The 72,089-nt window shown below is 36.0% G+C and overlaps 1 protein-coding gene and 1 non-coding gene across 2 annotated transcripts; both read right to left on the bottom strand.

The window, feature by feature from the left end:
* Positions 1 to 14,505: 14,505 nt before the first annotated feature.
* LOC145556636 (protein ESMERALDA 1-like) lies at positions 14,506 to 28,823 on the bottom strand. The gene is made up of 10 exons (XM_081618291.1): positions 28,165 to 28,823; positions 24,913 to 24,985; positions 23,511 to 23,578; positions 23,310 to 23,398; positions 22,366 to 22,563; positions 19,799 to 20,003; positions 19,500 to 19,667; positions 17,378 to 17,545; positions 17,088 to 17,278; positions 14,506 to 15,324 (listed from the first exon to the last, which is right to left on the bottom strand). The coding sequence occupies exons 1-10, from the start codon at positions 28,543 to 28,545 to the stop codon at positions 15,162 to 15,164; spliced, it is 1,704 nt and encodes a 567-aa protein (XP_081474417.1). The 5' UTR covers positions 28,546 to 28,823; the 3' UTR covers positions 14,506 to 15,161.
* Positions 28,824 to 48,399: 19,576 nt separating this feature from the next.
* LOC145565183 (small nucleolar RNA R71) lies at positions 48,400 to 48,506 on the bottom strand. Its single transcript, XR_014094984.1, has one exon. It is a non-coding gene; the product is annotated as a small nucleolar RNA R71 (small nucleolar RNA).
* Positions 48,507 to 72,089: the final 23,583 nt, after the last annotated feature.

Genomic DNA, 72,089 nt, shown 5'->3' with positions numbered 1-72,089 from the left:
CGGACCACCACCACCACCGGCAACCACCACCCAGCCGGCAGCAGCGGCGACCACCAGTGCTGGCAGCAGCCGGCAGTGGCGCTGGCCTGCTGTCGGCAGTCCTTGTTTTCGGAAAGAAAAAAAAAACTTAAAAAACTAACCTTTCTTGCTCTAATTTAATCTATGTTTTAATCTAATTGTAAATTGTGAGTTTTGGGATTTAATTTTGTTGTTTGATTATTATAATTATGTTGATTAATTTTCAGATTTTGTTTTTAATTAAAAAGCCCTAATTTTTGAAACCCTAGGTTCTTGATTTATGAATTATTGAAAGAGTATGATGTATTATGGTTTAGATCTTTGATTAAAGTGTTTCAAGACTAAATTACAGCAAGTTTTAATTAAAATAAAGTGCTGGAATTTTATGTAGAGCACTTAATATTATGATTCTTGAAGAAATTTCAATTACCCACTAATTGAGACTTAAGTATGGTGTTTTAAATATAATTTCAGATTATTTTAATTAAATTATAAGGGGTTTTATAATAGTATATATTGCTGGAAATTTGTTTAGAGTGGATTTTAATACTCTATTATGACTTTAATGTGTAGGAGACTTTGAAGTAAGCAATTTCTATTAGTCATGGCGATTTTAAGATCGTACTTAAGGTACGTTCGCGTACTTAGCATATTTTGGTGATGTAGTATCATGCTAGGCTTGACTTCAATCAATTACAAGTAGTATCATGCTAAGGTTTGTGTATGGAATTGTGAATTGTTGGTGTTGGTGATTGAATTGTGAAGCATGAATTATTTGTGATGGTTTATGGATTGGAAAATTATATTTTTGGCATGATTATATGAATTACACTTTTATTTAGGGCATGTTAGAGTGCATGTTTAATTAAACTACATGTTTAATTTGGCTTGGAATATCGAAAAGGAATTTTATTATGGTTCATATAATTTTTATTGATGCTTTAAGCATGAGGAAGGAGCTATATAAGTGTCTATGTACACGAGGAATAAATAGTATGTTGGTGCCTTTGTGCATTTAAGGTGTTTTTAACACCGAGGGATAGGATTTTTGGCGCTTTATGCGTTTAAGGTGTCTTTGACACTGAGGTAGAATTAAAAAGAGTTCAACATTAAATATTATGTGGTCACTAAATATTCAAGAATAAATTGGTATGTTTGTTAATTGAATAATTGTTGTTGATTGAATCATTATGCTTTGAGAGTCATCACCAAGTCTAATAATATGTAAATAACGTAAAGTGAAAGAGATTACACACCAAAACTCTTGGAACGTATATACCTTGAGTATGAACATATGGGGGAGTTATGGAGTTTTATATTTAACCATAACTTCTAATGGAGTACAGGACGTTGTACATTCCTTTTTATTTATTATTATGCGCAGGAATTCCGTCACCTATGTGTGGTTTTGTCGCTTGCACGGTTAGCTCTCGTGTCAGTTAACCTCAATTTATTTGGGGGAGGTAGAGTTGGAAATCCGTTCGATGCGTAATCAACTCTAAATAAATTATTTAGTGTCTAGATAATGAGTCTTATTGAATGTTGTGTGTGCTTGTAAACAGGTACATGGAGGTAAGTGTGTGTGTTGATAGGTGAAAGCATGTTAGTGTGTTTAATTACGCTTATGTACTCAGCTTTGCTGATTGTGTGTGTTTGTGTGTTTTGGCCATGTCTTTATCTTGGTCCTATGATGACCCATTTTTAATGGAGAGTAGTGGAAGCAAGTAAAGGTAAGCTTTTCAGGTATTGAAGCATAATATTCATGACGGGGCATGAGTGAAGAGCGAATCATGCTAGTTTCTATTAGTTTACGATGTGCTTTATGCATTGAATATTTATGGTGTTATTTACATGTGGACTAACGCAAGGATTTGGATTTGGTTTGGTTTGAATAAGGGCCTTTAATGGTTCCAAGTTGTCAGTTGACTTTTAAGTTGACTTATTTTGAATGGTTTTGATTTTTAAGTCTTCCGCTGTGTATCTTTGATAGTTGCCTTAGCCGTTTTCACGGTGGCGGTAATGTCTTAGATATTCCTAAAGAAAGATGAGCAAAGTCCTAAAGGGTAAAAGAGGTATTTTAAGGAAAGGAATTTATAGGGTGTTACATGAACCCTAAAGAAAGAAGAGCAAAGTCCTATAGTCCAAAATATAAATGCAGGTACATTCCAGTGAGCAAGAACATTCCCGGATTTTTTCGAAAAGCCGCGAATGAAAACTAGACTCCAGCGTCAGACGACAAGGCTGTCGCCTGGCGACAAAATCTGTCGTTTGGCGACAGAGCGAGAACGCGGCGACAATATGTTCTGGCGAGCGCCGGTGCAGCGACGAGATGCGTGGTCCCATATTGAATTATGCGGACCTCTTACAGCAATTTCGGGTTCCTTGGTACGCCAGTTAGCCCCTATAAGCAAATTCACATGATTAGTAGTCGACTCGATTACAATCGTAGTAAGTTATTGGCCCGACAACGATCGTCTCACTTAGCTTAAGCGCCTAAGAATTGGCTCATTACAAGCATCAACACATCGGTTCAAAAGCAAGCACTAATACGACAATTTTTCCAAGATTGGATTGTCATCCCCAACTGACAATATTTCTTAAAGTGGATTGTCGCGCATTCTTTTTAAACGACAATTTTTCCAAGATTGAATTGTCATCTCTGGCAAAGTTTCCAAGCGTGGATTATCGTGCTCCTTCTCTGTTTGGCAAATTTTTCCAAAGTTTGGATTGTCATCACTGGCAAGTTTTCCGAGATTGGATTGTCATACACCCAGTTCCCTATGGCATAATTTCCCAAAGGATTATCGTAGGTCTCTACTCATCATAACTTTCGACAAAGGTTCCTCAACGTGGATTGTCATTCATTTCAGTAAGTGGCAAATTTTCCCGAATTGGATTGTCGGTCGACTCTTTTTTGCAAATGTTCCAAGACGCGGATTGTCAATTGTGGCAATATTTTCCTAAAAGGATTGTCACATAGCATTGGCAAATTTCCAAGGTGGATTGCTTTCAAGAGTTATGCTCCAAGATGTGGATTGTCGATCGTAGCATGATTCTTATAACAGATTGTTACTAACATTGGCAACTTTTCCCAAAATTGGATTTTGGCAAATTTTCCGAGATACGGATTGTCGCTTCATCGTGACAACATTTCCAAGGATGGACTGTTACGAAGCATTGACAACTTTCCCTAAATCGGATTGTCATACATCATACAAGATGTAACACCCCCGATTTACTAACTGAAAATAAATAAGAATTAAAGGAAAAATAAACAACCTTTAAATAAAATTGCGGAAGCATACTCCTAAATCGGAGGTATTACCGCCACACTCAACAACATGTCAAGTATTAAGGCTTACAAAATCCCAACTGTACAACTCAATAAATCTAGGTGAGCTATTTATACAACTTTACAAACTTGTTATAACAAACTAATCGAAACACATGAGCTCCTTTAGCTACGATCACTAGATCAACCTGTTACAATCTTGACTGCTCACCATTAAGGACAAATTCCAAAATAGATCGTCGCAGGGCCACCATAAGAAAAAGACATGGCCGCAAACACAAATAGCACAATAAAACAACACACCCGTCAGCAAAGAGCTGAGTAATAACCACATATATCAGAATACAAAGAATAATATAATAATTAACATTACTAGATCAATTAAACAATGTAGTACAAAACTACATTACACATTGTACTCTGAAAATAACCTTTGTCAAACCCAACCTCGAATAATAATACAATCCTTCACTCATTAACTCACAACCAATAAGTGTGACATGCTCTTTGTTTTACACCTAGCCTTGGACATGAGTAATTCGAATAACAAACCAACAAGTATAAAAACCTAAATACTCTCAATAACCAGAAAACACCTTGAACCAGACCACATACGGGCCAATTCCCACTGTAGGGGACCATAGAAAAATAGATAATAAAGATTGTACCTCATTCTTAACTCATGATCACTATCTCCTTACCAACATGCCAAGGACTAAGGTATATAACGCCGAGCCTCAAACCAAGAATAAAATATAATAATCCTTAACCTTTTGATCTCATACGTCGATCAAATAACCATTCCCAAACTAATAGATAATATCTCAATAATGGCACAAGTTCCCAAATAGCATATCACATCATACTCGATTTAGAAAATATCTCAAATCTTATATTGCAATAATACTAATACTCAAATTTAATCAATTCTCAACCCAAGATTATACTAGTAACCCTAAAACCTCAAGAACAATACTCCCTAGAGCAACAACATTAAAAGCCCTAAAATTAACACAATTAATATAATCAATAATACAACAAAATAATACAACCATTATATCACGACATATTTAACAGTATATACAATAATGGACCATATGAATAACAGATTTTATAAACTTACACATAATAATACAAATTATAACACAATTTTCCCCAACAAAAAAGTTTGTGTGATTACCTAGTAATTAAAGGAACTCAAATAGGTTCTACGTACGCCTCCACTCACTTGCGGTAATAGTCTCATATACATGACACATACAACACCAATAAACTATGATGATAATTATAAAAAGAATTTCACTAGTATCCAAATTGTGCATGACACTGATTGAAAAAAAAAACAATTCCATTAGTGCTCTTGCTACCCAATATTCACACGCCAATCAAGATTGAGCTTCGACAACAAAATATGAAGGAGTACATTTAAAGGGCAACGAAAATAAACGGCAAACGGAAACAGGATCTATGGAAAGGTTTTATATAATTATAGCTTCTAGGGTTTAAAGATATATATATACACTAGTATATGATAAAAAATAAAAAATAAAAAAAAAAAAAACAGTCTGTTTAAGTTAAAATAAGATTCATAAAACTAAAATACTCGTAAAATAACTTCTTCTTTTTTTAATAAAAAAAATTATTAGATAAGATCATGAAATATTCGGGTATTACAATATACCCTTCTTAAAACAAGTTTCGTCCCCGAAACTTAATATAGAAAAACTTAGGGTATTACAATCTACCCTCCTTAAAACAAATTTCGTCCCGAAAAGTAAAGTACGAAAATAACTTACTTGTAAATTTGAGAGAAAGTAAAAACTAAACCAAACTTTTCTTTATAAATACATAGATAGAGTATTACATACTATCCCCCTTAAAAAGGAGTTCGTCCTCGAACTCAAAGTTAGTCACATAAAAAAAATAACAAGCACGAGAACATTCTTGAAACGGCTTAACTTATGTCAATTTTAATCCTAAATCTTAATTAACAAGTTTATTCCTAAACCAAAACACGTTGTGATATGAAGATCCCTGCGTAAATCCCACGAGCGGTTAGGCTCTGAATACCATTTTGTAACACCCCAATAATTCTCTCTTTAAACCTGTAAATACCCTGAACAAAATCCAAGAGAATTACTGACGTGTTACCGCCATATGTTTAAACGTTAAGGCTATATCAGAAATTAGCAGCGGAAAAACTAATTCACTTATATAAATAAGTTTCAAAACCAACGAATGAAACCAAATTAAGTGTTACAAGTTGGAACCATTAAGGCCTTTATTCAAAACCCAACAAAAGTAGCAAATAAATAAAACCAGAGTTTAAATAAATTCAAACTTATGAAAAGAAATAAACTGTGAATAATAACCAACTCTCCACTCAAAATCCCACAACCCTGATGCGAATGTTGCATGTGTAAGAAGCAGTGGTTAATCTGCTCCCCAATATTACAAGTGTAAAAATTGGATCGTCACAGGGTCATTGAAAGGCGAAGGCCATGACCAAAGAAAGACACACAAAGCACGCAATCAGCAAAGTTGAGTACATACAAGCTGCAAAACATAAAAGAAATCCCTAGCATGCTACTAATAATCAATCATCACGCATCATTAGTTTATAGACTCGACACATGACTCAAATATTTATATTACTAAGACTTCATTAATTAATAATAGGTAAATCATTATTTTTATTCATTGGATTACGCAATAGACAAGGTTGTCCAACCCATGCTCCATTTGGAACATCAATAAAAGAAAAACCCCATGCCTCCTTTCGGAAACATCAATAAACATCCAACGACCACGGGCGCGACTCCGTGACCGTAGTTAGTATGAGATCTCATCTAACTCCTAGTTTTGAAACGTATTTGAAATAAGAGACTCGTAGATCAAACTGTCTCGAGAAAAGTGCACGGCTAATACCCCGTGTACCCCCAACCCCTGATTGTCATTACTCCAGATGTGCACCAATCTAGAGTTTTATTGCTCATCCATCTTGCACTTTACATGATTTACAAGTTTAGACTTGGTGATGACTCATATGCAAACAATACAATCAATCCAATATCAATTCAATCAAGTAAAACAAGTTCCAATTTCAATTCTTGATTTATTAGTGACAAGCAACATTTATTATTTATTCCTTTAACTACCTCGGTGTATAAACACCTTGAGTGCATAAGGCACCCCAAAACCTTAACCTCTTCTTATAAGACTTGAATCTTCCTTTACTCATTCTATCTCCATTATCATGAACGAGTAATAAATGAATCATATCACCAAATCACATACCTTTGCCTCTAAGTGCACCTTGTATAATTAGAGCATAAACAATACTTGCAATATAGAATAGTGCACATCATACGGTAATCACAATGTATAACCAAACAATTAGCCCAGTCATCCCTATACATGATACTAAGTTCTCGATCCGTCCTTAAACATGCACCTAAAAGCAAGGTTTCGTAACTCGTACGTACCTTGAATAAACGAATTGGTATGTCAATTTACTAACTAGAAATCACCTTCAATAAAATCCTCTCCTACACCAAAAAATAAGAATTCAATCAATACCCAAGCAATATAATTTACAGCAATACTAATTAAGTTTAAAAGCTTCAAAAATCATTGAAACGACATCTTTAAGCCTCCCTAAACTCTAGGTTAGTAGTTTAGAAGTATTAGCATAAATTTCCATAGAAAAATCCTTTAAATACATCTTTATCTATAAAATTTCAGCAAGCTAAAAACATTATAAAAATCTGAAACTTAATTTTAAACAAGTAATTTGGAGTTCTTGAAATTCTTATTTACTATATATTAGATTAGTATACTTTAAACCCAAAAATCCGTTAGTTTTGAAGTGATTAGACTCCAAAAATAATAGACAAAAATCTCAAAATTAAATTATGAAACTAAACTTCAAAGTTCCACATTTTATAGTTTCAACATACTCATAATAATCATTTAACGGAATTAGAAACATGAAAATATGAAACTAATACAAATCAAAACCCAAAATCAAATCTTTAAAAATCTAAAGGGCAATGAAAATAAACGGCAAGCGGAAACAGAAGCTATGTGAAAGGTTTTATATAATTATAACTTCTAGGGTTTAAAGATATATATACTAGTAAATGATAAAAAAAAAAAAAAACAGTCTGTTTAAGTTAAAATAAGATTCATAAAACTAAAATACTCGTAAAATAACTTTTTTTTTTTTTGAATAAAAAAAATTATTAGATAAGATCATGAAATATTCGGGTATTACAATCTACCCTCCTTACTACAAGTTTCGTCCCCGAAACTTAATATAGAAAAACTTAGGGTATTACACAAGAGTTGTGTTGGCAACTATTCCCAAAGATAAGAGGATTGTCATCACCCAAAGCATCAATAGCAAAGTTCAAGCGAACTTTTTAAAAGATCGACAAGCGTTGGTCTTCGGTAATTGTAATCCCCCATATTTTCAACTTAATTATAATTTATTTATATATTATTCTTACAAATATTTTTATGTCAATTTCATTGAATAAATTATTTTTATGAAAAGATTTAAGTAAACTAATATGTTTTTGACTAATTTACAAATAATTTTAACTTAATAGCCCAAAACCTCAAATTTTACTCCTAATCTAATTAGGAAACCCAAGGCCCAAATAAAACCCCCCAAAACCCTCACCTATTTCTACGTACATAACAAAGAAAACCAAAAAAAAAAAAAAAAAACCCTTTGCTTTCCTCTACATTCACGAACAGCAACAAAAAAAAAAAAAAAAAAAAAACTCTCGAAGCTCCCTGCCGCTGCACCAGCCACACAAACCACCTTCTCACCGGCCGCCTGCATCGCCGCCCCTCACCGCCACCGCCAACCAGCCTGCTGCAGTTCGCCTCCTTCTTCCTCTCTTCCTTTATTTTTTTTTTTATTATTATTACTTTATTATCTTAATTGGATTGTTTAAAGATTCAATCTTTAAGTAAAAACTTTGTTCTAAATTACATTATTATGGTTTGATTATATACCTAGTTTATAAAAGATTATAAATTTATGGGTTTAGTATGTCTAAATTATTAAATAAAATTTCAGATTATGTATTTTGTATATTTTAGGGTTTAAACCTTAATTTTCCATGTTTTAGGGCTTGAAAACGTGCTAATCAAGTTATCTAATTATACTATGCTTAAATTTTGTTAAAGTATAATTATTTTGATCATATATATTTTCAGATTTTTAAAGTTTCAATTTTTATGAGCAAGTTATGTTAGTTTCATGTTTTTATGCTTCTAAACCTATAAAATAATTATTGTGAGTATTTTGTGATTGAAAAAGCTTTGAACTTTAAATTCTAATTTTAAAAATAATTTTCAGATTTCATACTTTTTATTTTGAAGCCTCTAATTGCATTGAATTGATATATTCTTGGGCTTTTAACACACTAACTTGCTACATAATGATTATTTCAAGTAATTATGCTTATGGGGTTATTTTATATACTTAAAACAAATTTTCAGATTTATTTACTTACTTTAAAGTTGCTGTAATTTGATATAAAACACTATATTTTCATAATTCTAACATATAAACTTATAGTTGGGATGTTATATTATTAACTTTGACTATTGGGGACAATTTAAAGGCTTTATTTTGATGATTTAAGAGGTTTTAAAGTAGTTTAGTATTGCTGTAAATTTAATTGCTTTAGTATTGATTCATTTCTAATTGTTTGGTTTAGGAGAGGACTTTGTAGAAGGCGACTTCTAGTTTTAAAGTGGCCAACCGGATTGTTTACACAAGGTACGTACAAGCTACAGAACCTTGCTTGTAGGTGCATGTTTAAGGACGGGTCGAGAACTTAGTATCATGTATAGGATTGACTGGTTTAAATTGTTTGGTTATACATTGTGAATTTCAAATAATGTGCACTAGTTTTAATGCAAGTATTATTTGTGCTCTAATTATGCAAGGTGCGCTTAAAGGCAAAGGTATGTGATTGGAGTAGGGATTAAATTATTACTCATTCATGATTATGCAAACAGGATGAGTAAAGGAGAAATTCAAGTCTTATAAGACGAGGTTAAGGTTTTGGGGTGCCTTATGCACTCAAGGTGTTTATACACCGAGGTAGTAAAGGAATAATTAATAAATGTTGTTTGTCACTAATAAATCAAGAATTTAAATTGAGAATTTGCCATGTTTGATTGAATTGTGTTTGGAATGTTTATATTGTAATGTATATGAGTCATCACCAAGTCTAAACCTGTAAATCACGTAAAGTGCAAGATGGATCAGCAATAAAACTCTGGAATGGTGCACATCTGGAGTAATGACAATCAGGGGTTGGGGTACATGGGGTATTAGCCGTGTACTTTTATCGAGGCCGTCTGATCTACGAGTCTCCTATTTCAATTATTTTTTTTTAAAAAAACTAGGAGTTAGGTGAGATCTCATACTAACTACGGTCACGGAGTCGCGCCCGTGGTCGTTGAATGTTTATTGATGTTTCCGAAAGGAGGCATGGGGTTTTTCTTTTATGGATGTTCTAAATGGGACATGGGTTGGACAACCTTGTCTATTGCTAAATCCAATGAAATAAATAAATGAGTCAGTTAATATCAATTAGTGAGGTCTTAATAAATTTGATAATTGATTCATGAATTGAGTCTGTATTTAATGATGCTTGTGCTTGATTATTAGTAGCATGTTAGGTATTTTCTTAATTAATTTCGCAGCTTGTATGTACTCAGCTTTGTTGATTGCGTGCTTTTGTGTGTGTCTTTCTTTGGTCATGGCCTTCGCCTTTCAATGACCCTTTGACGATCCAATTTTTACACCTGTAATATTGGGGAGCAGAATAACCACAGGTTCTTACACATGCAGCATTCATCAGGGTTGTGGGATCTTGAGTAGAGAGTTGTTTGTTTGCAGTTTATTTCTTTTGCAAGTTTGAATTTATTTTAATTCGATTTTATTCGACACTATTTCTTTTGGTTTGAATTTATTTGAACACGGGATTTAATCACTTACTACTTTTATTGGGTTTTGAATAAGGGCCTTAATGGTTCCAACTTGTAACACTTATTTTGATTTAATCCTTTTTTTTTGAAGTTTATTTATAACTGTTTTAGTTTTCCGCTGCTAATTTCTGAGATAGCCTTAACGTTTGAACACGTGGCGGTAGCACGCTAGTAATTCTCTTAACATTGTTCAGGTTTCTCACAGGTTTTTAAGAGAGCATTATTGGGGTGTTACAATAATTTTCTTCGGAATATTATCGCAACTAATGAAGATGACTTCTAGAGAAGATGTCTTCGGCAGCGTTCCCTAGCTTGCGGAGGGTTGTCACAAACAATTGAGGTGATTTCAAGCGAAGTTATCTTCGATCATATTCCCTGGCTTGCGGAAGATGTCACAAGGAAAATGAAGATCGTTTCAGGCGAAGCAATCTTCGATAGTGTTCTCTAGCTTGCAGAAAACTATCACAGCGGAATTGGAGGCAGTTACGGGCGTAGCAGTCTTCAGGCGGTATCCCCTAGCTTGAGGATGATCGTCAAAACAACAAGATAGCATTCCCTAGCTTGTGGAAGATTGTCACAACAACAATGCAACACAAATCGGTTACTCTCAGAGACGTGTGCTCCACGGTGCAAGATACGCGTTTCTTATCTCACTTATCTGTTTTAACTAATGCTAGTTTGCAGGTATCGGCGTTACAAGAATAATTTAGGATTGCAGAACATTCTGAATCATTCTCCGTCCCTATCGATACTTTGACTTTTGTTTTCGAAACTTGCGTTTCTCCAAACTCAGTCAAAGTGGGGGCTTCTGTAGACACCCAAATGTGTCTCCCCAAAACCAAAACCAGTGATGAATACCTTTCACGTCATTTGACTATCGAACAAAGCGAAAGTGTGAAAAGTCTAGTGATGAGGATGTTTTTATTAAAATATCTCTTCTTTCTGTTTTTGAAAATAATTCTTTTCTTACCCTATTTATGAAAAACGTGCATTCAAGTTTAGTTTGGTCCATGATATGGGTCCAATAATAGTGTAGTTGGATGGGGCTTGAAAAAACCTTTCCGGCGATATATTATAAGCCCAATTCTGATGAATAATGAGGAAGTTATGGCCAAATTACTAAACTGGGCCCGGTTTGATTTTTATATGCGGCCCAATGATCTAGAGGATGACCTATTATGATTTATCATTCCTAATGCAATTAGGATTGATTATAGTTTTCTAGAATCCTCTATAAGGTTCTTTTGAATCCTAATTTAATTAGCATTGGTAAATGAGTTTTATTTAGAATAAAAGAAGTGTTTTTAAGGAAACTACAGTTTTACCCTTCGTACGATTAAATTTTATCAAAATATGAAAACGTGTGAAAAACTGCCTGCAGCGCCGCTCTACAGGCTGTCGCCTGGCGACAGGCCTGGCGCGCGGCGTCACGTCTGTCGCCTGGCGACAGGGACGTGTGTGACGCTGCAGTCGTGTTTTATTCTTTTCGAAACTCTGATTATTTTTTATCATATTCCGGCTGGTTTTCATTATAAATAGCCTTCGTAAACCTCCGTTTTTAATCACCAACTCTCATCAAGAAATTCTTGATATTTTCTCTCTCTCTTTCTAAACCAACATTTTCTCAAATACAAAATTCCGCATTCACAAGATCTAGACACACCTAGCATAGTTCGAAGTTGCCTTCGCCCTAGACGTGAAAGGTTTGATTTCTGATGGTTTGGTCCCAAATCTAGTCTAAACTTTCTTAATATTTATTTAATTTAATTGTTGCTTTTATTATTTTCCTTGAAGTTACTAACGCTTGTATTTTGTTATTAGAAAGAGGTACCAAGCATCCAAGTAAGTGCTTTAACTGTTTAATTGATATTATGATATAGAAATCATGTTTAGGTTATTTTATTTTGATTCCTAGTATCATGTTAGGATGTTTTTCTTAGTATGATGTTTAGGGTAAAGAATATAATGTCAATTATGATTTCTATGATGCTTCCTACTTTCTTTCCTAATATCATGCTAGTATAATGTTAGGATTAAAGCTTAGGATCTTGCTATTGTTATGCTTTAACATGATTATGATTGTTATGATATTTTTAATGATTATTATTATTATTATTATTATTATTATTATTATTATTATTATTATTATTATTATTATTATTATTATTATTATTATTATTATTATTAATATTATTATTAATATTATTATTATTATTATTATTATTATTATTATTATTATTATTATTATTATTATTATTATTATTATTATTATTATTATTATTATTATTATTATTATTATTATTATTATTATTATTATTATTATTATTATTATTATTATGTTGCTTGATGTATTCTTATTGCTTGATCACACCTTTTATTGCATGTTTAAAGGGAATTTATACTTGTAATCACGCTTAATAAGATAATTAATAATCTTGTTTAGGGTTAATTTGATTATAATAAATCAAGTGATCGCCAATAATAATAGTTTTATTTGTGCATTAATATTCAACCAACATAGATAAACAGGTTTAGGGTAAACCTATTGATTGCATGTTAGTCAGAAAGCGTACATGAATACGAGAAGAATAAAGTAGAGGCCTATTATTAGACAGGTTCAATCTCTTTTAGATTGGATTTGTACCTTCATCCCCGAACTCTCAGTCTTGGTTCCAGACCTATTGGAGTTAACGATCTCCTGGATCGCTAAGGGGTGTAACCTTCACCCTATGAACGGTTTACAAGTTCCTAAAACTTGTTGGCGACTCTTTTGCTCTTGTTTCCTTCCCTTTGGACACCACCGTACTTAAGTGTATAATCACAATGGGGTTCAAGTTTGGGGTAATGCTTGAAATATTCCCTACAGTGTTCTTCTATTATACAGTCGAATAAACTCCAACCATTCAGCCTACATCACTATGCCACCGGAAGTCAAATAAACACCCATCATTTAGCCTAAATCACTATGCCACCGGCCACTGTGATATTGTAAACACTTGTGTGGGTAATTCTTCCTTAACAAATACTTAAAAATGCAATTGCTGTTGAGATTTTTTAAGAACAAAAACCTTAAATACAAAAACTAAAAAAAATCGAAACGCTGAAACATGAATTGATGAACGACATGAATATATCGAACCTAGCTTTGAAACATTAAATGAATTGCTGAATAAAAGTGACAAATTTTCGAAAAGTACTGATTTTGGATGAGAACAATGAAGAATTATTTTTTATTTTTTTAATTTTAATTTTTTAATTTTGATTTTTAATCTAATTTTAATTTTCTGAAATTAATTAAGAACTTAAAAAAAGAATTTCGTAAAATAAAATTTTTGAAAATAAAAAATGAATTTCAAAAATTACTAAAAAGAATTAATTAAAATATGCTTTGAAAAGTCAAAGATTACATGACAAATTACATCCAATCAAATCATGCCACATCATAAGGCTTGTGGTATTCACTTTTCAAAAGAGTACTATCGCTCAATTTGTCATTATGTTTTCAATTGGATGTCCAAATTTTGAGTTAGATTACAAGATTGTTGTAAAAAAAAAATGTGACCAAATCATAAACATACTGCATTTTCATTTTTGAAGCATTTTTCTACGAATCCAAAAGGAGGAAGTCCTAGTTTATAAAATGTCAAAAACGTAAATAAATCAATAACTTTTTTTTTTTTTGTGTGCGTGTGTGTTGTTGATCCAATTTTAATAAAAAGTAGTTGATTTATTTACTATTTCGCCATAAACGAAATTTGTTCGTCGAAGACATAAACTTGTATTTTCTCATCCAAAAGGTGAATGAAGCCATGCTTTTGCAAGATAGATTGTGGGCCTTGCCTTCACCAGATTTTTGTGTTATATATATAACAAGACAAACGCATATAAGTGACACTTGACATAGGCACACAAGCACATGATAACATGATCCATTGACGATAAGCATTCGAGCTTGGCACGTGGCTTAGCCTAGCCAACATCCATCAGTAGTTAGAAAGGCAAACAGTTGAACCTTTGTAATGTAAAGTCCTCGATCTCAAGTGGCTGGGATACGAAGTAAGAAAATGATAAGTTGATAACTTGACAAGGCACTTTGAAGCACAAGGGTTAGTTTGTAATGAGAGGGATAGAATGATAGATCCTATAATCTTACTGTCAAATAGGGAGTTTCTGCAGTCAAATTCCTGATATCATACTCACATGAACAAGTACAACAGTAGGCTGGAGTTGCATCTAAACTGGAGCGCAGCCTAATTCCTAACCTATCTATATTAACCTCAAAACAAAAACCACCAGAAAGCGATGCACACACACAAGAGTACAACAATATTTTAAATGAATGAATTACTCTAGATGATAACAAAAAACTAGTACAGAGCTCCAACATGCTTTGTACAATTTTACAATTGTCCAAATCGTATCATATACAATAATAAAAAAATTAAATAAAAGAAAAAACCAAAATGAAAAGAATGGACAAATTAGTGGATAAACAAATGGCAATGTCATTTTGCAGCTTGTTAGATACAGCAGCTGCAACCGAGTGTATAGTCAATACCAGAGCAATTCCTTCAATGTAAAGATACTGTGGCGTCACTTCTACTTCCAGATCATGTACAAAAAGATGTGATGCCTTGCTCTGGTCAAATAATCAGACCACACCGTCCAACCAAATCGTTGGAGTTCCAAAACTGAACTGTGTTACCCTTTTTTTTCCACAAAGGAAAAGGGAAAAGAATGAAAGAATCAATGTAAAATAGATTTGGCAGTTAGCCACATCTGTAGAACCATTAACATGAAAGATTATCCATATGATTTTGATGGCAGGAGATCACGTTGCAGACGCTGATCTTGAATCTTCTGATTTACCGATTCGGCACATACAGTCTGGACATGGGAAGCTGTATATAGAGTCATTTGGCCTTTTAAGCTCGAAGCCCTTGGAATCACTATGTGATCGCATGTTTAGCATATGCCTCTTGAATGTTTTCCATCTGATTATGCCAGCCCAGTAAAAATGACATTTAGCTGATATCAACATCATAACTTTGCAAATACAATTCATTCCAAAACTAAGCTATAAAAATATTATTAAAACGAATGAAGAACAGAAAAGAGGTAAAACGTCACAATAGAATCCACAAGAAGCAAGCCCAAAGAGCCAATATAAATAGTTGTACAGACTACAAGCATGTTCACCAACACTTCTAATCATCACCATGCTGATACAGCTCACACAACCCCCATTTACACACACACACACACACACACACACACACAGAGAGAGAGAGAGAGAGAGAGAGGGAATCCCGTTCACAAACTTCTTCCAACAACATGCCAGGTTTAAACTTGTGAAAACATTATTCTTTTTTTTTTTTGGGGTTCAAGTGAAAACATTATTCATAGTTTGTTTTTATACCACTTTCACGAGATTAGCAAAATACTCAAATTGACCCTATGCTTTTAAGATGAGGTCAAGGCAATCTAGCATTGTCAAAAATACTCATACCTTATCCTTTTTTCGTTCTTTCTCCTCCTCCCTACTTCGTATCATTACTAGACTATTTAAACTCTCTTTCAACTTGTGATTTCTAAAAGTTCTATTTATATTTCCTTCTCTTTACATTTTTTTTCTCTCTCATTATATATTCTTCCTATTCTTTCTCCTCCTTTCTCTTTATCATCAATAAAACTATTTTAACTCTCTTTATCATTTTGTACTTTTTAAAAGTTTTATTTCAATTTCCTCTTCACATCTCTCTCTCTCGGTATACATAATACTTACACTTCCATTCTTTCTCCTCCTTTCTCTTTATCATGACTAGACTATTTAAATACTCTTTATCAACTTATATATATATATTTTATATATATATGTATATCTTTCTCTCTCGATATTTGTTCTCCTTATCTCATCCTGTTCCGGAGGTATGAAAATACACAATTGACAGAAAAGAGGAAGGATTTAAGGGGAAGAGAAACCATTTTTATTTTTAACAACTTTAGCTTCCTTTTAGCAGTGAGTTTATTGGATAAGATTTTCCAATAATCCAAGGTTACTTCAAGTATTTGCAAAATCATAGGGTCAATTTGAATGTTACTCTAAGTCTATAAAGCCTCGAGGTTACCATGGATAAATCACCTAATGTTTATAAACCTGATGAAACCAATCGAATCCAAACTATTTGGATTTTTAAAGAATTTTTCTTTAGATGAAAACAATTTCTTTTAACCTTTTTCCTAAAACTAGACAATCAACAACAAATCTAATAGCCAAGGATTACAGGGAGAAAAATATATTAAGATCTTTGAAAGACTTAACTAAAAATGCTTTTATTTTTTAAGGTTTCTACGAACTACAACCCTTATAAGTAGAACAAAAAGAGCAAATATCCGCTCTAACTCCTAAGTCCTAACCTCCACCTCCTTGAGCATCTAATTTCCTCCATCTTCTACCTCAACTGAATCACAAAATTGGAATGTAAAAGGACTAGAGTAAAAAGGGGGAAACAGTCCCACTTTCCCTTTGAGTGAGTAAAGTAAAAAAAAAAGTCAAGTATTTTACACGCATGATTTCTGATCTGTGTTAGTACTAATTAGTTAAGATAATCAAAGAACATTCAATGCAGATCCAAAAGCATCTCAATTGGACCAAAATCCTTAAAATCTTCAAATAGGAAAACACACCAATCCACTCATAAGACATAAACCAAGTAATAGAACATAAAGACACCATAATTAAGAGACTGATGCATACCCAATACTAGGATTATCAAAAATTTGTGCCAACTTTCGCTTATCCGGACGAATTGTCTTTGAATGCCCACCGTACAAGTATCTCCGATGCCCCATTAAAAAATGAGGGAAATTACCTCCTTGAGTGGTAACAAAAACTTCACTATGAAGGCAAACTGTATAGTCTATACCAGCCATCCTGGAAGAATAATTCTGGGGGAAGAGTAATAAAGGAGAGAAAAGGGGAGGACTAGGAGTAAGAAAGTTTACCAGACAAAAAGCATATAATGTAAAGGATGCAAATATACAAACCTGATATGGTGCCAACTCCTCTGGAGATGCAAGCATCTCTTTAGTTTGCAAAAGAGGAAACATTTCAAATAATGGGGCCATATTTCTTTCAGCGTCATATATCTTTCCTGAAGCCAAATATATAGATGTATTTCTATCAAAGCCCATACCACGAAGCATCAAACCAACCTGATTCAAAAGGCAAACATATTGCAATGTATCTTCAGATAGACTTAAATATATACAGAGTAATATATGTCTTGAAATGCAAGTCACGGGAAAAGTTAAGGACAACAAAAGTCCTACGTAAGTATGTAACATTTCAAGAGCAAATTTCTTGGAGCTCTAAAGACAAGATGTTCATGTATACATGACCAAGAGTTACATAAGAATGGGTGAGCTGTTCAAAAGTCCTATGACGATCATGACTGAGCAGATGATAAATATACTAATACTCGTGTCTTTTTCAAGGATTAAAGCAATACATGAATAAAGCCCGCATCCAAATTCTTAGTTGAGTTGTTTATACTTGTACTAATTCTTGAAATTTATCCAATTCTAATACTCCTTCCAAGTTAGTATAGGAGAAACTAAGGTAGAAGTCCCCCATATGAATATGATGAAGATTTTGGCTTAGACTTTTATTGTAATAGAATTCCAACCAATACTCAGTTACTCACAGCCAAAGGACCCTTACAATAGTTTAACCTCCCAAGATTACCAGTTTAGGTCTCAACAAGGAACAAATACAGTAAGATTGCTATTCTTCAATGCCCCTTCCATTGAACGCTTTTCACAGGCTCTTTGAGATCTTAAGTTCATTGAAAATCCAATTTGCCTTCAATATAGCTGTTAGTGCATAAAAAAAATAATAAAACTCATAGGTTATATAATATGTTTGCATTTATCCAGTTGCAGAAATACAAACAGCTGAAAATATCTAGGATAAGCATAAGCCTTCTAGGCATCAGTTTTGCTTATCCTGGTTCCTGAAATTCTTTTACTAGTGCATGCCTAGTCAAATAGTCAATAGCTTGGTATCTTTTACCCAGCACTTCTGTACTTTGAGGTGATTCATTCAAAACCCCAAACAATTCATATTTAAATATTTTCACATGGTACCCCCAAAAGGATTTACATACTAAATGAGGTTAGGTTAGCCCTTAGCGGCTTAGCAACAAAAGCTGAATACCCTTAAGTTTTTAATGTAACTAACCAAGTATCCTTGTAATTTGTAAACCTTACTCCCCTGGAAAAAAAAATATATACAGATTGTGAAAGTGTTGTGGATTGTGACTAATTATTTTAGACTTGGAATACTATAAATGAATCGACTCCAAATAGCACAGTTACTTCATAAAATAATTAAGAATACGAGAATTTGTTAGATTTCCTAAATAAATGGAAACCAAACGTAAACTGCAAAAACCTAGGGCCACCAATGGAAATTCCCCAAAAATAAATGAACAGTCCAGTTAATATTCCTATTGCCTTTTTCAAATGCATGATTGTTTTCTACATATTATTTCCACCTTAGATGCTATTTGTCAGTGATCATAGCAGACAGGGCATCAGATCAGAGCTTCAGACTACAGTAGGTTAATGTTTAGAGTAAGGGTCTACCAGAAACAGTCTCTCAGTGATAGCAAGGGCAAGGTCTACATACATTTGAAATTTTGAATATCAGCCTCCTTTCACATGCAAGAGCATTATGTGCACATGGATGTGTTATGGTAAGAAGTGCATAGTACAGGGTATACAGCACCCTAAAAAAATTATGAAGTAATAACAAAACTCTTGCAAATCTTACCATACATCTATAATTGCCAGTTTCTGCAACATAGATCATCATGCTGCTCTTGAAATTCAGAATGGGAATCCATAACACACACACAAACAAACAAACATCCAAAGAAACAAACAAAACCCTACATAGCTCTGAAACTAGATTGCTATAGAGAACAACAAAACAGAACAAGGTATTCACCAAACATTTTCGTCTAATTCTGAAATGGTTTTATAGCTTCATACAAGTCCTAAAATGAGTTGCAATAGGAAAAAGAAAATGGAGGTGGAGGGAATTTATAAACCACATAATAACCCAGCTAAACCACCTAGAAGCCTCAAAACGACAAGTTCTTACCTCCAATGGTGTAAGTGGACACTTTCCATTAATTCTGATGGCACCAGGACGAATGATCCTACCAGGCTTAGTAAATTTGCCTCTCCAACCTCTTTCTCTTGCTGCCTCCATATCAAATCTTTCTTGCCGACCACCATCAAATATACAACAAGAAAACGCAACCATATCCTGTAATAAAACCAGAAAAAGAAAAGAAATCAACTTCAATGAATATCATAAAGTATGTCCCCTCTAGCACCCAAAAGTAGCAAAATCTGAACTCTCAAAAAAAAAAAGACAGCAAGATAATGTAATCTAACCTCTTCAAATCGAAGATGCACGGATACATATTTGCCACCACTACTTGCACTACGCTCTTTCATTCTTGCAACCAGTGTTTCCCCCAAGGTTAAGATTGGGCTTGAGAACCTCAAAGCTTCATAATTTGCTAAGCACCTAAGCCGTTGAACAGCTGGAGGAGCGTCAAATGACAATCGATTTGCAAATGGAGAGATCCTTATAACCCTAAGTTGTACATGACGCAGCATTAATAAACAAAGGAAAACAACAAAGTGAAGCCAACTGGTTCTCCACCAAAAGGATCAGCACAGTAAAGTCCTTTCAGGGGGAAAGATAATTACTTTATATAACTCAGACCAGAATATTTTAGGCAAGGACTTGGGAAATAAAATAATTGATAGTTACAACTTTCATCCAGTTTCACCTCTGGCCTGATAAAAACTTTTGAAAAGGGAACGGAAAAAAAATGAGAAGAAGAAGACTTCCCTCCATGAAAAAAATTAGAGGAAATTGGATGGTAAAAAAAATAATTAAGCAATACAATACAAGAAAAAACACGACAAACAGATATAAAAGTCAACAATTTCTACATTGGACCAGTAGTACATAAATCAAGTCCTTCCAAAAACTTTATCCAAGTAAAATTACTGGCAAGACGTCTACAGAAGTCTGATAATTAAGATACTAGAATCACTTAAAGTCAATAGTATCACCACTCAGGCTATGGGTGAGATGATTAGTTTTTAAAAAAAAAAAAATAAATAAAAAGCATCCTGTAGTGGATTTAGAAAATGTCACAACCTTTTAAGCAAATGGATACAGAAAGCTGATTGGTAATGAATGGTCAAGATATCAAATACGGTGCAAATGTACAGCTTGTTTGATGTTTCACAAACTTACTGCAGAAAAATAATGAAATAGAACTGTGAGCTAGAACAAGATATCAACTGCTATAAAATGGCTCTTTCCATATGAGCTGTGAACTTTGTATTATTATTAATTTTTTCCTGGAAAACACCACATCTCCCTCATTGAATATCATATGGAAAAAATTAGGAAAATAGTAGCTACAGGGACTATTCTTGGAAGGTCCATATCAGATACACAAATTCGGAATCATTTTTCAGATCTTATTAGGAGGATTGCTGGTAATCTTGTCAACTTAAATTGTTTTTTTATTTTATTTTTTTTGTATTTTCATATTGCATGTCAACTTAAATTGTTAAGAGTAGGCCCGAACATTTTTTATCTGCTTGTAATAACCCCAAACTATGGGTAATCTCACCATAACCCCAACTGTGTACAGTGTCATCCCCAAATAATACCAAATAATTCAAAATCAAAAACTCAAAAACGCATGAAAACTTTAATTTGATTTTTAATTTTTTTCCTCCCTTGTCTCTCCTCTTTCTCCCTTAGCAATCCTTCACACCCAGTCTCACACCCAGTCCAGCAACCCTAGAATCTCCAGATTCTTATTTTCTCCCGTTACATCACTTCCACCAAGACCTACAATTGCATCCACCCCGGCGTCATCACATAAGTACAAATTTAATCAGATAAACAGGAACACCTCTGATAATATTGATATATCAAAGTCATTTGGATCAAATTAAAGCTCCATCAATGCATCTAATCCCACTTTATCCTCGACCACATCAAATAGCCCATCAGCAAAGCAAGGAAATTACTAATAGGCATCAAAGAAGAGTTCATCCGTTAAATACTTCCATGGCGTTCCATTAGTATTGTAGTTCCCAACATAGTAGTTAGTATATTACAATGCAGCATAATACCAATGAATTCAAGCCCACCTAAAGAACCTTACAAGGCAGTTTAAAAAAAGAAGCATCTTGGTGTAATGACAATAGCCAATCACAACTTGACCTGTATAAGTCAATATATTCAATTGGATTATTTAGGGAAGACACAAAACATAGGATTTTTTAGGTAACACAAGATTAGAACTATTAAGAGAAGACTGGCAATAGTTAGGGACTTTTCTGATCAGGTTTTTGTTTATTTTAAAATATACTAGAAAGGCACCATAAGAGATATTAAACAAAAGATACATGTCCTGAAGCTTCTATGAGACATTGTAGCTAAGAAACCAAGCTACACATCTACATATCTCTACTTTTAAATAAAAATAAACACTTCTAGAGTTCTAGATCTTTTCACGTCCTCCTCCTCTCATCCCTCCCTTCTAGAGCAATGGAAGAGCAACGAAAAGGAAACATATGTACCCAAGACCATAGTCTAGAGCTATGAGATCAGCAGCACAGCCCGAGCCAACACAGTCCTTCATAAATGAAATTCTCACGTTGTTATAAAAGATGCCGGGGGGGGGGGGGGGGGGGGGGGGGATTACAATGCAGAAGGTTGAGTAGATTTTATACTTCCTCAATCAGTTAAATAAAAACATGAGTAGTACATAACCACTTAGATGATTCAAAATATCCAGATATCAAGGAAACAATAGCAGTACATATTTTATATGACAGAGTTCCCTCGAGCTTTTATTCAAATTTCAACATAGTAGGCATAACTTATATGGAATGAAAGAGGGAAAGGGTTTTTCACTCACTTCTCTTCAAGCAATTTTGGGTGGACATTGTCCTTGTAGTATTGAATAGTAGACCATGCTTTTATTCTGAAATTGTAAACATTGCTCATGTTGTGATCATAACGAGCCATCAGGTAATCAGGAATCATATTGATCACACGTACGTGATTTTGCAACATACTCATGAAATACTCTTCATCGTATATGTCATTGAACTTACTGCAGAGCATGAAGTAAAATTAGTAACAAAAAAACCAAAGCTCCAAGTCAATTCACAAGATTCCAAATGATCAAATCCTTCACCCATTCTAATTTATTATCAGCACATAAATGGTGGTCAAACTCCACAAACTTTTACCATTTTTTTTTTCAGGCAATGAAAAATAGCTTAACATGTGTGATCTTGTTAGATACGTTTTAAGGTGCATCTTGTAAACATCAAATTTACATAATATTCTAGAAGTTCTTTCGTTTCTAAAAAGTATAAACAGTTTCACTTTATTCCTTTTTTAGCAAAGTCCTGTTACTAGTTTACCCCTCTTACCCCACAAAATTTACACTTTTCTACTCACTCTCTCTTACTTAATCCAATTATTGTTTCTTACACCTACCCACCTTTCTACATACTTGCATATTTCTTACGTCCACTCACCACATCAACAAAGGTAGTGACATGTAATTAAGATATTAATGGTGGAAGGTTTGCACTGTAGATCATGAAAAGAAAAGGTTGCAGTAATAAATGAATGGAAGTATCAAAAAAAGAATTTTAGTACCTACAAAGTATTAGGGGGAAAAAAAAAAACCATTTAACTAAAAGACCACTTAAGTTTATTCACTGGAATTAGAACTTATGAGATCTTTTACATTTTACAGAAATTCATTTTATGTTACTGAACTCTAACAAATAGTACACTAAAACATAAATTACATTGAATCACAACAGTAATTAATTCACAACAAACCTAGGATCCCTCCAGATGCTATGATAATGAAAATTTGGAATAACAAGCGTGGCGTTGAGATAGCCTGCCACAGCAACTGCATTGCATATCTGGCAATCATGACAACCAAAGAACAAAACACAGATCAAACTCAGAAAACAATCCTAAAAATGAGATTGACAGTAGAAAGTGGATAATGAACTATCGATGCAATGAACAGACCGATGCTCTCTGCTGATTCAAGCCACCATTTGCCTCAACATAAATGTAACCATTTGAATCAGGCAAGCCTATTATGAATACACGTGCTTCAGATTAGATATTTTCAGAAATGAACAAAATTATGTAACAAATCATTTACAAGAACAGATGCATCCTATGAAACTGCATCAGCCAAGATAGGACAATATTATAAACACAGAGGAATACAATTGATTGGCAAATATCATAACAGGAGCATAAGGTTAAGAAACCTACAGAGGGGAAAAAAAAAAAGAAAGAATAAAAGTAAATCAAGTATTATTGTCTTAATTTTTTTCTATTCTGGCTACTTGGCTAGTTTTGTGTCATCGGCAGCTTCTTATGTATCAGCTTGCGTCATAATTAATTTGATCTTAATCTACCCACTCTAGTTTTAATGTGAGCCCTGTTGGACTATCTCAACCAGACACTTGAAAATATTGACTTATAAGTTTTACCATTGAAGGGTTCAAGAAAAAATTTAAAAAAAAAAAAAAAAAAAAAAAAAAAAAACCTATTTGCAACTGTAGGAAAAAGGACATTAAATTGACTCTCACAGTCACTGTACAAACATAACAGTATGCAAAGTAACAGACCTCTCATAAGAAAATCCTGATAGTGATTGACTAAAGAAAACTTCAAAAAATTGGGCCAATTGCTGAAGTAAAGCCACAAAGGGCATTGGTCTCAGTAAGCTTTCATGTGTATGGTAGAGAAAGCCTCCTTCCTTCATGAATCACAAAGCATTTAAATTTCAAAGTACCACTAACTCATGCCAAAAGGAATCTCCTCATTTTTGTCAACCTAAAAAATTGGAGTTTTGTAGCCATGCTCAGTTTCTGATCTCATTGCCTAATTATAATTTACCATTCCTCTATAAATATCAATGTCATGTTGTATTTCTAAGGAAATTTTTTTTCCCTAACCAATTATTCGCAGCACCAATGACTACCCCTTTAGAGCAGTGAATTGCTAATCACTCTAAAGTTCACAGCACCTCATATGCCAGAAGCTTAGATCGTTGTCTGCTAATACTTAATGAAGTACACAGTTTTCCAAGTAGTCTCTTCCAGCAAAAACATCCAAGGCATGCATATTATTTGTCAATAATTTCTTATAAATCCCAGTAATTTAATTTCCATGCCATGTAAATCAAAAGACAAAGCAATTTCTAGGGAACAGCAACAGCTGAAAATAACTCATAAACTGAGCAAGCAAGATAATCTCAGATCACAATACATGCCAATATGCTAATAATTTTATACAGTCAATGCCTTTCTCATTACTATGAAGTCTTCAAGAGCACAAGTACACATACGTCAAGCACAACTTATTATAACAAACAAAATTTAAGTTCAACGACAGCCAACAAGTAAACTCATACCTCCTGGAGTAGACTTGTTTACACATGGTCTCCACTCACCACCCTTGTAAGAATTTTTCCAAATAGTTGATATCTACAAGAAAACAAATATCTAAAGTCAACACTGAAACCCACATCTAATTCTATTGACCTATTAGCAACAAATACAGACATATAATTACAAGTGCAAATTAAACCACCTCCAAAGGCCAAGATGTTTGCAAGCATTTTAGAAAAGAATTTTACAAAAAAAATAAAAATGTAATTAATAAAGTTCAACCACAGAGAAATGTGTCATCTAAATCAAAGTGTTTAGTGAGCATGAAAACCAGGCTTGATAGCATGAAAGACAAACCCAACAAAATACCAAAGCATTGGTGTATAGTAATAATAGACGGAATATTCAACCCCACAAGCACTCAACATGTACATCTATGCTTAAAGTGCTGACGTTCCTTTTTATTAAAAAAAACCATAGAATAACCGCAAGAGAGGACCTAGTGACGGACATGAACTAATAGCGTATTTTTAGCAGTGTTGTGTGAAGTATCACAGATTGCATGACATGATTTATATAGGTCGTGTTGCCCTTTTACAGCCCTTACTAGCCTTCTACCCCCTTTGCAAATACCATTTAGGTCACAATTTGAAGAGCATTAAATTCATTAAAAGATTTGAACACCAACGGAAGGTCTTACACATTATCTTGTTAGCTAACCCTTATAACCTTATATACCAAAGTTTGATTCCTGAATCAAATAAGGTTCTCCTCTACTTTCCCAATAGGATAGCTATTAAACTTTCTTCAAGTCAATGGGGTATACCGTGAAATAGAATTTTGCAAACATATAGAGATACAAAAGGCCTATGAAATTGACCGCTAATCTTTTTTAAATAGTAATAGTGATAACAAAAAAACCACTAGATGACTATTTGGACGATTCTCAAAAAATCAAAAGACCTTTTCACTCAAATATCATTAACAGAAGTAGTCAAAGGTCAAAAGTCTGCCTCCTTTTTTATAATTCTATATGCTATTTATTCCTTCTTTTGAGAATCAACAACCTCCGTACATGCTCGGTTGAGATTACAACTTAACACGGGGAAAACATCTATTCTAAAGGTTCTATGCAAAATAGGTAGTGAAGGCATAAACTGTAAAGCAACATGTACGAGCCACGATGTAGAAAAGAGGGTCATGATTATTGATCTATTTTTCCACAATTCTGTTAGTGGCACCATCAGAGAATTAATTCATCATGTGTCCTAGAGCTCTAGTAAGATTGGCCTCAACCTCGGAGGAAGAGCATTCGATAAAATTGCAATCACCTTAAGTTTATAGAAGTCCAACAAAATATTCCAACCGTTTTCTTCTTTTTATTGCCACCCTAACAGGTATATAAGGTTCAATGATATATAGGATGAATTGTTTTATTTTAGGTCAAGAAATGGTTGATTAGCATCCAAACTATTAAGTTTCGGGTTGACCCAACTTGTTGAAAGTGTCTTTTTTCTTTAGTTAGAGATATTTATAACCTATTTAACCTTTCAATATCAAATATTATAATGGTAATAACTATAAAATATTATTGATTTATCAAGCTGATACAGATTAGTTTTAATTCATTTTCATCACAGGTTTGGATAGTGTGCCTTTCAAAAAAATAAGTCACTAAACTAAACCAAAAGGAAAGTGAAGATAAATTCTATAAAGTAAAAAATCCTAAAAGGAGGGAATAAAAAGAGGCTAAAAGAATTGAATATGCATTAATTATGTATGCTTCAACCCAATGGGTTGACCTCAAGGAGGCTGATTTGACACACTTTCTAGCAGATAGCTTTGAATTCCAGCAAGTTCTAGTTTGCAAATAATGTTCAAAACCCAACATTATTGAAACTGTTTCAGGTTATTTCCATCCTAGGTCAGGCAAAATTATGAAAAGTCTAACCAGGAAGAAAGGCAAGGAGGATAATAGTTTGTATTGTTATTGATTCCATAGCACAAAATTTCCTAGGCTTTTTAGAAAGGGAAAGAAATCACAAGCTTGCAATGGTTCTTACAAAAGTGAAGATATCTTACTTGTTTCTATGCTTATCGTTAGAATCAAATCTCCTATCAATGTCTTTGATGCATTCTAGGACTTTTCTTTAAGTACGCAAGGATTTAGATGACATTGTTATTTTACCATCAATCCAGTGTTCAGTAGGAGAATATTGTAAATCCAAAAAGAAGCTCTTAGGAGGCAATTGAATAATGAAATCCAAGCCCCCAACCCATTGTTACCTCTTGTGTGTGTTGTCGTAGGTCTCTCTATATATTGTGTTACCACATGTTTTAAATCTCCCAAAACAGATAAATTCTCAACATAACCTTAGAAAGATAAAGTTCATCATTGGACCCACTTGGGCCCACCTCAACTTGATTGCCCATCAAGCCCCACTAATGTTGCCAACAGGCTAGAGCATCTATTAGACTTGACACACTTGTGTTACTTCGTTATCATAACTCACAAGCCCTTTATAATCCCGGGTTGCGTCCTTCTTGCTGGATAGACAAGAGTGCACCACATAGATCTGGTATAAAATCACTTGGAATAGGCGCTTATTATGCTATTTTGCCAGTATGTTTATATTGCTACAAGCTTTCACCAGCAACAGTAAACCTAGGTTTTTTATGACTTGAGACGAAATAAAAATAATGCAGCTAGAGCTTACAAAGACGAATAAATTCTGCACCAAACAGGCAGCCACAGTAACACCACACTGCTATTGCTATATATGCACAACCAACAGGGTCTCAACTCCACTGAAAACTGTACCATCTCGAGTGGAAACTCAACATCGATTCAGAGTAAATGGCAATGCAATTCTCAACAGAAACCATTAGGGTAATGTGTCTCACTAAATTAAGAGTAATGGTCCTAAATACCTTCAACTAATTTCCAAATACCGGCAAAACTAATACATCCTAAAATCACATCTATCTCACCATAAGAAGCAAAAAAAATGGGACCAAATCTCCCCCTCATTCTCTTTTTCCCTAAGTAATCACAAATTAGAGCTCAAATCATCAAAATAACAACCCACATTACAAAACCCACCCCAAAAATCCCTCTCCAACCCCACAAAAATCCCAATCCAAACCCGAAAACCCAAATCGAAAAACAAGTCAACCCCACATCAAAATTCCACAAAGAAATCAATCCCAAACAAAATTCCCATCAAACAAAACCAAGAAAACCAATCAAAATCTCATAACAACAACAAACTAACCGCATCAGCAGTAGAATTATCAGCATCCATCTCCGGCCGAAGCTTGGAATACAACTGCGGACTCCGATACACAGACCCAGGAGCAGGATGATGCGAAATGACAGGACCCACATCAAACGAAACAGTACCCATATAAAACAACATCCCAGAAATATAAATTAACGGCGCAAAAAGAAAAATCCCTTGTCTCCTCAACAAAACTGATAAAACCAAGTAAGCCAAACGATGCGCCATTGTTCTTGGAGGTGGAGGTCCAGGTCGACCTTGCTTAGACCTTCCATGGCGGTACCTCGGCGACCTTACTGACGGCGATTGCGGCGGAGATGGCGTCGTATGACCGCTGCTTGGTAGTCTGTTGTATGCTTGCATCTGTATCTGCATCTTCACAGAAACAACACAGTTTCTCTCTCTAGAAATTGAATTTTCTCTCTCTAAAATGGGAGATTGTTCTTCAATGGAGTTGTGTGAAAGTGAGTGTAGTTGAACTTAGCTGAGCTTGAGCTACATAATGGTGATGTGATGGGGGGAATTTGAGTTGGGGTTTGAATGAATTTTGGTGATTTGATGTGATGCGCACGCTAAGAGGAGGAAGAGGGAGAAGGAAGAAATGAATTGTGTTTTTTTTGTTTTGTGTTTTTTTTTTTTTTTTTTTGTCTTTAATTTTGATTTTTTTAGTGTATTTTTGGAAGAGAAGGAAGATGGTGGGGAAATTGGTGAGGAGCACGTGCAAAGGAGTATTTTAATTTTTTTTTTTTTTTTTTTTTTTTTTTTTTTTGGTGGTGGTGTATTATGAAAGTGATGTTCAGCTGTTGTCTGTCTGTACCAGGATGGTAATGTTTCTTATAGTGATCACCCTTGCTGCAGCTTTTTAATTTACACAAACTAGTTTGAGGTTCGGGCGATGTCCCAAGTCATTTTTTTTTATATAAAAAAGTATAGTAAATTGTTTTAAAAAATAACTTTAATAAACTAAAAAGAAATTTATTGATGGTTTTATAATTTAAAAAAAATATTTTTTTTATAAATTTTATTGAACATTAATAAAACTCATTATGAAATATGCAGTAACCTAACTTTTATACTTCATATTAGTTTGTTTTATCTGTTAAATGAATTTTTATCCACCATTATAAATTTCTTCAAAGTATAGATGAGCAAACGAAAGAATGAGGATTAAAAAATTAGCATTTATAAACATTAATTTTTTGTGAGGAAAAATTGATGATTAGTTTTAATATAACATGAATCACATGACCCCACATCATTTATCAATTCATGACGACATGTGGCAAAAAAGATGACATGTGACAAAAATGATGACACGTGACATGATTACAATTCTTGCCTTAGGTTTTAATATAGATATATAGATATAGATTAGTACTCTCCTCACCTCTTAATTACATTCTTGCTTTTCTTTTTAGGTGTTTTAAAGTTACATTGCTACTTTTCCTTTTACGGTAGATTTTTTGTAAATAACCACCTGACCTTGTATTGAATTAACCACCAGTTTTTTTTCAAAATTAAAAAATGTCAAAATCAATAGGTTTCACCACCCTTCTTTAATTTCGACCAATAATCTGACTTAAAGTACACATGTCACCACATAATTGCTTTAAAAAAAATAAATAACCAATCCCCTTAACAAAGCTCCCCCATCTCCTGCCACCACACCCAAATCAACCACCTGCCCCACCACCCTCACCCCAACCAACCACCACTTCTGCCAGCAAACCTCACTAAGCCCCAACCCTTGCTCGCGAAACCCCACCTAGCCCCTACAAATTCTTTTATGGACCTTAGTCCATCTAAAATAGCTAGACCCCTATTAAAACACAATCTTATATAAATAAAACACAACTTCATTATCTTCTTCTTCCCACCATCTTTACAAAAATTTGTTTCCTTTTTTTTTTTTTTTACAGAAACTCTCTCTCTCTCTCTCTCTCTCTCTCTCTCTCTCTCTCTCTCATCTCTTTTATTTCTTTATTGAATTTACTTCATTCTTTTCTTTTCTTTTTTTCAAATTCTTATTTTCTCTCTCCTCTGTTCTTTGATTTTTTTTTTTTCCGTTAAATTTCTGCATTTAACTCAATGGAACAATTTTAAATTCCCAAAGATATCAATCCAGGTTTGTTATTATGAACTCATTGTTATCAATATTAATTTATTTTTTTATTTTGAGATGAATTTGTGGATGAAATAATTGTTTTAATATCAATTGAATTTGTGAAAGCTAATTTGATTGATTTCAATTCGTAATCGATTACCTGGTTGTGTTTTACAGTTCTCATTAATTTGTATTTTGGTTATTTTAGATTTTAACACCTCACAAAAACGCGAAAATTGATTTTAACACCCCCATAAAAAAATGGATTTTAACACCAGATAGATTTCCAAAAAATTGGTATTACCACCACTTAACGGTTTCCATCCAAAAATTCCGTTAAGTGTGGCCCACAGTAACACGTGTCAGCATTTTATTTGTTAAAAAAAAAGAGAAATTAAAAATTAAAAAAAACCCTAAAACTACCCCAGCCACCACCACAGCGCCACCCCCGCGCCACCGCTGCCTTCCCCCGCAACTCACCACAACCCTCCCCGAATTCACCACCCGTGTCGCACCAGCACCCCCAACCCACCTGAACCCCCCCTCCCTTTCCCGCAACTGTAACGCCCCTAAAAACCACCAAACCCAAAACCTTCGTCCCCCATAAACAGCCACGAATCCGGCCTTAAAAGGCCAAAATCGGGCGGTTAAGGCCACTAATCCCCAAAATTGGCCAATTTCGGCCATTTGTGGCCAGATTCGTGGCCGTTTTGGGGAAAAGGGTTTTGGGTTTGGTGGTTTTTGGGGGCGATACGGTTGCGGGAAAGGGAGGAGGAGGGTTCAGGTGGGTTGGGGGTGGTGGTTGATGTGTCCATTTTATATAGTATTTTACCCCCGTCCCTTGGTCATAATTAGTTGTGTTTTTGGCTCTTTAGAGCCACTTTTATTACTAATTGATATTTTCGTAGATTTGGTTGACTTTTGTAGGGATTTGCACTTGTGGAGCATTTTCCCGAGATATTATGGAGTATTTACGAGCATTGGAGAAGCACGACCAGTTTTTATAGCCCAGGGTCGGTTAGAGCCATCGAACCAGTGATTAAGGGCTCGGTATATGTGATACCGGGGCATTTGGACCGAGTATTCAAGACCCGAAGAGGAAATCCGGATTGGCCCGAAGAATTGGAGCCCAATCCAAGTCCAAGGAGTAGCCCAAGAGTGTCGCCCGGCCATTAGAGCTCCCGCCCGAAGGCGCGCCCGGCCGGGAGGGGAAGAGAAGCTGGCGCTCGAACTTGCGCCCGGCGGACGCGAGAAACATTCACTTGGAGTAAAAAGGCGGGCCCGATCGGGCGGTGCCTAGCCCGATCGGGCGCGTGTCAGCATTAGTAGATTTTTAATCGTCGTTTAAGTTTGTTTTAGTTTAGGATTCTTGCTTAGTAAAAATACTTTTCCGTTAAGCAAGTTTAGTATCCTTTTTTACTCTCTCTTAATTCTTCTCTTAGATTTTCTCTCTCTACTTAGCTTTTAGATTAGTTTCCTGATTACTTTGGTAACGATTTCTTTTCTCTTAATCTCAGTTATTTATTTTATTCCTTCGATCATGTCTTATTTTATTACTTTGATTAGTTTAGATTTAATTATGTGTGAGTAGTTTCCTTTCTAGGGTTTGTGGGGATCCATAAATAATATGAAGGGGTAATTTATGATTGTTTATTGTCAATGTTAGATTAATTTCCTATTGATTGATTTAATGCTCTGTGACTAGATTAGGCCTGATCTTTTATGCATGAGTTTGACAATATTAATTCGAGATTCGAGAGATGAGAATTGATGTTTAGGTCTATTTTCAATAGGCAGGTTAATTTATAAATGGTTAAGTCGAGATTCGAGAGATGAGATTTAATACCGGTAGATTAATTATGTGATTGTAATACGTAGCGAAAACCCTTTATGATCTAATTAATTGATACATTGATGATTGATTATTATGTTTTACCCTGTAATGTTATTTATTGGTGAACCTATGCCCTAGGCCTTTATTCATTGTTTTCTCTTTACTCTTAATCTCCGTAGTTTAGTTTTATATCCATATTATTAAATTGTTACTTGATAATTTAGATTGCTTTAATTAATTAGGAATAGAAAGACTAGTTTCCCTGTGGATTCGACCCTACTTCCCTATCTACATTAGTTAGAGGATTTAGGAATTACTTTTGATTAGGTGATATGACTTTAGCCTGTCAGTGGTGCGACACGGGTGGTGGTTTCGGGGAGGGCTGTGGTGAGTTGGGGGGAAGGTGGCGGTGGTGTGGGGGTGGCGCTGTGGTGGTGGCTGGGTAGTTTTTGGTTGTTTTTTTTATTTATTTTATTTTTTTTCTTTTTTGGCCAATAATAACACGACACGTGGCTTATGGACCCACTTAACGGATTCCTAAATGGAATCAGTTAAGTGGTGGTAATACCAAATTTTTAGAAATTTATCTGGTGTTAAAATCCATTTTTTTTATGGGGGTGTTAAAATCAATTTTTGCGTTTTTGTGAGGTGTTAAAATCTAAAATTTCCTTTTTTTTTATTTTGAGATGAATTTGTAGATGAAATCATTGTTTTAATATCAATTGAATTTGTTGAAATTAATTTGATCGATCAATTCGTATCTATTATGATCGATTACCTGATACTTTTGAACATTTTAAAAAAAAAAAAATAAGAACATCAAAATTTTTGAACATTTAGTGAAAATATCCTAACAATCGCAATGTACCACGCCTATACTTTTGAACATTCAGTAAAAAGATCTGAACAATTGCAAATTTTGAACATTTAGTAAAAAAATCCGAACATCTCAAATTTTGAACTTTTAGTAAAAATATCTGAACAATTGCAATGACCACACCTATACTTTTGAACATTTGGTAAAAAAAATCTGGAGAATTGCAAAATTTGAACATTAAGTAAAAAAAATCTGAACCTCGCAAATTTTGAACATTTAGTAAAAATATCTGAACAATCTCAATGTATGCCTATACTTTTAAACATTTCGTAAAAAAATATAAACAATTGCAAATTTTGAACATTTTGTACAAAAATCCGAACACCTGCACCACGTCCATACTTTTGAACATTTGGTAATAAAATCTGAACAATCGCCTGTGGTCCAGCTATCCTAGATGGAACAGGGTGCACAATAGACTTATTGCCTAGCCCCCACCCCTAACCCCTAACCCCTATCCACATCGCCGCTTCACCACCAAACCCCACCCACTTCGTCGCTTCCTCAAAATACCCTAGGCACGTCGCCATTTCCTCTCGAAACACCCACGCACGTCGCCTCTTCCTCTGCTCATTCCAATGTTGCACTCTTCAAATTGTTTTTTTAATTTACTGTTTTTTAGGGTTTTGATTTGTTGGTTTGATAAGATTTTTGAGTGAGTTTGTAGTTGATTGAAGAAGGGAGAGGAAGAGGAGGAGATTTAGATATTTGTTGATTATTGTGGAGATATGGGTTGACAGTGGTGAGTTGGTGACTATGGATAGAACTATAGAAGAGGTGGGTTCTGGTGGTTGTGAAGGTGGTGGTGAGATTGAGGAGTGGAGGAGATTGCAGGAACAGGTACAGGTCGGGAAGGGAGTGGATGCCGAAAATGGAAACGGGAAAGGGGAGGGGTGCCGGAGGTGGTAGTGGTGGTTTTGGGTTATTTTATAATTTTGTAGGCCCCTAAGTCGGAAAACTGGCCAAACTAGTAAAAATACTGGCCGGAATTAGAAAAAGGTGGTGAGATCTACTGGTTTTGGCATTAATGGGTGGTATTTTTTAATTTCGAAAAAAAAACAGGTGGTTATTTCATTACAGGGTAAATTTTGGGGTTGTTACTTACAAAAAAATCCTTTCCTTTTTAGTAAGTGAATTTTTATCAAATATCCCCAAATTATCCCTAAATAGTTGTGATGTGGCATTACTTTAATTTTTTTTTTTTAATTAACGGTTGCACAGAAACCATAATTTTCTCACTCATATTTTCTCACTCATAACATTCTAAATCCATGTGCAGCACTATAATTGAATATGATTGGTGTAATTACCCATATTTTTAACTTAATTATAATTTATTTACACATTATTTTTACAAATATTTTTATGTCAGTTTCATTAAATAAGTTATTTTTTTATGAAAAGATTTAAGTAAACTAATATGTTTTTAACTAATTTACAACAATTTTAACATTTTAGCCCAAAACCCAAATATTACTCCTAATCTAATTAGGAAACACAAAGCCAAATAAAGCCCAAATAAAAACCCTTACCCTTCTTGCCTCTCTCACGTAAAAAAAAAAAAAAAAAAAAAAAAAAAAAAAAAAAAAAAAAAAAAAAGAAGCTTTCACTCTCTTCTTCCCCTTCATTCACGAGCCTCAAACAGAGAAAAAAAAAGCCGAAGCTTTCCCCTACTGCCGCCGCGCCACCTGACCGCCGCCGCGCCCCCCTGCCGCCGCACTTGCAGTTCGCTCTCCCCTCTTCTCCTTCCTCTTATTTCTCTTCCTTTATTTCTTATTAATTAGATTAAAGATTCAATTTTTATTTGATTTCAATTATAAAATTATTGTTATTAGGCTTTAATAGTATGTATAAATTACAAAATATTATAAATTTATGGATTTTGTATGTCTAAATTATTAAATAAAATTTCAGATTATGTATTTTGCATATTTTAGGGTTTAAAACATTGATTTTTCATGTTTTAGGGCTTGATTACGTGTTAAACAAACTATCTAATCATACTATGTTTAAATTACATTAAAATATAATTATCTTAATCATAAATAAATTTTCAGATTTATTAAAGTTTCAATTTTTATGAACAAGTAGTGTTAATTTCGTGTTTTTATGCTTCTAAACCTACAAAATAATCATTGTGAGTATTTTGTGATTGAAAAAGCTTTGAACTTTATATTCTAACTTTAAAAATAATTTTCAGATTTCATACCTTTTATTTTGAAGCTTCTAATTGCATTGAATTGATATATTCTTGGGTTTTTAACACACTAACTTGCTATATAATGACTAATTCAAGTAATTATGCTTATGGGGTTATTTTATATATTTAAAACAAAATTCCAGATTTATTTACCCACTTTAAAGTTGCCGTAATTTGATATAAAACACTATATTTTCATAATTCTAACATGTAAACTTAAAGTTGGGATGTTATATTACTAACTTTGATTTTTGGGGACAATCTAAAGACTTTATTTTGGTAATTTAATAGGTTTTAAAGTAGTTTAGTATTGCTGTAATTTTAATTGCTTTGGTATTGATTTATTCCTAATTGTTTGGTTTAGGAGAGGACTTTGTAGAAGGCGACTTCTAGTTTTAAAGTGGCCAACCGGATTGTTTACACAAGGTACGTACAAAATACGAAACCTTGCTTGTAGGTGCATGTTTAAGGACGGATCGAGAACTTAGTATCATGTATAGGATTGACTGGGTTAAATTGTCTGGTTATACATTGTGAATTTCAAATGATGTGCACTAGTTTATAATGCAAGTATTATTTGTGCTTTAATTATGCAAGGTGCGCTTAAAGACAAAGGTATGTGATTGGTGCAAATATCAAATTATTACTCGTTCATGATTATGTAAACAGGATGAGTAAAGGAGAAATTCAACTCTTGTAAGACGAGGTTAAGGTTTTGGGGTGCCTTATGCACTCAAGGTGTTTATACACCGAGGTAGTAATGAAATAATTAATAAATGTTGTTTGTCACTAATAAATTAAGAATCTAAATTGAGAATTTGCCATGTTTGATTGAATTGCTTTTGGGATGTTTGTATTGATATGTATATGAGTCATCACTAAGTCTAAACCTGTAAATCACGTAAAGTGCAAGATGGATGAGCAATAAAACTCTGGAATGGTGCACATCTGGAGTAATGACAATCAGGGGTTGGGGTACATGGGGTATTAGCCGTGTACTTTTATCGAGGCCGTCTGATCTACGAGTCTCTTCTTTCAAATATTATTTTTCTAAAACTAGGAGTTAGGTGAGATCTCATACTAACTACGGTCACGGAGTCGCGCCCGTGGTCGTTGGATGTTTATTGATGTTTCCGAAAGGAGGCATGGGGTTTTTTCTTTATTGATGTTCCAAATGGGACATGGGTTGGACAACCTTGTCTATTGCTAAATCCAATGAAATAAATAAACGAGTCAGTTAATATTAATTAGTGAGGTCTTAATAAATTTGATAATCGAGTCGTGAATTGAGTCTGTATTTAATGATGCTTGTGCTTGAATATTAGTAGCATGTTAGGTATTTTCTCAATTTGTTTTCGCAGCTTGTATGTACTCAGCTTTGCTGACTGCGTGCTCTTGTGTGTGTCTTTCTTTGGTCATGGCCTTCGCCTTTCAATGACCCTGTGACGATCCAATTTTTACACTTGTAATATTGGGGAGCAGAATAACCACAGGTTCTTACACATGCAGCATTCATCAGGGTTGTGGGATCTTGAGTAGAGAGTTGGTTGTTTCCATATTATTTATTTTGCGAAGTTTGAATTTATTTTAATTCGATTTTAGTTGACACTAATTCTTTTGGGTTTGAATTTATTGGAACTCTGAATTTAATCACTTACTACTTTTATTGGGTTTTGAATAAGGGCCTTAATGGTTCCAACTTGTAATACTTATTTTGATTTAATTCCTTTGTTTTGAGGTTTATTTAAAACTGTTTTGGTTTTCCGCTGCAAATTTCTGAGATAGCCTTAACGTTTGAACACGTGGCGGTAGCACACCAGTAATTCTCTTGAAATTGTTCAGGTTATATACAGGTTTCTCACAGGTTTTTAAGAGAGAATTATTGGGGTGTTACAATTGGTCCTTTTATTTTTCATAAACAAATGTGATTGGTCCTTTTTCTTTTCAAAGAATTGATGACATGTGATTCATTTAATATCATTCTATCTTTGTTTTATTAAATAGGAATGTAATTAAGGGACGGAGGGAGTATGTGGTTTGGGCATTGTATCGATTATTACTTTGAAACAAAGAATCTTTTTATCTCAAGACTCAAGTGCTAGGACTCAAGTAAGAGTATTGTACTCCCTCCGTCTTATAATACTTGGGACGCTGGGGTGGACACGTAGTTTAAGAAAATTACAAATGGATCCATTTAAAATATTTGTTTGTTAGTATAAAATATTATCTTTTGTATTTTTATATTGTAAGAAAACAATAAAGTGGGGTGAGAGTTGTGTAGGTGAGAGGAGAGAAAATGTAGGAAAATATTTTTTTAGTAGTTGTCCCATTCCATTTTTAGTAACGCGTTAAGTATTATGGGACAGACGAAAATGGAGACTGTGTCAGGTATTATGGGACGGAAGGAGTAGTAATTTTCTTTATATATTTGTGAACTTAAAAGTGAAGGATTTATATCTTCGTCAAGTGCAATTACTATGTATATAATAAATCAAATTATGGAGATAATTAAGTTCGTTATTTTGGGTCGTCATTATCTGTTACTAGACATGATCAATGATCTTTGGGCTAGTCAAATAATCCAAAGCCCAATAAAATGGATCATATAAGGTCACACAAAAGGGTGATGGATTGAACAAAAGAAAGAAGCCCATTATTGGGCCTCATGGAGTGGTCGACCATATGGGATTTAAGAGGGAAATATTGTGGGCTTGGTTTCGACTCTAATTATACATATAATGTATAAATAGAGACCTTGCCTAGGGTTTCATATAAAACACTTAACCAGTCAATTGAGAATTGACTAGTGAGCAACCAAACCCTAGCTTCACATAATCTCTCTTCTTACTCCCTTCCTCCTATCTGTACAACCGTACGCCCCCCCCAGTGCAAGGTGGCGCACGGTACGATGGTGGTGTGGTGGTGTTCATGGTCAGTTTTCTCCTCCTCTCTCCGTAGAAGGTGGTTTAAAGTGTTCATGCCCAACTACCTAGCAGTAGTGGAGGTTCAATCCTATCCCGTGGACTAAGTAGAGGAGAAACGCTTGGGGCTCTATTATCTCCCTAATGGCCAGTCAATCGCTTGTTGAAATCACGCGTCAAAGGTATGTATTATGTGATTCTTTATGTGTTATGCTTGTAGAATCTGCTTAGGTGCGAACAAATATGATTCGTGAAATTCCGCATTATAGTACCTAAAACCCTACAAAAAGTGATCCTATATAGTCAATGGGTTTTTTGAATTCAAAACAAAAAGAAAAAATTGTGGTTTTTTTAATTTCAAAAAAAAAAAAAGATCTAAGAGGGATAAGATAGAGAAAGGGGGCATACCGGGCATTAAACCCTCACCGCCATTCAAGTTCTTTCTATGCAAGCTCCATCTCAATTGAAAAACATTGAATGTTTCTCAAATGTTGCTGACTCACCCCTCTTCCTCATTCCTTTCTTCCTATACTTTCCTTCTTGTTTTCTCGATGTAACAATGGTGGTGTCTTTACCAAAATCTTAGTCAACAACCCAACAACACTACACAGACCAACCCTAACCTAGCCAACCACTTTCGACGGCCATTTCCAACGGCGAAGCTACTTGATATTGAAAATGAAATTCGATCATTAACTCCGAAGTTGCTTCAATGGTGAAAAGAAAACTCAAATTTTATTTCAATGGATCGCTGCTTCGCGACAATAAGCCGACCAACCAAACAAAAGATACTCTAGTAGCAAAGTATGTAAATTGGGCCTATACTAACCCCTTAGGGAAAGGTATTTGCTAACCGTTGGGTAGTTGGGTGGCGAGGTGGTGCTATGTCGTGGGGTTGGAGCAAAAGAGCAATAGTGGTCGCGCGATGGAGAGTATTGATGGTGGTGGTCTGGTGGAGTATAACTAGAGGGAAAGAAAGAAGGTAAAGTGGAAAAATCATAAAATTACAGTATTATCATATTTTATTGGCTGAAAAGACAATTGTTATCCTTTGAGAAACATATAAGGCTTCTCAAATCTCAATTGAGAAACTTGTATTTATTCGTTCGTTCTGGTAGGAGGTTGTGTTCTATAACTTGCCCAAATTATTAATAAAAAATGCCAGGTTTGCATAATGTTGGTATAACAATTTGTATGATTGTTACATTAACTATACCATCTTATTTTTCCACTTATAAATTTTTTTTATGAATGGTACAATAATGGTACATCTACTAAAAAATATACTACCTCCGATTTTTTTTAGTTACAACTTTGAAATTTTTTATATCTCTCAAATAATACCCCAAAGTTGCAACTATAAAAATCAGAGGTAGTATTTAAATTACATTTGGGGAAGAACATCACACAATAATAAATTATAAGAAGTTGTGAATAGAAATTTTTCTATAATTGATAGGTTCATTAAAACACTAAATTATAAAGAGTTGTGAAGATAACATATTAGAGGAAGTTCAACAATTTGCTATGGTGTTTTGAGTATAGATATATAACTTGTCAAGGAAATCTAACTAACAACCAAAGTTGGTACTAGGTTGTGTTAAGATAACATGATTTAAGTACCAATAAAGGATTATATCGATACCGACAACCACAATACTTCTAGTTGGTATATATTAAAGAATGTCATTTTGGTATTATGATAGTACATTAAAAAATCAGTACTTGTATCATAAAATATCACAAACGATTGGGTGAGGCCCCAACATTTCGTGCGGCAAGCCTCATTAACTGGCTTAAGCCGTATTTTCATAAAGTAATTGTTAGCCCAGTCCACTTATTTCTAACTTCCACTTATTTCGCCATTTTCATTTCGATTTCTTTCTTCCAAAATAAACGCCATTTTTTATGAGTCTATTTTATATATATTTTTACTCCCCGTCCCACGGTCATATTTGTGCTTATTTGAGCTTTGCAGAACTATTTTTATTACTAATATACGTTTTCTAGTATTTTTGTAGAGTTGGTATTATTTTCTAGGAATTTGCAGATTTATGATAATTCTAGAGCTTATTAAACCATTATGAAGATATTGGAATTGATCGTATTTTATGACCACATATTTGAAGCCCAAGGCCAATTCGGTGATTAAGGGCTCGATTAGTAAAGAAGTCCATGTTTTACAAGCTACTTCTACAGACTAAATAATGAGGCCACAAATCATAAGACAAACAACAAAGGTTAAGCTTTAGACCCAAGTGAAAAGCAAGTCCTGCAATTGGATCTGTTGGGCGTGAAGGAAGCGGGCCCGATCGGGCGAGTATGCTGCAAGTCAGCTTTGGCGCCGTTGCCGGGGAAACGGTTTTATTTTTATTTCTGATTATTTTTTGTAGTCTAGATTATTATTTTTATTTTTATTTTTACTAGTTGAGCCATCGCGCGCCACGCGCGGATAGCCCAATAAACACGGAATGTGTGTGGTTAATGATATTGCTAAATTTATTTGTATAGTAGTAGATTTATTAAGTTAGTACATGTAGTGGCTAGTATAATAGTATTTGATCTTGTATCTGATATTAATTATTAGATAAAATTAGAATGGAGATTGTTAGGTATACTGAATTTGTTATGTGCAGTTCGTGTGATATGTAACTTTTGATAAATACGAGCTTAGTAATTTGATTATATCTCCTTGACTAAAGATTATAAAATAGCGAGTTTTATTGTTTCTGAAAATTCCGAGATCTAAAGTGTTTTAATTTTGCGAGGTCGGGTGTAATAGTGGATTTTAAATTAGTTCTATTCCTATTATAAAGCGATAAAGATTTAATTTAGAATTAGCAGTATATCTTTAATAAAATAGAGAACACAGTCGATTCTTATTTATAGAATATTTTAATGTATGTACAATTACGAAGCAGGACATTTTGATGTGAAGAAATTGGAAAGGTGTACTTTGTAACTGATGAGTTTTATATTCTTTCTAGATTTTGTCATAATTGTCCAAGAGATGATTTTGATTGGTCAATTGGGTAAGGTCTTTTGCGTGGTGTATATTAGTTGCTTTGCTCTGCTATTCCGTCTTTCATTGTCCCTTTTGTTCCCTTTTTTTTTTTTTTTTTTTTTTTTTTTTTTTTTTTTTTTTCTGAAAGCGTTTTCATTTTAATTTCTTGCAAACAACAATGGGTAGCACAGATATCACTACCACCTCTGGAAAAGTATTCGCACTAAGAATCTGGAGACCTAATGTGTCGAAGTCTCCTGAAGAAAATGTTGCAAGCTTTCCTGAGTATGTCACAAATATGAAGAAGAAGATGAACAGTCACTTAGAGGTTTTGCAGCAAGGTATGTCAAAAGCTAAGAGTAAAAAAGAAAAAGGAGAATCAAGCAGAAAAAAAAAACGAGAAGTCGAGAAGAATGAATGTGGAGAATGGCTAGTCATTATCGTTGACTCAGACAGTGATGATGGTAAAATAAAGACTAAGAAAGGAGGCGAGGCAGAAGAGAAACAAGAGGATGAGGCTGAAAAAGATGGTGAGATGGAAGGTGGTGAGGCAAAAGAGAAAGAAAGGGAGGATATGGCTGAGAAAGATGGGGAAAAGGAAGATGATGAGACGGAGGACGATGATGAGACTGAGGAAGATGATGAGACCGAGGAAGATGAGGAGACCGATGAAGATGCTCAAAGTGATGCAGATTCTGATTCAGAAACTGAGAGTGAGAAAGAAGTGGTTGTAGAATCAGATGTATCAGTTGAATCAGGCAATGATGATTATTATGATGATGATGATAGTGGGCTGTCTTCTGATTTTGGGAACAATAATGAAAGAAGTCAAGCAACAAGTGAAGATTCATCGATGTTTGCTATGAGAATTTCTGATTGAAACCCTGGTGTGGGAAACTTAGTTTAAGAGAAGCATTTTATTTGCTCTTGTAGGGTTGTTTTTGGCTGAAGTCTATAAATGGTAGTATAAACTTATAGACTGTTAGCGTTTTTTGGGGTGTTAAATTATGGTATGGAAATTTGCTTTGGGTTTTTTTTGGGGTGTTAGGTTATGGCAGAAAATTCTAAACAATAAATCTTTTGTCTATGTAAGTAGTTGGGAAAATAGGATCTTGTAATTATTAAAATAAGACATTATCTATGGTTTATGAATCTTCTATCTATGTAATTAGTTAGCACTGCCTAAAGAAAAGTGTGTAAAAAGGGTTATTGTTATATTCTATGCTTTGTTTAAAATTGTTGTATATCATTTATAATGTCTATGTTTTGTTTCAAAGATTTAGTTTTATGTTGCTATTTATCAATCAATGTTGGCTTGAAGATTTATATAAATGTGGTAGAGAATAATAGCATATTAGGTTACATGATTGCACAAGCAAGGTAAAGGAGATAGATGAAAATACTTAACCATAATAATATATCACATTATCTTGATATCATAAGTAGACAGCTACTGATTACAATAACAGGAACACAAAGCTTAATTCTTCTAATATTCTAGATACATAGTGCCAAGCAAGTAGATAGCAAAAGATTATTCTAAGATGTAGTGTTATACAGGAACAAGCGCTATAGTAGACTTGTTCCTATATAAGACCATTATGTCTGATTAGTTTTGTGGCTAATCTAACCAATCAGACAACAAAAGTTAGGTTGATTATATTGCGTGTCAAAGTTGACACTTTAGTAGTTGGTGTTGTTTAGGAACAAGTATTTTTACAAGGCATGTTCCTTTCCAAGACTATAGCCTTCAAAAGCTGTAACCATAACCGATATTGTTCTTATATATGTGGTATTATTCTAAGACAAGCAGGCTTATCATACTTGTCTTTTATAATAGCCACATGATACATAATACTTACGCATACCCTTAATAAGTATGTACATAGCAAAAGATTCAATAAGTGAAGCTGTTACCAAACTGGTATGTCCGGACTGGTTTTTTTTCTTAAAGGTCATCAGAGGTGTCATCCTCAAACATGAGGGCTCGTTGTTTTCTGTCCTTTTCCTGCTTCACAGTTACCCTTGCTTCAGTTGAAACGGTGTCTGTTTCACAAGCAACACCTTTTCCCTTAAGTGCTGCACGATAGCCTGGAGTGCTTTCTTTCTCTTTCATGATGCTTGCAACCTTGATTGTTGACTCTACTTGATGTTCAATGACATCTTTTTCTGGTGTGCAGTTTCAGGTTCATCACCAGAATCGAGTTTTTTCCTTTTGGATCCAGAATCTATTGTGTCTGACTGAGTTGCTTTCTGTGCTGCAACCATTGATTCTATCAATAAGCAAGCATCCTCTTCTTCTTGGCTGAAGATTGATAAGTCGTAAGCTTCAATTGTTTCTTTTTTTATGGTCTTGCTGAGGTTTTGCCCATGTTTGGCTGCACATGTAGAGTTCTCCTTATTTTCACCCCCTTTTGTATCGGCTTTTGTTCTTGTTTTTTTAGAACCAGACCCTGTAGGAACAGGTACAGAAGTATTCCCTGCATCATCAACTATGATGGTGTCTTCCATCTCCACACCTTTTATGCCCCATTGCAACACTTTGTTCTGCTCTAAAGCAGTTGGAGGCCCAATCTTAAGCAAGAAGTATGTACTGCGTAGCCTATTAGTTATCTGGCTGAATTTAGTAGTATCATCCTGAAACATGGATAAATTTTAGGTTAGTTTTGAAAGCAAGAATTTAATTAAATCAAAGAGTAATGGTGACTATTGATATAAAGTCAGAGTTGTGGACTATTTACCATTGCCTTCATATGGTAGATATCTGCAGCTGACATGCCAAGTAGTGGAACAGAGTTTTCAGTAAATGCAGTAAGTTGCAGTGCTCCTGTTCCATCTAAAGCAGTAAAAGTTATAGTAGCTTTGCATATTTTGAAGAATTTGTGTAAGGTTTAAGTTATTATTAACGATATATTGTTGTTATTTAAGGTAATATGTTGGTAGCTTTTACCGGTATGTAGCAGATACTTCATTTCTCTCACAAGCTACACACCTAAACTTCATTTCTCTCACAAGCTACACACCCACAAATAATCAATGCGTAAACTAACAAATGTTAATGCTGCATTTCTTGAAAACCAAAACAATAATGTAAACAGAATTCATACAAGAACATATTTGATTAACTCCATTAGAATAGTTCATCAAATATTATACAAGAACCTAGGTGCAGAAAAGTTTTTCACAAAAGTACTCCTACACATTGTCACTTGACACAATCTTAATACCATAGTAACAGATAGGACATGTTCCTATAATAATCCTAGTAATAGAATAGTGACCCAACTACATAAGTAAGCAAAAGAAGCTAGGTAATACAACAACAACAACACTAAGTTGTAGGCACACACTAATAACACTTAATTCTTATGAGCAAAATTCGCACGCTTAAAATAACCAACTAAATCCTGGAAAGACTGACACCATCTTACAACCATCATCAGCAACAGGAGATGTATCAGCATATATGTGTCGTAGTAGCTGCTTCTTGGGAGGCAGAGCAGGTGGGATAGACATAGGAACCTGGAATTCCTGTCCAAGTGGACTGAGGCAATCTTGTTCAACAAGAATGGTAGAAGGTTCCATCTCCTCCTTAATTCCCAACACACGTTCCTTCACGCTTACATAGCTCTCCCTCTCTAAAGTATATAATATGGCATCAAATCTAGCAGTTGTGACCTTATAATTAGCATCAACTATTACAAGGTTAAACACATCGCTAAGATAGTCCACAGCCTTTCTAACCAAACTCTGCTTAGCTGCAGCTGTAGTTCGACAATAATCACTAAATAAACACCGAAAACCTATCCCGTCTTTATGAGGCATGACAATAAACCAAGAAGTATACTGATCAGGACCATGCTCAATGGTTTCAATTGGAGTGCACCTTATCTCAACAGTCCTAAAGATTGCCCTTAAAACAACAACAAAGTCAACTACAATCTTCTTATGCTTGTTCTGAGCTTCAAAAGAAAGGTCCTCATACATACAAACCTTGTGTTTCTCCTTCTCAATGCGTTCTAGCTCCTCATTTTTGAACCAAAACAACTGACCACATCAATCATACATTTGCTTCCTTAAATAAGTTACATCCTCAACAACTATTTCATATTTCTTCATAAGATCATAAACAACCTTTCTAGCAGCAACTTCACAAGACTCCTCTATACTGCTAGTATAACCACCAATGTAAACAGATGCAATGGGACCGCAATCTGTCTGAACAACCACGCACACAAGCAATGCTCCCTGGATCATCAACAAACTGGTAATCTGGATCAGGAAAGTTCAAATAGTTGGTAATTTGCTTCAAAAGAGGACGAAATGGCATCATTACTTGTGTGGGTGGAAAGTCTATGACCTGTAAATACAGGTGTAAAATTTCAATATATAGGTCCAAAATACTAACCATTTAACACAGGGAAACTATAGATATTTATTTCTATAAAAATCCCTGCTGCTGTTCTATAGCATCAAATAAACCTATGATACTGACCCTAAAAGAGCATCTAAAAACAACAACAACAAACACACACAATGAATATTCCTGTCTATGATAAAAGGCACTTACATAGCTGAATACATAGACAGCCATAACCTATAACTAAAATAGAACATTTCCTATGAAACAAAAGCTTTCTTATCCAAAAAAGAAAAGGTAACAGAAATAAAAAAGTTCTTTCACCAACTTATATCGTGATAAGAGCAAGATGAAAAGCAAATCTACATATTTAATCACATCACATGTCAAGATTAACCAGCATACTACATCAACAACTTTGAAAAGTGGAAAAAGGAAGACCAAAAAAAAAAAGATTACTTAAATTATTCCATAGACACACAAGATACTCAGCACAAACACCATATCCGAACCCTAGACTGCATCCCATAACAAGGTCACATAGATCAGCACCAAAACACAACAAAACTCCAATCAATGACCATAATCTCTCTCTACAAAAAGTAACCCACTAACATGAAAGCTATCATCTAACCACAAATAATCAAAACTCAAAGCAACAACTCCCCCTCCTATCAACACATAACATGACTCAGTAAACAACATCAAACTAAACAGACAATGCTCCTAACAACAAAGAACATGGAATAAGCAATGAAAACATCTAAACCAGCCATCATACCCCATTACAAATTTAGAGTACATTCCATAATAAAGCAAGAATAGATTATTAACACCTTATTACATAGACCAAATTAAAATCGATTCATGAAAGACCAACAAAATAAGCACTTTCATCAGCACTAACATTATATTGAATTAGTGGGAAAGTCCTTATCACAGTCCTGTAATGTATGGAATTGTCTCGAGTCATGGATAATCAAGATCTTGGTCCATTAGATTATTGGCAGTTGTTGCATACACCATACTAATGTAATAACTAATAAGGTACATATGCAACAAATGCATTTATCCCAAGCAATTAGGAAGATTTAAGTTACCTGATCTTTCTTTGTTCACAATTATAAACACTCTGCTGTCAATTTCTAGCACCAAAAGAAGAGAAAACCAAATATAACAAAGAGTGCAAATGATAGGCAAGCCACAAAATCCCCTATATATATATATATATATATAATAATAATAATAATAATAATAATAATAATAATAATAATAAAAATACACATAATAAAAGAAAGCCAGTACACAGTCCTACACACTATTCCCAGTCAAAGAAACAAAACCAATAGCACACTTTAATAATCCCTAAAATAGGGAAGACCACATTTCTACAAATGACCCTTCTCATTGACTGGATTAAATCCCACCTCCTATGCTAATTAATACTCTACACTAGGCCATAATATAAAAAGCTCTAACATACTGATTTTCAAAATAATTCATCAATATTAAATTAATCACTAATTTAATGACCAACTCCAAATAACATATGGTAGGCTAATACAAGAGATGCTGAATCAGCAACTCCAAATCATCCCTTCCTCCCAAAAAAATAAAATAAAACCATTCAACCCCATCCCTCTCCACTAAGTCCAACATCTTTTTCTTTTTTTTTTTTTTTTTTTTTTTTTTTTTTTTTTCTAAAAGCTAAATACAAAAAGTAAAAAAAAACAAAGTGCTAACCAAAATCACAGCTACTTTTCACCCTTTTTTTTAAAGAAAAAAAACAGGGAAACCCAAAAAATGAGAAAAAAAAATTTAAAAATTAAAAAATCAGAGCCGAGACAGGCACAATTTTTTTTTTTTACTAAAAAGGAAAACCCCAAAATCGAAAAAAAAATTTGGAACAACTCACAAACACAAATTCACCAGAAACATATTTATTACTTAATTATAAAAACAATAATAAGCTCCACACAAAACCCATTTTTCTAAAAGGAACATATTTATTCCCTTCCCACAAAAAAAAGGAACATATTTATTACCAATTATAAACTACTTTACACAAAAAAACCGAAACCAATTTCCTAAAAGAAACACATTAATTACCAATTATAATTTATAACTACCAAAAAAAAGAAAACAAAAACACAAAATAGACCCAACCGCCATTTCAGATTTCTGTTGGAAAAGTAAAAAGAAAAACAGAATACGAAACAAGGTTGAAAAAATTGAAACCGATTTTTCTGGAAAAAAGAAAAGGAAAAAAAAAAGAGGAAAAAGGCAGAGGGGTAAAAACGGGAGAACACTAAGGTTGAAAAATTGAAACCGATTTTTCTGGAAAAAAGAAAAGGAAAAAAAAGAGGAAAAAGGAAGAGGGGTAACAACGGGAGAACACTATAGATTTCAAATAGTGCCCACAACTTCTGGTTTTTAAAAGGGTAGAGATTATTTTTTTTCTCATCTCAGAGAACGCAAGTTCTTTGAGACAATTTCTCATATTTGTTTGTTTAGTACAGATCAAGAATCAGGCATAACTCCACCGCCACCACCTCTACCTCGAAAGCTTAGCGATTATTCGCAACCGTCCCTACCGGATTTTCCACATCTTGCTCCTACACCTAATCTTGATGGAGTGGAATTTGAGATTAAACCCAAGTTTATTACTATGATCGAAAGGAAGCAATTTAGCAGAGCTAAGGGTGAAGTCCCAAATCTTCATATTGCAGATTTCTGTCAATATTGCAATACCATTAGGCAAGCTAGGGTCACTCAGGACCAAATCCGGGAGATTCTTTTTCTCTTTTCTTTGTGTGGTAAAGCTAAATTGTGGTATAAGGGATTGAATAGAACTGCACTTGGTATTACTGATTGGGATACTCTTGTTTTAAATTTCTATAATAAGTATTACCCTACAGAGAGGACAACTTTGCTAAGGAGTGCAATCCAAAATTTTGCCTAAGAAGCTGATGAAAGTTTATATGAAGCTTGGGAAAGATTTAAGAATTTGTAGAGAGAATGTCCCCATCATAAACTAGTGAAGTGGCAGATAATCCAAGCCTTCTACAACGGGCTTGGATATAATTCAAGAATGATTTTGGACTCTGCAGCTAACAAAATATTTATGAATTTAGATGAGAATATAGCGAGCAATGTTGTCAAAGAGATGACTATTCATAATTCCCAATATGGGAATCCCAAAGGATTTGCAAATAAGGGAAAGCACTAAGTCGATTCTATATCCTTTTTGCAAGCACAATTGACTTCTATTAGCCAGAAATTAGACAATATTAATAATTCTAATTCATCTTCCGTTGCTAATGTTTCTACTATTGGTACTAAATCTACAATATTTTGTGAAAATTGTGGTCTTGTAGGTCATTGGGCGCAGAACTGTAGGAGTTCACTTGAGAAGGTTAATGCTTTTTAGGCCTATAAGCAAATTAGTCCATACTCTAACATCTACAATGCAGGGTTGAAAAATAACCAAAATATGTCGTACAATAGTACGAATGTGTTAACCCCCCACCACAGGTACAACAACCACAACAGAGGTACTACCAACCTCCACATCAGAGACCACAACAGGTTGTTACTCCTCCATCTGATTTTGGCCTATTAGAAATCAAAACGATGTTAGCCAATATGCAGAAGGAGATGCAGGGAAGAGATGCGCAAATTGACTCATTGATAGCACATAATAAAATGATAGATACTCACATTGCGCAACTTTCCTCTACTCTACAAACTCGCCAGCAGGGAGCCCTACCATCAAAGCCAGTACAACCTATAGAATATGCGAATGCAATTACCATGAGGAGTGGTTCACACTATGATGGGCCTCCTATGCCCAAAGATGATGAACTTGTTATAACAAAAATTGCTAATTCTGATTCTGTTATACTAAATGATGTTGTTACTAGCCCTGCAGGGCTCCAGGGTAGTACTAATATTTCTAATAATTCTTTGCAGGGTAAACTCCAGGACAAGAGTGGAGATGTACAGAAACCAGTTATCAAACTTCCTTTCCCAAATAGACATTTGAAGAGTAAGTTGGATAAAAAATTTGATAAGTTTTTGGAGGTTGTGAAAAATTTGCAAGTAACAATTCCTTTCACAGAGTTAATTACTCAAGTTCCTGCATATTCTAAATTTATGAAAGAAATTTTGACTAGAAAAAGATCTATTAGTGAGGTAGAGACAGTTGCTTTTACTGCAGAATATAGTGCTATATTACAAAATAAATCTCCACCTAAACTAAAAGATCCGGGTAGTTTTTCTATTCCATGTCATATTGGTAATCTGATGATTGATAAAGCTTTATGTGATTTGGGTGCTAGTGTAATTGTTATGCCCTTATCTGTGAGCTCTAAATTAAATATGGGTAAATTAAATCTACCAATATTACTCTGCAAATGGTCGACCGTTCTGTTAAATACCCTTTAGGTGTTTTAGAGGACGTTCTAGTTAGAGTAGGTAAATTTTATATACCTGTTGATTTTGTTGTTCTTGATATGAAGGAAGATTTGACAATTCCGATTATTTTGAGTAGACCATTCCTTCATACTACAGGGGCAATAATAGATGTGAAAATTGGTAAACTTCCATTATGTGTAGGGGATGATAATATTACTTTTAATCTGAATAATGTCCCTAAAAGCCCCATGTTAGAGGAAAAGTGTTGTAGTGTTGGTGTGGTTGATGTAAATATTTTTTCTAAAAAGCCTCAAGCTCTCGTTAGAGATCCCTTAGAGGCAGTATCTTTAGTTGCATCTTCCGCAAGAAAAACTAATACTTGGAAAGATGATGTGGATGCTATATAAAGAGCTCTAAATTGTATAGGGCTCGGGTTTGAAGATGAGCGAGCGGAGAAAGAGAAGCAAAATGTAGGAATTGAGCCTGTAATAAAAGTCCAACTCGATCAAGTGATATTTGCTCAATCAAGGGAAAAATCAAAGAAAATTGAGTGTAAGATGAAAACTCGAGCAGCAAGCAACGAAGAACCACCTGATCGTACTCTAGAGAAGGGCCCGGTCGGGTGACGCTCGCCCGGTCGGGCGCGAGAGCGCGACAGCAAAACTGATCAACTTCAACATGCCATAACTTTTGCGTTTCTTAACGAAAGTGTACGTGTGACCTATAATTGGAAAGCTCTTCAAGTCTACTTCTCAATGCAATTAGAATCACTGCATTATCATTTGTATAAAAAAAAGTTATGAGCAAAATAGTGAATATGACTCGTTTTGCCTCTTCTCTTACTAACACTTTGTTTCTTTTTTGTCCAAAATTGTACCAAGGTAATGCATTACAACATTTGGGATGGTGGTGGATACAAGTTTGATGATGAGGGGTAGTGACTTGGATTACTAGCTTCCCTTTAAGCCAATGAGGACATTGTCTAATTTAGCTTGGGGGGATTCCTTGTATATATAGGTACTCTTTCTTTCCCTTTTCTTTTTATTTTCTTTGGTGCGTTTAGTTTAGTTTCTTTGCTTTCTTATTTTAGATTTTATTGCTTTCATAGTATAGTTTTTATTGCTTTCTAGTATAGATTTATCGCTTTGAAAAAAAATGAAAAAATACAAAAAAATTGAAAAATAAAAAAAATCAAAAAATACATTCCAATGAATGATAAATCATGCTTCCCTGTGCCCCTTGATGAAATTTTTCAAAATTGTTTTGATTATTGGTTATTAATGATAAATATTGTGGATTAGTTGATCATGATTTGATGTTTGATTGCCTTAGAGCCTTAACATGCGTCAATTTTGTCCAACTACTTGTGAATATAGGGCTTGACTAGTTGATTTAGTGAGGATTGTGTGTTTGTTCTTGGTATGTCAATGAATTTGAGTATTGATTTGCAACTATGAGTAGTGTTTCATGACTCATTATTATGCACATTGTGGAGGACGAAGGCATTTGTTCTTTTAGGTGGCCTTCAGATGATTTTAGATACATTTGTTCCCTTCTTGCTACCCATGTTGTTGCCTTGACTTTTTGTTGTTTATTAGCCACATTACAAGCCATATTTGCCCCATTGGTTACTAGTCCCAAGCTTGGCTTGGGGGAGCTATTAGTGGGTGAGGTGAGGGAGTTTGTAGTGTGCTCATTATTTGCACAATTGGGTGGTGTTGAGAAGTTGTAATTGTTCTTCATTATGGTTTATTTTTGATGATTTTGAGAGTTGAATTTCTTGGAAAAAAAAAAGCATGATAGAAAAAAAAAGAAGTTCAAGAAAAAATAAGTGAACTTCAATGAAAAAAAAAAGCAAAAGAAGAAAAAAAAATTGTTTCAATGTTCAAGTGTTCTAAATTATATAATTCAGTTCCCTCTAGGTTTTCCTTGGGAGGGTTTGTCTAGTTTCCTACTAGGGTTTCCTTTTTTCTAAAAGGTTTTTTCTTCGATTTGATAGCTTTGTCTCGATCTTGTGATCGATCATGGCTTCAAACACTGCGAACATCTCAACACAAATAGTAAACACAAACCTTGAAACTATAATATTAGGCAATTCGGTCACAGAAGAAGATTTAGAAGAGAAGGATGCTAATGGATAGAAGAAGGAGGAGAAGGAGAAGGAAGCCATTGAATGGGTAGTGAAGGCAGAGCAAGATGAGGATGCAAGGGTGGAGTTAGGCTTGGTAGGGAAGTTATGGACTAATCAGAACATTAATGTGAATGCTTTCGTCGCGACGATGAAGAATGTATGGAAACCAAAACATGGTTTAGAGGTCAGTAACATAGGCAAAAATACTTTCGTTTTCCAATTCTATCATTGGAAAGACAAGATGAATGTTGTGGAAGGGCAACCATGGCATTTTGATCGTCATGCCCTAATTCTAGGCGATATAGATGATAATATCAAGCCACTGGATGTTAATCTATGTGAGATCCCTATGTGGGCGAGGGTGTATAACCTCCCTTTCAAGGGGAGATTGAACTCCGCAAATGTTGAAGCAATTGGTAACAAAATAGGGAAGTTTGTCAAGCTTGACTCCTTGGGTTGTGTGGGAATTGATAAGTCAGTCAGAATTAGAGTGTTGATTGATGCTAATAAACCGCTCCTATAAAAAGTTAAAGTCAAAATGCGAGGAGGATACGAAGATTTCTTTGAGGTAAAGTACGGGAATCCGCCTTTGTTTTGCTATTTTTTGTGGAAATCTAGGACATGGGGTTAAGGATTGTGAGGGGTGTGGGGATGATGATAATCCAAAACTTACATATGGAGGATGGTTGAAGGCCTCCCCTTGGAAAAGTAGTGTAGGGAATAATTTCAAGCCTTTAAATCCCACTAGCTTGAACCCCACTGTGTTCATACACTAAAGTACGGTGGCGTCCAAAAGGGAAGAAGATAGAGCAAAAGAGTCGCCAACAAGTTTTTAAGGAACTTGTAAACCGTTCACGAGGTGAAGGTTACACCCCTTAACGATCCAAGAGATCGTCAACTCCATAAGGTCATGAACCAAATCAGGGTTCGGGGATGAAGGTACAAATCCAACCTAAAAGAGATTGAATCTGCCCTAATAATAGGCCTCTACTTTATTCTGATCGTACTCATGTGCGCTTTCTGATTAACATGCAATCAATAGGATTAATCCTAAACCTGTTAAATCTATGTTGGTTGAATTTAATGCACAAATAAACTATTATTGGCGATCACTTGAATTATAATCAAAGTTAACCTAACAAGATTATTAATTATCTTATTAAGCGTGATTACAAATACAAATTCCCTTTAAACATGCAATAAAAGGTGTGATCAAGCAATAAATAATAAATATTATATGTATCAAGCAACATAATAAATAATCAATAATAATTATAACCATAATAATAATCATGAACAATAACGATTATCATAATCATAGCAATCATAATTAATAATAATCATAACAATCATAACTATAACAATATTCATGTTAAAGCATAATAAAAGTAAGATCCTAGGCATGATACTAACAAGATTAATAACAAACCCTAGCATGTCACTAAGCAATAAAAATCAAATCTTTAACCCTAACATGATACTAACATGAATTAATATTAGAAAGAACATAGGAAGCATCGTAACAATCATATTTAATATTAAAAATACCCTAGACATGATACTAGGAATCATAATAACAATCTAAACATGATGTCTACATCATAATATCGATTAATCAATTAAAGTAATTACTTTGATTCCTCGTACCTCTTTCTAATAACAAAATACGCACGTTAGTAACTTCAAGGAAAATAATAATCAAAACAATTAAATTAAATAATTTAAATAGAGATTTGGGACCAAACCCTCATAAATTAAAACCTTTCACGTCTAGGGCGAAGACAACTTCGAATATGGCTAGGTGTTTCTAGATCTTGTGAATGCGGAATTTTGTATGAAAAAGCAAGAAAGAATTTAAGAAAGAAAAGAATGCTAAAGAATTAATGTTTGTTGAGAATTGATGAATGAGAGATGTAGATGATGAATGATTATAGATGAATGAATTGTGAATGAAAAGAATTCGTGAATTGGTGAATGAAAACGGAGTTTTTGATACGATATTTATAGAGAAAATCAGCCAAAAAAAAGATAATTTAACAAAACAGAGTCTGACGATCGCAAAACAGGATTGGCGCCAACCCTGGCTAGCTGGCGCCAGGCACCGGTGGCTAGCGCCAGACGCCAATGGCTAGCGCCTGGCGCCAATCCTGGTTCCAGGCGCCAAGGCCTGGGGTTGGACGCCAAACTGGATTTCAACGCGTTTTTGAAAATCTGATAAATTTCCCGTACTGGAAGATAAAATAATATAATTTCTTCGAAAATGCTATTTGATTTTGATTAAAACTCTGAAAAGTCAACAAAGTCAACTTATCAATGCTAATTGAATTAGGAATGAAAAGAACCTTCTAGAAGACTCTAGAAGACTAAAACCATTCCTAATTGCATTAGGAATGATAAATCATATTAGACCCTCCCCTAGATCATTGGGCCGTACATAAAGCTCAAACCAGGCCCAGTTTAGTAAATTGGCCATAACTTCCTCAATATTCATCGGAATTGGGCTTATAATATATCGTTGGAAAGGTCTTTGCAAGCCCCATCCAACTACACCACTATTGGACCCATATCATGGACCAAAAAAACTCGATTGGCTGTTTTCTTAAAATAAAGTTTTCCAAAACAGGGAGAAAAGAAAAGAAATAAAACTTTCCGCTACACTAGACCTTTCCACACTTTCGTTTCATTCGATTATGATTCGACGTGAAAGGTACTCATCACCGGGTTTGGTTTTGGGGAGACACAAATGGGTGTCTACAGAAGCCCTCACTTTGACTGAGTTTGGAGAAACGCAAGTTTCGAAAACGAAAGTTAAAGTATCGATAGGGACGGAGAATGATTTAGAACGTTCTGCGATCCTAAATCAATCTTATAACGCCGATACCTGCAAACTAGCGTTAGTTAAACAGATAAAAGAGTTAAGAAACGCGTATCTTGCACCGTCGAGCACACGTCTCTGAAAGTAACCGATTTGCTGCCGCTTTACTGTTGTTTTGATGACCTCACTTGAAAACCGCTACGCCTGTAACTGCTTCCAAATTAGAAGATCGCTTCGCCTGAAACTATCCTCCCCGCTATGATAACATTCCACGTCCAAGGGAACATCATCGAAGATTATTTCTCTCGAAACAATCTCCATCCGCATTGATAATATTCCACGTCCAAGGGAACACTATCGAAAATTATTTCTCTTGAAATAATTCTCATCCGCATTGATAATATCCCACGTCCAAGGGAATAATATCGAAAATTATTTCTCTTGAAATAATTCTCATCCGCATTATGATCATCTTCCATGCCTAAGGGAATATGATCGAAGACAACTTCGCCCGAAATTACCTTAAGTTGTTTGTGACAACTTTCCGCAAGCTAGGGAATGATGCCGAAGATATCTTCTCTTGAAGTCATCCTCATTTGATGCGATAATTTTCCAAAGGAAATTACCGAAGAACCGCGCCTGTCGATCTTTAAAAGTTCGCCTGAACTTTGCCTTTGCTATACCTGTACGTCGGCGCTCTTTTGCTTTGAACCTGTATGTCTGTGCCCTTTGCTCTTTAACCTATATGTCGGTGCCTTTTGCTCTTGAACCTATATGTCGGTGCCTTTAAGCTAAGTGAGACAATCTTTTATCAGGTCGATCACTTTACGTAATCAAGCCGATTACTTAATCATGTCAAATCGCTCGGAGGGGCTAACTGGCGTACCAAGGAATCCAAAAATATATTGCAGAAGGCCAGCACAACCCCAACAAGTGTCTGGCTGCTTTGGCGTCGCTGAAAAGCCATCAGCGCCAACCTAGTATCATTAGCGCCAGGCGCTGGCGTTGGCGCCAGGCGCCAAGCCCAGATGGTGACGCCAATTCCTTGGGACTGGCGCCAGCACGGGATTCTCTTTAAATTCCCGTTTTCGGTTCATTTCTTGGCTCTGTTCGTCGCGAAAGCTGCTCGAAGAAACCGAAAGCTTCAATTGCTCATTGCTCACTCGTTTCTCAACCGAATTCGCTCAAATTTGTTGCAAATCAAAGCTCTTTTCATCTATTTTCCCGATCTATGTAAGTTTTCCTTAAACTCACACCGGTTTTTATGAATTCTTGGCATGTTTATTCACGAATTTTATGAAAATTTGAATTCTATGATGCTCAATTTGCTTTGTTTATCAAGTTTTATGCCATGAAATTGCTTGTTTATGCTTATATATTGCCTTGGGAGTAATTTGAGACTTGTTTGACTCAATTTGGTGAAGAAATGAGCAATCTACCATTGTTGGACCTCTTAAGGTCGCGAAGAACAATGTGGTTTGTTCTTGACGTTTTTGCTAGCAATTCTTGTTCAATTTGTCACAATAATCACTATAGTGTTGCAAGAAATTGTTTGATTGCTTGAAAAAATACTTTCATGCTCAATTTGAATTTGTGCTCTGTTTTAGTACTACGTACTCTGTATTTTACGAACATAGTATCATGCGGCTAGGCGAACCTTAGATACTATAGAATCATAATTTATGATGATTCTGCACAATGTAGCATGGCTAGACAACGAGGCTCAGGTTCACGGTCCCAAAACACTAGACGGAAGCATGAGCCCGTGGAGGACGACGCCACGCCGTCCACTTCGCTTGGTCGGCTCCCGGAGTGGGACGAGCAGACTTTGTTCTTTGCCCCTGTCCACCACATTTCTGAGAGGGTGAGACGGGGAACCGAGCCTGGGAGGACACGACATCACGGCTCTGGCTGTGATGGTCTAGGCGATTTGTACAGGATGCACATCGCCAGAGACCGTGAGACGAGACTCCTATGGGAGTCCTGCGGGCTAGTTACTCTGTTTGAGACCTCCAAGGCTATGGTCGCCTCCAGCGGGGGTAACCACGTAGTGCGCGCTTTGGTGGAGTTCTTCTAGGACACCACCAACACCTTCCATTTTCCCTGGGGCGAGATGATGGTCACCCCTACAGACTTCAGTCTCATCACAGGACTGGAGTTCACTTCTGTGCCGCTGTCGTTCGACGATGGGATCGACGTCTTTTCTTTAGAGGTCGAGGAGTTGTTGGGGTCGATTGCTATTCGGGCCCGAGCTGAGGTCGAGGCGACTCAGTTCAGTGCTAGAGGGATTCGCCGCTCGACGCTGGCAGCGACTCTTGATGATGATGCGACCACCCGAGAGCAGCGGGTGCGCATCTTTGTGCTGATGTTATTGTCAGGGACATTCTCCCCTGACAAGGGTAGTAGGGCATTGCTTTACTACCTCCCTGCTGTCCGTGATCTTCAGCGGATCGGGACTTATGACTTGGCCAGCTTGGCCTACGCTGATTTCGTTCGTGCGCTGAGGGACTCGTGTCGTCACCGGTCCTTTAGGACGAATGTCGCTTTGTCTGCTTTCTAGAAGGTCGTAGAGGTAAACATTATTCCCTATAAAGTTTAGCCCTACATATTAGTTAGCATTTACTCACGCTTTTAACTTTTTGTAGATCTGGTTCTACGAGTACTTTCCTTCCGTGGCGCCGGCGAGACCATCGCTGAGGGGATATCCGGTGAGCGCCTCTTGGGGTGGCCACCATGTGGACATGTCTACTGCACGTGTCCGGAGCCGGATCATCTCGGTACGACTTTTAGTGTTTATCTTGCTCTTCTGTGGTGTTTTAGACATATTCTTGCCTGATTGGTGCTTTTTATAGGGACCTGAGGTAGTATACCGACCGTGGGGCGGTTGGACAATCCCTGGATTAGCCGCACAGTACTCTGCTGAGCGTCGCTATTTTCTGGGGACCTACGGAACGGTTGTGTATTTAGGAGAGAGAGTTGCTAGACAGCACCCTTCTGATGTTTTCGTCGTTCCTGCTCCTCCGCCACGTCATATGTTCGACGAGAGACAATTGTCGAGCATGGCCGAGGGATCTGGTTCCCTCTGGCAGTCCCATGTGATCCTTGGGCGGTGTTACGCTGAGGAGCTACTACCTTTATTAGCTCCAGCCCCTGTACCGGCTGAGGATGTGAGGGTAAGATTCTTAGCTTTTTATTTTTCGCTAAGTAGCCCCCAAGTAATACCTTACTGATTTCTTTCTGTTTTATCAGGATGGTCCCGCTGAGTTTGTGCCGCCCCATATGTCCATTCACTACCAGGGGATATACGGGCCGATCGAGGAGATGATTTCTCCGGCTCCCGAGGGCGAGCGCTTCGTGGAGCGGTCGATTCCTCGCCACCAGACCAGTGTAAGCCTAGTTTTAATTCAGAATTTTGTATTCAGTTATCATGTATTTTCACTGACTTATTTTTCTGACAGTTCTCACGCGAGGTGGTTTCGGCTATGGCACGATGCATAGATGCCTTCCGGAGCCAGCTCGTCCGGATGAGGAACGCGACTACCTGCCGTCGGGATAACGTTGTCCGAGAGGTAACCTTTCTTCACTTATTATTTCTATATTATGGCTTCAGTTTTACCTTGTTTCTGATTTAATTCCTTTTTTTGCAGGGCCAGCCTATTGCTTCTCACACTCATACGAGACCTGAGGGGCGGAGAGATCCGGCGAGGTCTAGCTCGAGACGTCGTTGAACTTCGTCAGGAGGTAGAGGTGGTCGTTCCGAGGCTGCTCGAGCCGACGTTGCTGAGGGCTCAGGATCTTCTTCTGAGGGTGCTCCTGCTGCACCTGTAGGAGAGGCTACCTCGGCTTTCAGAGGTGGTGGGATGTACGAGGTTGGCTCGTCATCGCAGCAGCCTCCGCGGTCTCAGCCTCAGGTTGATCTTGGCTGGAGCGGTCCTGTCTTAAGTCTTCCTCCTCCTACGGAGACTGGAGCTGGTGCTGAGGCTGGAGCTGGTGGAGAGGTGACTCCTCGTACGGCGCAGTTTTATGGCATGATGGGCCTACGTCCTCCGGCGCCATAGTCTGTTTCTGTATATGTATTTTATTTTGACTCTTTTATAGAACTTTTGCCTTTGACTCATTATTTAGACACATTTGTATTTTTAGTTTATCGTAAATTCATTTGATTGTTTATTATTATGTTAGTGTATGTTAGTGTGTGCAAAAGAAGTGTGATAACAATTTTGCGCAAAAATTCCGTCATTTTTATTATTGATGGAGGATATTATCCGACTCTCTCCCCCAAAAAGAAAAAATAAAAAGGAAAAGAAAACGGGAAAAATGCCGGTTTCTGAAAATGAAAATAAAATCCAAAAAAGGAAAAATAAAATAAATTAAAAATAATTGCGATATTTAATTAATTAAGAAAAAAAGATAGAAAAGATATTTAGAAAACATTAAACGGGGCCATAAAGTCATTAACCGACTCAAGTTTAATATCAAAAACGCAAACTGAGCACGCGCGACTGCCCTGATGACTTGGCGCCAGCTGGCGCCACACTATGGCGCGTGGCGCCAGGCGCTACACTTAGCGTGTGGCGCCAAGCACTGGAGGGTGGTGCCAATGTCGGGGCTTTGACGCCAATTGACGCTGACTCCGTATTTCATTCAGATTAAAATTCTTCGCAATTTGTGTATAAATAGCCCCTTGCCCAACCGATTCTTCTCATAATTCCAGCGAATAAAACAATTCTCTTCTTTAGAAAAAATAATAATCATGTCTTTAGCCACTAAAACCTTCACCCAATACACTTATGAATGGTGTCGATCTCTTAATGCTAGAGAAAGAAAAGAATTAGATTTATTTCACTTGGGGGGAATTTATGGCATCAAAGGGGTAGATTTAGACATAGACTTCATACATACCGCTTTAGAATTTTGGAATATCGATACACATTGTTTTAGAATAGGGTATGATGAAATTAGCCCTTTGCCAGAGGAATTTGGTGCTATCTTAGGCTTCCCTGCAATAGACCTGGTAGTAATCCCTAGAGTAGATGCATATTACTATAAGGATTTCGAACGCTTCTTTAATTTAAAGGATAGGGATTTATCAAAAATAGTAGATGACAATATAGTTAATTCGCACGCTATTATTTTGATAAACCTCTTTTTGAATCCTTTCATATATATAGAAGAAGGGCGTTCTTATTTTGCATGCTTAATCAATTTTTTCTTAGTAGTGGTAAAAATAACGAGGGTCAATCAATTATAACCACTGTACTAGAACAAATTGAATCAGGGAGAAATCCAATGCCATTGATAGTTGGAGAGACTATGATTAGTCTAGATGAATTGAAAAGGGACCCAAAAGCGCCTCTTCGCGGCTCTCCAATTTTATTACAGGTAGAAAAATAATATTTTTAATTACAGAAATAAAAAAAAATATATTTTTGTATTGTAATAATAATTTATTTGCATTGCAATTTTTTACAGATGTGGCTAATGGAGAGGCTAGGATTAATTAGCCCTCCGGACGACATTGAAAAATATACTCCCAATTGCTTCGTGAGAAGGAAGAAGCGCATCTCCAAAATTGGGCGCCATGGGTGGAGAAAAGTCTTTGAATCACGTGATTATGCTATCAAGTGGGTCATCCCATGGTGGAAAATAGAAAGGATGGTTGGTGTTAACAAGCAACCTATCTGCCGTCTTCCAAGCTTGTCTCGCGTAACATATTATTATCCTTGCAGGGTAAAGAGACAATACGGCTTACTTCAAAATATTCCTTCCGGGGATCTTCGTCCTCCCTATGAGTACCCCGTATCTCAAGAAGTAGATAGATTCGACACTTACTGGAGCGCTAGACCTTTATGGGAAGTGATTACCCAAAAGGTTCCCCCTTCTTTACCTAATGATGTAAAGAAGTGGTTGTTGAAGAAATCTTCAATTGATCAGGGTAGAACCGATGTGAAGAATCGTCTAGGTGACAGGGTGACACCGGCCAAAGAACGCTTAGGTGCAAGAATTGAATTCAAAACACCTACAATGCCTAGGAAGAAGAATACTACTAGAGACAAAGGAAAAAGGAAAGCTAACACCACGGACAAAAAGGCTTGGGTGGAAAAGAAGCATGGGGTGCTAGCTGAAGGGGAAACAATCTATTCCAAAATTGAATGTAGGTCCTCTAAAGGACGCCTACTAGCTAAAGTAATGGATGAAGAGGAGGAAACAGAAAAGAATTGGAAAAGAAATAAAAAGGAGAAGAAAGATTAAAAACATTACTTAGCTTTAGATTTATTAGATTGTTAATTTTTATTTAAAGTTAATTTATTTCAGCCTTATTTAAATTCCATTAACAATGTAATTTTATTTTATTAATGAAATTTCAGCTTTCAATTAAATTGTTACTTTAAATTTATTTTATTAAAGCAATGAAAATCGAAAAAGATTAATTTTCCAGAAATTCTTCGAGTGCGGAAGTCGAAAATTTTCCGAAAAAACACCGAAATTCGCCCAGATTTTATTGCTGAATTGGCGCCAGTAATTGTAGTTTGGCGCCAGCTATTGAGGTCTGGCGCCAGACGCCAATACCGTCGGCTGGCGCTAACGGCTTATGGCTGGCGCCAGACTCTGCTCTGCGACGCCAATAATTTGCCGACTTTTTGTTGTCTTTTAGTTAATTCTGGAACGCGGAGATGTCAAAAAATAAAGTGGCCGCACCCGTAAAGGGTTGCCTACGTATCCTTTCCTAAGGAATCAGGCCGAACGTAGCTCTCTTGAGTATCCTACTCAAGTAATTATGGGTAGTATTTTTTAAGTTGGTCAAGATTGGTCATGTTTGAGAATTCATTGCCATCCATATCAGTTAGTTTTGCTGCACCGCCTGACAGGATTGTTTTGACAATGTAGGGGCCAGACCAATTAGGTTTAAACTTTCCCCTTGGATCTAAAACATTTTTCCTTAGTGCTTTTAATACCAAATCTCCTACTTTGATATTTCTTGTCTTGACCTTCTTATTAAAATGTCTAGCCATACGAGTTTGATAGCACTGAGTGTGATGTAGAGCTTCTAATCGTTTTTCGTCGAGTAGGATCAATTCTTCATATCTTGTCCTAGTCCATTCAACTTCATCAAGTTTACTCTCTAGTGCAATGCGTATAGATGGTATTTCTAGTTCGACAGGTTGTACGACATCCATTCCGTATACCAAAGAAAATGGTGTATTTCCCGTTGATGTACGGATTGACGTGCGATAACCCCACAGTGCGAAGTGGAGCTTGTCAGGCCAATCCTTATAATTTTCTGTCATTTTCTCGATGATAGTCTTTAAATTCTTATTAGCTGCCTCAACTGCTCCGTTTGCTTGAGGTCTATAAGGGGACGAATGATGATGTTGGATACCATATTTATGTAGCAATTCTTCACATTCGGCTTGAAAGTGAGTTCCATTGTCACTTATCATTTCATGTGGGACTCCATATCGACAAATGATATTTCTCTCGATAAAGAGTGCTACATGTTTTGCAGTGAGTTTAGCGTATGATTGCGCTTCGACCCACTTTGTAAAGTAATCAATTGCTACTAGAATAAATTCATGGCCTCCTGTCCCTGGGGGAGTGATTTTGCCAATTATGTCAATTCCCCATGTAGAGAATGGCTATGGTGATGTGTAGGTGTAGAGCAAAGATGGAGGAACATGTTGTAAATTGGCATAAATTTGACACTTAGGGCATCTTTTCACGTATTGATGGCAGTCCCTATTCATTGTAGTCCAATAATACCCTTCTTGCATTATTTTCTGGACTAACATTTTGCCATTTACATGAGTTCCACAGATTCCTTCGTGAACCATTCTCACTATTCTTTGTGCATCCACCTTTCCTACGCATAGGAGAGCTCGACCTTTAGGTACCCTTTTATGTAGCTCGTTGTCTATGAGTACATATTGAGAAGCAAAAAGTCTCAATTCTCGCTTTGCTCTTTTGTCAGCATGAGGAGGGTATTCTCCATTGGTGACATAGTTGAGTATGTCTGTGTACCATGGTTCTTCTTCTTGTTCTTCTTCGTCTTGGACTGAGTCGTCATCTTCTATGGCCTGTATATATGCTGGTTTGTGCCTTTTTTCGATAGTTAGAGGCATTTGCTCAATTTCCGTGGGAATCCTAACCATTGAGGCCAATCTTGCCAAGGCATCAGCAAATTGGTTTTCTTCTCTAGGTAGATATGTATATTCTACCTTCTCTAACTGATCGGTAAGAGTTTCCAGATAAGTTTGGTCAGGGGCTAGGCTTTCGCTCCTTACTTTCCACCTTTTAGATATCTGATTGATAATCAAAGAAGAGTCTCCGAATATCCTTAACTTCTTTACTCCCAATGCCAGGGTTGTTTCAAGGCCTACCACGCATGCTTCATATTCAGCAGCGTTGTTGGTAACGTCGAAATCAAGCTTTATTGAGATTGGGACATGTTCTTCTTTAGGTGATACTAGTAGCACTCCGACGCCACATCCCTTTTGGTTTGAGGCTCCGTCGAAATACAAGGTCCAAGTATCATCTTCGGTGACCATCAAATCTTCATCTGGAAATTCATTGTCCTGTATTGGTGTCGAGTCTTCTATTGGAAAGTCTGCCAGAAAGTCTGACACCACAGATCCTTTGATAGCTTTTTGTGGCATAAACCGCACATCAAACTAGGCTAAGTTGACTATCCATCTTGAAATACGTCCATTGAGTGTTGATTTCTCAAACAAATATTTGAGTGGATCCAATCGGGATACTACGAAAACGGTATGTACCAACATGTAATGCCTCAACTTAGTTGTGGCCCACACCAAAGCGAGGCACAATTTCTCGAGTGGTGTATAGCGTGTTTCGTATTCGAGCATCTTCTTACTTAGGTAATAGATTGCATTCTCTTTGCTTTCTACCTCTTGTGCTAGCATGGCTCCCATTGTCTCTTTGGTAACCGTCAAATATAACCTAAGAGGTATTCCGGGAAGTGCTGGCGCTAATACGGGAGGATTTGTGAGATAGGCTTTGATCCTGTCAAAGGCTTTTTGACACTCATCATCCCATATTACTGGTACATTCTTCTTGAGCTTTTTGAAGATTGGTTCACATATCGTTGTCAGTTTTGATATGAACCTACTTATGTATTGCAACCGGCCAATAAATCCTCGAATCTGTTTCTCGGTCTTGGGCGGTGGCATCGACATGATTGCTTTAATCTTGGTTGGATCTATCTCTATTCCTCTAGAGCTTATGGCGTATCCCAAGAGCTTGTCCGAGGTGACTCCAAAAGCACATTTTGATGGATTCAACCTCATATTATATTTTCTTAGCCTTTCGAAAAATTTCCTTAAGGCTACTTGATGGCCTGGACGGTCCTTTGATTTCACAATCGTGTCGTCGACATATACTTCGACTTCTTTGTGCATCATGTCATGGAGTAAGGCAGTTGCTGCACGTTGGTAAGTAGCACCTGCGTTTTTCAACCCAAATGGCATTACCGTGTAACAGTAAGTGCCCCACGGTGTGATAAAGGTCGTTTTCTCCATGTCTTCTTCTGCCATGATAATCTGATTGTACCCTGCATATCCGTCCATGAATGAGAGAAGCGCGTGATTTGCCGTGTTGTCTACCAGAATATCGATGTGTGGCAAAGGGAAGTCGACTTTTGGACTTGCCTTATTTAGATCTCGATAGTCGACACACATCCTTACCCTTCCGTCTTTCTTCGGAACTGGGACGACGTTGGCGACCCATTCGGGGTATTTGGATACCTTGATGAAACCTGTAGTTATTTGTTTTTGAACTTCTTCTTTTATTTTAAGTGCTACGTCGGGTTTCATTCGACGCAACTTTTGTTTTACAGGTTTCATTCCTGGGATTAATGGTATAGTGTGTTGAGCTATTTCTCTGTTAATGCCTGGCATATCTTCATATGACCAAGCAAATACGTCGATAAATTCTTTAAGTAAGTTAATTAAATCGGTTTTTTCTTGTTTATTCAACGTTAGTCCGATTTTAACTTCTCTTTTATGAGTTGAATCATTCGAGATGTCGACTGTTTCAGTCTCTTCAATTACTGGTGTTTTCTTTTCAAGTGTTTCCAATGCTTTAATAATTTCTTTATCTTTTTCATCGTTAGCTAAGCAATGCTTGTCATCTTGGGTTAGGGAAGAACACGAGAAGTAAGGAGAACGAGAAATATTATTATACTCTGAGATCATTACATCAAAGAGTGATATGTCCTCAGGGACTGGATCACTAACTATCCTAGGAGAAGAAATAGGAAGGGGAGGCATTATTGCTAAATACTTAGAAGATTCTAAAGGGGAAGACTCTGACTCGGACTCTGATTCCGACGACTCTTCGAACATCGGCCCTTGCCCTGTCGTGATTGATATCTTCCTTCCACTCGGAGTAGTCACCTTGATAGTCTTGTGCCACCCTTGCAATGATCCTTTGGCTGGAGTAATTAGCTTTGAGGGGTCGAAGTTTTCGCTTTGTAGGACCGTTTGAATGAGTGAGGAGTTATCTTCCTCATAAGCTGGCTCATTATTTTCTCGCCTAAACAGTAATCCCATGACGTTAAAGTCAAAGCATGGGGGTGCTTTCTCCTTACGGACGGGAGTTGGGATTTCGTCAGTGAAGTAGCAATCCAAGAAAATATCGAATCCTGGTTGTCGTATGCCATTTACAACAAATGGCTCGGGAAATTCATGGCATGGATAGTCCTCTCCTTCTTTTATAAACTGACCATTAAGCGTAAGAGGGTACTGATCCATTGGAATTGCTTTCTTTTGAATGCGAGCGTCCCTACGTGCTTTCAACTTTTCCTGGGCTCGCTTGAGATCTTTCCGAGTCGGTTCGAAACCAAGTCCGAAAGTATCTAATTTAGGGAGGCCAGGTGACTCCACCGATTTTGCTATCCCCTTCTTCTTTCCTAAGGTCATCCCAGGGAAGTGTCCTTGTTTCTTCAGCATGGTGTTGATAATCATGTTGGAATGGGGGTCGTGGAAAAGAGATGTCCTTTCATCCTCTTGGATTAAGGAAACTTCTTCGTTAAAGCCCCATAGGTCTTCGTCATCTTCGTTGTGCTCCACATTGATGATTGGATTTTCTATGGATTTGATTCTCATCAACGAAGCGTCAATAGTGATTGGAATTCCTCCAAATATGGCTTTCACTTGTTGGTGGAGAGATGAAGGGACAACCTTTAGATTATGGAGCCAAGGGCGTCCTAACAACAGATTGAATGAGGCTTTGATGTCTACCACTTGAAAAGTAGTAGCATGTTCTATTGCTCCTGCCGTCACATTTAGGGTTATTTTGCCTAGAGCTTGACGACGAGTATTATCGTAAGCTCTTATTCCTTGTGTGGACGGAGTTAAATCCTCATCCCTTATGCCGAGCATTCTCGCAGTCCTAAGTGGACAAACATTGATAGTTGATCCATTGTCTACAAGAGTCATGGGAACATTCATCCTTTTGCAGACTACCGTGAGGTTTAACGCCTTGTAGTGTTTGTCACCTTCTGGGGGTAAATCTTTATCAGAGAAGGTGATTAGATTAATCGGACTAGGGAGGTCACTTGTGAGGAAGTTAGCTAGTCCCTCATAAGTGGTGTCAGAATCTATCCCGATTTTATCCAAGACATTCATTACAGCCAACCTATGTTCTCGAGATGTTGCCATGAGCTTCCATACATTCATCTCAACTTTTGTCTTCTTAAACTGCTTAACGATGTCGTTGTCTTCGATGGTAGGTATTGGAACTTGTTGTACAGTAGGCATAGGTTGTGTTGAAACGGGAGGTTGCATTCTCCCGGATCTTGTGAGGACGTCTATTGATGAATCTTCTTCAGCCCAAATGTCATCTGTGGTGTATGATACAGAAGGTGAAGGTCCTACTATGTCCTTTAGGTAGACATCTTCTTCATCACTGTCCCATACTCCATTAACAGTTATGTCCTCTTCTTGTTGAACTTGGATTAATTCCTTTTCATCAATCATTTTCTGCACCAAATCCTTGAATTTGAAAAAGTTTTCTATGGTGTGCCCCCCTGACTGATGGTACTGACAGTAATATCTATCTGTCCTTTTTAATGATTCAAATGGTCTCGGTTCGAGAGGTTTGACCTTGCCACTCCCGGAGAGCATTTCGAACATTTGTGCATATGGGATCCCAATTGGAGTGTAAACTCTATTGCTCTTCTTGGGTTTTTCGGTGACTTGTAAGGGAAAATACTTCGCCTCATAAGTCGTTTTCACTGGTGTGAATTCTCTTTTAGGTTCTTCCTTTGGACATGGAAGTTCATCATATTTCTTGTGAAGTTCGTTCATAACTTTGAGAGCTTCACGTAATAGTTGCGATGCCTCCCTCATAGACAGTGTGAGCAATTGTATGTCTTCCTTGTTTGCTGGTTCTGGAAGGTTCTCTCTGACATTGAAAAAGATCTCTTCTCCTCCTTCTTCGACATTGGTTGCTTTAACGGGCTTAATGAGAGATGAGTAGTCAACTTCGTTTTCTTCATCGGAGATAGCCAAAGTATGAGCTAGAGGTGCATTGTCAATACTTGGCTTCTTACTGGCAGGGGGCAACGGCAGTTTGTTACTGTCAATTAGGTCTTGGATAGCTTCCTTAAGCTTCCAACAGCTTTCAGTAGAATGGCCCCTACCTTGGTGATATTTGCAATGTGTGTTAGGGTTCCAGTTAGCCAACCTCTTCTCAACTGGTGGATCCCCGAATGGTCCAATGGGAGTTATAAGACCTTTTGCGTTTAATCGATCAAATGCGGTGTCATAACTCATGCCAATAGGAGTGAAGTTCCTCCTAAATGGTTTCCTTTGTCCTTGGTTGTTCATGGCGAGGACTTCTCCTAGATTAAAGGTGCTAACATTATTTGAGTGGGCGGTTTTGGAAGAAGAAGGATTGTCGTTCTTCTTTCCTTTCCAGCCACTGTTGGAGCTATTGTTGGCAGCTTTAGATTTAACCAAGTCATCTTCAATATTGATCCCAATATCATAAACAGCCTTAAAGGTATGAAGGTTATTTTGATATTTAAGATGTTTGGAATATTTTTCTTGGAGATTTTTAATGAACAGTCTCACGGACTCTTTTTCACTTGGTACCTCGATCATTTTAGCTGAGGTTTCTCTCCACTTGTTAAAGAAAGAAGTGAAACCTTCATTCTCTTTCTGTTTGAGGATTTCAAGTTCTCTATGGTCAGTTTCGACTTGAATGTTGCATTTGTACCTATCAACGAAAGCGTTTTCTATGGATTCCCAGGTGGAGGTCTTTTCTTTTTCGAGAGAAAAGAATCATTGTTGGCAAACGGTCTCGAGAGATAGTGAGAACAGAGAAGGGAAGACTTTCTTATCGATACCCTTGATACTCATTATTGTTTCAAATGCTCTTAAATGGAAGTAAGGGTTGTCAATTGCCCTAAATTTTGGGATGTCGTTGGCGCTGAACTTCTGCGGAAGAAGATCTTTATCCACCGAGACCCCTTGGGATGTGAGTTCTTGAAACTTGTAGTCGCTGGACAACTTGCTTAGGCTCTCTTGCATGAGGTCCATTTGTTGTTGTTTCACGGGATCATCGATCTTAAGTGCGAGAAGCTTCAGTGTCTCAGTTACAGTAGCCAGTTGGTTCTTGAGATCATTGACTTCTTCTTGAGTTGCCATTATAACTCTTGCTTTCCTCTTGTGGGCTATAGGTTTGTCGAAAAGTTGGACTTGTACGAAGAGGTTATCTTTGATTAATTGTCCTTCCTTTCTTGACCACGCGCTGTAAATTAAGCCAATTTGCGTTTTAATTACTTGACTCGAATCAACTTGACTGTATGGTTTTTAAAAAAAGTATGCATATTTTGGCAACAATAATGTACATATTTTTAGGGAACTAAGTATTATTATTTATTGGAGGATTAATATCCGACTTACCCCCTTAAAAAAAATGACGAAAAAAGCGCGCACACAAGACTCTCTTAATCATGGTGAAAACATGTGTATTGGTGTGTGCATTGAGTGTAAGTGACATGCTTGGACTCTTGTGTAAGACCATGGGACTTAGTGCCTAAACTCGAACATTGATTCAATTAAGTATTATTGTCAGCAAAATTAACCGAATTAAACAGAAAACTGATTAATTAGACATTAGGTGATGACTCAACAAATAATCCGAACTGTCGGCCAAGCGACAGGACTGGCGTCACACTATGATGGTTGGCGCCAGACAATTTAGTTAATGCCTGGCGCTACACACTATAATGTGGCGCTACAGCTCAGACTTTGGCGCCAATATTGGAGCTTTGGTCTGGGACTGTTTTCGGTATTATTAGTCAACTGGGGTATGCCTAAAGTCGTACTAGGTCAATTCCGATAAAAAAAAATACTTTATTGACTCAAATTAATTAATTAATTAATTAAATAGGCAAAGTTCTTTAAGTCATTAATTTTAGTCTCAACACAAATCAACAAACGGTTAAGAGAAACATAGAATATATATGCACAACAAATAATGCACAATTAGTCAAGTAGGCACAATATGATGCAATGAGTTCGCAACCTAACCATGGATCTAGTTCTCTAAAGTTCAGGATATGGTTTAGTCAAATAGGGTCCATGGTTAATTGTCCGGATGCACCGCGCGGAAGCCTAACCGTGAAGGGTTGGCGCGAGTGGATGGGACACCGCGAGTTTTAGAAAAAACTCGCTTCCATGGTTTGGTGAATTCAACATCTCGGATGTACCCTTTGTTGCACGGAGCGTTCAATCGGGTAGATGGAGCATGAATTCCCAGAGGGTTATGTCCATATGTAGAACACATATGGGTTTCAGAAAGGTGAGAAAAAATTCAATCAGGAAGTAGGATCGAGCAAACAATACGAAAAACCGGTCGAAATTAGAACGCATATTTCTGGCTCGGTATTGGGGGAAATTGGCGCCAGCAAACAGAGACTGGCGCCAACTTTTAACTGTAGCGCCTGGCGCCAATACTGGCGTCTGGCGCTACGGCTAAAAGTTTGGCGCCAAGCTATGGCCCCTGATGCTACTTCCCACATGCCTCAGCAGCTTTCTGTGCTCGATAAAATCTTCCAGTTTCGCGCGGTGTTATTTCATTCCTAGTTGTGAAAGACATTTCTCAAATTTCCTACGTGTAAAATCCTATATTTTTGACAAATTACGGATGGTCTTTCGAATGAGAACCTTTTTATGCATATGACAATAATGTTAATCAAAATTACGCACATGAAATACTTAGAACTTTTCAAGTCTCATCCACTCATTCTAAATCATTGCCAAAACAAATTCAGGAATTAAAATAGAAATCCTCCCCAGTGGAGTCGCCAAAAACTGTAGGGAATAATTTCAAGCTTTTAAATCCCACTGGCTTGAACCCCACTGTGATCATACACTAAAGTACGGTGGCGTCTAAAAGGGAAGAAGATAGAGCAAAAGAGTCGCCAACAAGTTTTTAAGGAACTTGTAAACCATTCACGAGGTGAAGGTTACACCCCTTAATGATCCAAGAGATCGTCAACTCCATAAGGTCATGAACCAAATAAGGGTTCGGGGATGAAGGTACAAATCCAACCTAAAAGAGATTGAATCTGCCCTAATAATAGGCCTCTACTTTATTCTGACCGTACTCATGTGCGCTTTCTGATTAACATGCAATCAATAGGATTAATCCTAAACCTGTTAAATCTATGTTGGTTGAATTTAATGCACAAATAAACTATTATTGGCGATCACTTGAATTATAATCAAAGTTAACCTAACAAGATTATTAATTATCTTATTAAGCGTGATTACAAATACAAATTCCCTTTAAACATGCAATAAAAGGTGTGATCAAGCAATAAATAATAAATATTATATGTATCAAGCAACATAATAAATAATCAATAATAATTATAACCATAATAATAATCATGAACAATAACGATTATCATAATCATAGCAATCATAATTAATAATAATCATAACAATCATAACTATAACAATATTCATGTTAAAGCATAATAAAAGTAAGATCCTAAGCATGATACTAACAAGATTAATAACAAACCCTAGCATGTCACTAAGCAATAAAAATCAAATCTTTAACCCTAACATGATACTAACATGAATTAATATTAGAAAGAACATAGGAAGCATCGTAACAATCATATTTAATATTAAAAATACCCTAGACATGATACTAGGAATCATAATAACAATCTAAACATGATGTCTACATCATAATATCGATTAATCAATTAAAGTACTTACTTTGATGCCTCGTACCTCTTTCTAATACCAAAATACGCACGTTAGTAACTTCAAGGAAAATAATAATCAAAACAATTAAATTAAATAATTTAAATAGAGATTTGGGACCAAACCCTCAGAAATTAAAACCTTTCACGTCTAGGGCGAAGGCAACTTCGAATATGGCTAGGTGTTTCTAGATCTTGTGAATGCGGAATTTTGTATGAAAAAGCAAGAAAGAATTTAAGAAAGAAAAGAATGCTAAAGAATTAATGTTCGTTGAGAATTGATGAATGAGAGATGTAGATGATGAATGATTATAGATGAATGAATTGTGAATGAAAAGAATTCGTGAATTGGTGAATGAAAACGGAGTTTTTGATACGATATTTATAGAGAAAATCAGCCAAAAAAAGACAATTTAACAAAACAGAGTCTAACGATCGCAAAACAGGATTGGCGCCAACCCTGGCTAGCTGGCGCCAGGCACCGGTGGCTAGCGCCAGACGCCAATCCTGGTTCCAGGCGCCAAGGCCTGGGGTTGGACGTCAAACTGGATTTCAACGCGTTTTCGAAAATCTGATAAATTTCCCGTACTGGAAGATAAAATAATATAATTTCTTCGAAAATGCTATTTGATCTTGATTAAAACTCTGAAAAGTCAACAAAGTCAACTTATCAATGCTAATTGAATTAGGAATGAAAAGAACCTTCTAGAAGACTCTAGAAGACTAAAACCATTCCTAATTTCATTAGGAATGATAAATCATATTAGGCCCTCCCCTAGATCATTGGGCCGTACATAAAGCTCAAACCAGGCCTAGTTTAGTAAATTGGCCATAACTTCCTCAATATTCATCGGAATTGGGCTTATAATATATCGTTGGAAAGGTCTTTGCAAGCCCCATCCAACTACACCACTATTGGACCCATATCATGGACCAAAAAAACTAGATTGGCTGTTTTCTTAAAATAAAGTTCTCCAAAACAGGGAGAAAAGAAAAGAAATAAAACTT

The sequence above is a fragment of the Chenopodium album genome, chromosome 1 (assembly GCF_948465745.1).
Source record: "Chenopodium album chromosome 1, dcCheAlbu1.1, whole genome shotgun sequence".
Taxonomy (NCBI): domain Eukaryota; kingdom Viridiplantae; phylum Streptophyta; class Magnoliopsida; order Caryophyllales; family Amaranthaceae; genus Chenopodium; species Chenopodium album.
The sequence above is the reverse complement of the archived record's forward strand: the minus strand, read 5'-3'. Positions and strand labels throughout refer to the sequence as shown.

Coding starts and splice junctions, on each gene's coding strand:
- LOC145556636 (XM_081618291.1), bottom strand. CDS start 28,545: ATGCAGATACAGATGCAAGCATACAACAGACTACCAAGCAGCGGTCAT. Junction 24,986..28,164: donor ATAATTCTACTGCTGATGCG/GTTAGTTTGTTG, acceptor GTTTTCTTGTAG/ATATCAACTATTTGGAAAAA. Junction 22,564..23,309: donor AGCATCTGGAGGGATCCTAG/GTTTGTTGTGAA, acceptor CATGCTCTGCAG/TAAGTTCAATGACATATACG.